Genomic DNA, 66,409 nt, shown 5'->3' with positions numbered 1-66,409 from the left:
ATGAAATGTTAAAGGGACTTACATGAGAAGAAGAAGATAAAAAAGATGAACAGTGAAAGGACAGCAAACTCACAATTATTAACAACCACACCTAAAACAAAAGCAAATTAAGAGGACAGCTAGATCAGGAGTGAACCATAGAAATGAAGATCACGTGGAGGGTTAGCAACAGGGGAGTGGGAGAAGGAGAAGAGGGGAGAAGGTGCAGAAAATAAGTAGCATAGACAGTAGATAGAAAGTAGATAGGGGGGAGGGTAAGAATAGTAGGGGAAATATAGAATCTAAAGAACTTGAGACACGTGTTCATGAACTAAAGGGGGGGAATGGTGGGGGAGGGGTGTGCAGGGTGGAGGGGAACAGAGGGGGGGAAATAGAACAAATGTAATGGCATAATCAATAAAACTAAAAAAAACATTAAAAAAACTACTGTCAAATAATAGCATAGCACTTGTGTGTAAATGGAAGATCTTATAATAGCACAGTTCTACTTCCCCAGTGATATGCAGATAAGAATAAGAGCTTTAGAGAAAAAGAAGAAAAAAAAAGAAAAAGAAGAGGGTGGGTAACCCTGATTTGCATCATTTGCCAGTTTCATGGCATAAATACTCTTGTCGTTGTGGAAGATTTCAAGCTACCAAAGTGACATCAAGGAAACCAGAGTTGGGAAGTGACACACAGTCAGCATTTGCAAGGCGGCACAAGCTGAGTGCACTGCTCCACTGATTTCCCTCTTTCATCTTTTCTGCTCATATTATTGTACATTTTACGTCTCCATGTTAGAAACTCCTCAATACATTTTATTCTTACATCAGATAAACAACTATCTTTTAAGGGAACTAAAAGATAAAATTTTTTCACTTATACTTTAAGTGAAAAAGAAAAACCTTTACTATTTATCCACATGTTTACTATTTCTGCCTCTCTTCATACCTTTGTGTAGGTTACGTATTTTGAATGTTTTGCAGTCACATTTTCCTGGCATACTTTCATTGTCTGTAGAGTAATTTCTCTCCTTATTTAATTTTTCTAGTAATAACTTTGTGTGGTATTTGACCATGGTACTTTCTGTTGCTCAATTTTGGTGAAATTTGCTTTCTTGAACTTTTAGACTAAGGCTATTCTCAGGAAATGTTTTCTGACTTCACAGAGCAACATCTTCTATTGTTTTGTGCATTATTCAAAAACATAGTAGCTTACTTTCCAGGGTTTCTTGCTTTTATTCTCTCACCCACTTTGTGCTAGAACTTCTTTTTACTTCATCTTTTCTTGTCTCTTTCCTTCACAATTTTGATTTATTTCTAAATAGTGTCTCCTGCTCCAGATTGCTCCAGGTCCTTCAGCACTTCTTGGGAAAGTTGTTTTCACATCTACTTTTAGGTCATGTCCCTGCAGGCTGCCCCTAGAAAACCACAGGCATGATTATCCTTTATGCCGGAGGTTCTAGGAAAACAGTTTCTGGAGTGTCACCTACTACAAAGCCCTCAGGCTCCATTGGCCAAAGCCTCACAGACTGTTGGCTCTGATGGGTTTGAGTTTCTGCTGCCAGTTTCCCCCACCAGGAGAAACAAACTTGAAGTCCTGAGTGGCATAGATCTTAGGGAGGAGCCTGAAGACTCTGGTCCAACAGGGACCTTTCACTGACTGATGCTGGAGAAGAGCTGTTGAGTACCCTACCTCCACTTCCCTTCAATTCTAAGAGCTTGGAAAGAAGACCAGAGCAGACACTTAGTGTTTAGCATTTCAACATACTTGAGGAATTAATGAGACCCCTTTTAAGGATTAACAAAAGCCTGGGGCTACTATCACACACATACACACAGGACTTGGTGTACAATTTTTGTGTATTCATAGCTGCTGTCCAGTGACTCTCTGCAGCCTTACACCACCTGTCTCTGGGCTGAAAGAGTGGAGATAGAGGGTCATTAACCTGTTTTTAGGAAGATGAGACCCTATGGGGCTGTTGTTAAATTACACACATAGACAAGTTGCATACATTTATGTAAAAGGCCTATTTGTGTGAACATTTAGAACAAGTAAAATGGTAGGATAATTTAATTGTAGAAACTAATAGTTGACACCAATTGTCTACAAATCTGTATAGGTCAGAGGTTTACCATAGTATTCAGACCATAAGATGCACCTAGGTTTTAGAGGAGGAAAACAGGAAAAAAATTTTGTAGCAAAAAATGTGGTAAAATATTTAACAACATAAATAACATTTCACCAATGTAAATGTAAACAGAACTCAACAGGAGCATTAACAACCATTATCCCTCCCAAATTTGCCAGGGGTGGGGTGGGGTACATCTTATAGTCAGAAAAATATGGTGCTTTGGAATAGCCGAGGACCAGGTGGAATTTGCTCTTCTCTTCCAGTGGACAGAGCAGGGACATTAAATAATAGTGTTTGTTCTGGGGGCAATACAGTGATCAGTAATCTGTTTGTTTTGCCTCCAGGTGCTCTAGACTCTGCTCAGCTTAACCAACAGCCACTCCTGGCTCCCCCCACCCCCCGCCCCCGATGATCTCTGGTCTTGGCTTCTCTTGGTGAAAGAGTTATGGGAAATGAAATCCCTAAATAATCTTGGAAGCAAATAGGAATGACATCTTCCAAGAAAGTATGTCACAAGATGGTAATGACAGCTAAAGACACTGAAACCAAAGTCCTATGCTCTAGCTTTGCCTGTCCTGCTGCGCACTTTTCTGGTTATGTTCTCTGGCTGGGCCCTAGTTTTTCTCTCTGTGAAATGAGATCACTGTACTAGGTGGTATTCCAGGGAGTGTTTTGCTGAAGGGCCAATTAGCAATGGACAGAGTCATAAAGAAATTTTGTGCAGTCACTTCATTAATTCATTGAATGAGTCATCAATACTTGGTCCACTCCAGGTGTTATGTAATAATGAAAGTCATTTGCATCTGTGGTGACTGCTACAAGTCAGGCAGTGCCAGCACTTTCAACACATCTTCAAAATGAGCCTAGAGGGAAGGTATTTATATCTCTATTACTAATGAGAAAACAGAGGCTCAAATACAATAGATGAGTAACTTTTCCAGCGTCATGCAGCTTCTAAGTGTCCTAGAATTCAAACCCAGGAGTCTCTGACTCCAATTTCATACTTATTTTATTCCATAGATTATACATAATATCCAGTATCTGTCCTTAAGAATGGACAGATACTGAAAGGAGTACACAGGTACTTGGTATACAGAGCAAAAATACTGTTAGGATCTGTCTGCTATATTCTCTATGATGCATTGTCTAGGATCTAGTGGTCAGAGTGCTCACAGGGCTTCCTGATGTGGCAGGACCTGAAGGGCTGGGCTCACAGTGCTTAAATGTATACAGAACTTAAATGGGGAAGGTATTGATAATGACACAAATAAAAATAAGAAGGAGATCTGGACTTTCTGCCAAGATGGAAATGTAGGTGGAAATACTGTACCTCCTCACACAACCAAATTTAAAGACAACAAAGATTTAGACACAAAAACACAACCAGAACAGACAGAAAATTGAACTGTACCAAAGTCCGACAACAACAAACCATTCATCCAGACCGGTAAGAGGCGTGGAGTTGGCAGTGGTGGAGAGGGGTCCCAGCAGAAAGAGGCGGTGGTTAGCAGACACGGGTGCAGGAGGAACCAAGAAAACCCAGAGAGGCATGCAAGGCAGTTGGCTGACTGTGGACACATATTTGCATGCAGACACACCAGGCAAAAAAAAGGGCAGTGAGACAGACCACGCAACCCAGGGCCCCAGTGATGGGAAATAAAGCCTAAAAGCACTGATTGAAAAAACTTTTGGGAGTTGAGGTGCCAGGAGAGGTTCCCAGCCTCACAGAAGAGTTTGTTGGAGAGACCCACAGGGTCCTAAAATGTACACAAGCCCACCCACCCAGGAACCAGCACTAGAAGGGCACAATTTGCTTGTGGGAAATGGTGGAAAGGACAGAAATAGGAGTGAAGCAAGGGCCATTGTTTCCTCTCTGACCCTGCCCCCACATACAGCATCACAACCCAGCAACTGGGTTGCTCCTCATACGTAACAGGCGCAAACAGACAAAAGAATTATGGCTCAAACAGAAAAACAGATCAAAGCCCCAGAGCCAATACTTCTAAGCAACCAAGAGACAGCCAACCTATCAGATGCACAGTTCAAAACACTGGTGATCGGGATGCTCACAGAACTGGTTGATTTGGGTCGCAAATTAGAGGAACAAATGAAGGCTACACTAAGTGAAATGAAGGAAAACACACGGAACCAACAGTGATGGAAAGGAAACTGGGACTCAAATCAATGGACTAGACCAGAAGGAAGAAAGAAACAACCAAACAGAAAAGAATGAAGAAACAGGAATTCAAAAAAATGAGGACAGGCTTAGGAGCCTCCAGAACATCTTTAAACATTCCAACATTCAAATTATAGGGATACCGGAAGGAGAAGAGGAACAGCAATAAGTGGAAAACTGATTTGAACAAATAATAAAGGAGAGCTTCCCCAATCTGGCAAAGGAAATAGACTTCCAGGAAATCCAGGAAGCTCAGAGAGTCCCAAAGAAGTTGGATCCAAGAAGGAACACACCAAGGCACATCATAATTACATTAGCCAAGATTAAAATGAAGGAGAGAATCCTAGAAGCAACAAAAGATAAGGGGACAGTTACCTACAAAGGAGTTCCCATCAGACTGTCAGCTGATTTCTCAAAAAGACCTTCCAGGCAAGAAGGGGCTGGAAACAAGTATTCCAAGTCATAAAATGCAAGGAGCTACATCCAAGATTGCTCTATCCAGCAAAGCTTTCATTTAGAATGGAAGGGCAGATAGAGTGCTTCTCAGAGAAGGTCAAGTTCAAGGAGGTCATCATCACCAAGCCCTTACTATATGAAATGTTAAAGGGACTTATCTAAGAAAAAAGAAGATAAAAAATATGAACAGTGAAAGAACAGCAAACTCACGGTTATTAATAACCATACCTAAAACAAAAGCAAACTAAGAGGACAGCTAGATCAGGAACAGAAACACAGAAATGGAGATCACATGGAGGGTTAGCAACAGGGGAGTGGGAGGAGGAGAGGTGGGGAGAAGGTACAGAGAATAAGTAGCATAGATGGTGGTGGAGAAAATAGAGAGGGGGAGGGCAAGAGTAGTGTGGGAAATGTAGAAGCTAAAGAACTTATGACACATGGACATGAACTAAAGGGGGGAATGTGGGGGAGGGGTGTGCAGGGTTAGGGAAATGAAGAGGGGGAAATGGGACAACCGTAATGGCATAATCCATAAAATATATTTAAAAAATAAGAAGGATAACCCTATGAAGTAGGTTTCATTATTTCCATTTACTAAATGGGAAACAGAGTTAAGTAACTTGCCTAATTCATTAAACAACTGAACGCCTTACTATAAAGAAATGTATAGAAGGAACTGACCAAACCACACCAGCTTAGTCGTGGACTCAGTCAGGGAGAACCAGGGACATATTCTCCTCTTGTCCTAGTCTTTGCAGTTCTGACCATATCTCACGTTTACTTAATGCCACTTCTACCACCACTATATTCCTATTTTGCACTGGGCAGATGATTTCTAATCACAAATCTGGGAAGTATCTCCACTTCTGGGAGAAGATCCCTCTTCCTGAGATCTTTTCTTTATTTTATAATCCTGACCCCCTTGACACCGTGGTGTCCTGGTGCACATTATACCAGGCTCTCAAAATTTCCCAGCCTTCCTTTGTCCTACCTTGCAAAGTGGCATACCCAGGCCACTTTGTGACCTGGGAGAAATCAACTGCCAGAGAGGCCTTTGGAGTGAGAACTGAAGCAATTTCTGGGATACATATGGCCTATTTTACCCGAAATCAACTCTGCAGTGGACAATAAACTGTATCCCTGACCCTGACCTCCAATCCCCTTCCCAACTCTGCCAAACCTATCCAAGTGTTCTGCAAATAATGTGGCAGAGGAGACCAGCTTTTCCTGCATGCCTACCTTTGATTAGGACTTTTGTTCCTTTACACATGACAGTTTCCAGAGTCTACTTTGCTCCAGGGTCAGTGGCCTTTGAAGCTGTTGGCATAGACGTCAGGAATGGCTGGATTAGGTTGAACATTATACTAACCAGGAAGGGGTTTTCTTAGGAGGTTCTTTTGCTTGAAGAATGGATATCACTGGCTTTTGAAATGAGGACCAGTGACTTCTAGTTTCTCCCAGTACATTATAGAATGATTGAGTTGAATAAAAGGAGCCCAGAACTTTGTAACATTGAAAGATGCTGACCATCTCTGTTTAGTTATTCCTCATTTTGCACACGATCCTGCTATTTGCCCTTTAGTATACTGTGTGTCTGTGGAGACAGATAAAAGGCTTCCCTTTCATATTCCTCTTCTCCTTCCTGAACTTTCTCACTTCTCTTCTCCTTTTTGTTCTTTTCTTCCGTTAAAAAATATGTACCCATTTTCCTCTCTTTCCTTTTCTTACTGAGACCATGGACAGTGGAACTTCAGAGACTGGGGCCAAGAGGCAGCTGGAGGATTAGGAAATTGATTATGTACAGGGAAAGTGATCAAAGAGCTAAGGATATTAAGAATATTGGGATTCGTGTTTCTCACTGTCAGAGAAGAAAGTTGCAGATATGGGGAGGAAAAATGGGAAGATGTGCTGTGGTGTTCAGCAGAAATTGGAGGAATCAGTGTGAACTCAGGGTTGGAGACAGAGGGAGAAAGGAAAATAGTTACAGATCTGTATCATGGATATTTATTGACTTATTATCTATCTGTAGTTCTGTCTATTGAAAGATACTAGTATCAACTTCTCTCCAATAGTAGTTACCACACCTAGTGCTCAGAATTTGGTTCCTTTTAGTACCATTCTATATTAAAGGAATAAAGTTTTTTTAGAGGAGTAAGATTCCAGGAACAGGGGTTCTAGAGTTGGTACAGGGGAAGTAAAAGATTATCCTGAATATTTTATTCTGCCAGAAAGTGAAGTGTTTAAAAAATAATGGGGCTTGTAAAAAATATAGGGAAAGCTTGGAGGCCTACCTGGTGGCCAAATGCATAACAATACGAGCACAAAAATAAAGGAGGAAGATTCTGGGAAGATGGTGGAGTGCCAGGATTCCGTCTCCCTACCCAGACAACAATTGCACTGGTGGAATTTGTCTGATGTATTTTGGGACTCTGAAGTCTGTTGGAGGCTTCCAACCTCTAGGGGAAGGCTTGGAGGATAAATTGGCATTAATTTCAATCAGTTTTAGTGTGGCAGTGCCACAAATTCTGTCAGGCAGCTGTGCATATATTCCAGGAGCAACTTGCACACAGCTTGTGGGAGATAGATGAATAATGAAAATCCTGTCATGCACATATTAGGGATCTGTGCTATGGTCACTGATTGGGTCAACATCAGTGACCATATGGTCACTGAAGGGTCACTTCTGACAGGGAGGTGCTGATACAGAGGAAGGTGATCACCATTACAATCCCTCTCCCCCTCCAGCTGAAGTGACTCCCTGAGGTTTTAAAGGGCTGACATCGCTTATACCTTACCATTTTTCTCTCTTTCTCCTTTTGAGAACCAGACATTAACATGAGGATATTAGAGGACAACTGCATATTTAGGGGATCTTAGAGAGTTATTGCACATACCCAGGGAAAAGAGCAGGTTCAAAAAGATCTGAAAAGACATTAAGTTTACACCTCAGGCTGATCCTCATCACAGAGGCAGCCTACAGCAATAAAATAACAAAACAAAACAAACTGCCTAGCCTTAGAAAAAAGGGAATCTGATTTCCAGTTACTACATTATTTGATTCAAATGTCCAGTTTTCAACAACAACAACAACAAAAAACCCATCATAAGACATAGAGAGAAATAGGGAAGTATGGCCTATTTTTAGGGAAAAAATAAACCAACTGAAACTGTCCCTGAAAAAAAAACCCCTGATGACTGATCTACCACAGAGGTCCCCAATATCCAGGGCCACAGACCAGCACAGGTCCAGGGCCTGTTAGGAACCAGACCGCACAGCACGAGGTGAGCAGCCCATGAGCAAGTGGAGCTTCCTCTATACTTACAGCCACTCCCCAACATTAGCATCACTGCCCAAACTCTGCCTCCTGTCAGATCAGCAGCAGCACTGGATTCTCATAGGAGCATGCACCCTGCTGTGAACTGCACAAGTGAGGGATCTGGGTTATGCACCCCTTAGGAGAATCTAATGGCTGATGATCTGAAGTAGAGCTGAGGTGGTGATGCTAGTGCTGGGAGAAAATACAGATTATCATTAGCAGACAAGACTGACAGCACAGAGACCATAATAAATCAACTGCTTGCAGACTCATATCAAAACTCTATCAGTGAGTGGCAAGGGACAATTAAGCTGTAACTTGTGGCAGGCTTTATAGTGGCAAGTGAGTTGATATACTTCAATTGTACATATGCTTTAAGTCAGAATCTGACACTTATTTGAGTCTGCATGTGGCCTGCCAATTATCTTATTTACTACTTCTATCTGCACCTCTTTCCCACACTGCGCTGTCTCAGTCACAGTTTTGGTAAGTCTACAGGCTGGCCCTAGCCAAAATTAGTAAAATACAAATGTCGCTGGAGAGTTTCTTTGAAAAGTGGGAAAGACCCAATGATGAGATAGCAGAAGACTCTAAGACTGCCAACAAAAAGAAAGCTGCATTTGAAAGAAAATACCAAGAGTCGTACTTAAATTATGGTTCATTGCAACAGATGATTCACTTCCTCCAAGCCTGCTTTGTATAATATGTGGTGACTGGCTAGCCAATGAAACCATGAAACCTTCAAAACTGCTTTGCCACATGGAGACCAAGCACACTGCATTCAAAGACAAGCCTTTGGGAGTTTTTCAAAAGAAAAAAACCTGAACATGAAGAACAGAAGCAATTACTGAAGGCCACCACTTCATCAGATGTGTCTGCACTGAGAGCATCATTCTTAGTGGCTGACTGCATTGCTAAAGCTAAGAAGCCCTTTATTACCAGTGAAAAGTTGATCCTGCCTGCTATTAAGGACTTTGTAATGAACTTTTAGGAGAGGCTGTGGTTCAAAAAGTGGCACTTTGGGTGCTACTGTCTCCCATCAACCCCAGGTGGGACATTCTTGTTGCAGGAAAACAAGCTTAGGGCTCCCACTGCATCATGGTGAGTTGTACACTTATTTCATTATACATTACAAAGCAATAATAATAGAAATAAAGTGCGCAATAAATGTAATACTCTTAAATCACCCCCAAATCATTCCCACCCCACCCCGATCCCCTGGTCCATGGAAAAATTGTCTTCCATGAAACTGGTCCCTGGTGCCAAAAGGGTTGGGGGCTGCTGATCTACCAGACAAAGACTGTAAAACACTACCTTAAAAAGGCTCAAAAATACTAAAAGAAGATGTTAAGAAACTCAAGAATCTGACGTATAGAAAAATGAAAATAGCAATAGAGATGAAAAGTCTAAAAAGAAAACAAAAAGAAATTTGAGGCTAAAAAATACAGTAACTGAAATGAAAATTCACTAGAAGGATTCAAAATCATGTTTGAACATACAGAAGAAAGAGGGAACTGAAAGACAAGACAGTTTAAATTACTGAGTTTGAGAAACAGAAATTTTAAAAGATGGAACAACAGTGAACAGAGCTTACGGGGTCTGTGAGACACCATGACATGGAACAACATGCTTTGTGGGAGTCCCAGGAGGAGAAGAGAAATGAGCAGGAGAATATTTGAAGAAATAATGGCTAAAAATTCCCCAAATTTGATGAAAGAGATGAATATAAATATCCAAGAAATTCAATACCAAGTAGGGTGAACTAAGGGACCCACACTAAGACCTACTACAAGCAAAATGTCAAAAGCCTAAGACTAAAAGAGAATCTTAAGTGCAGCAAGAGAGATGCTACTTATCACATACAAAGGGCTCCCAATAAGATTATAAACAGATTCTTCTTCAGAAAGTTTGGGGGCCAAAAGGCAATGGCTGATATATTTAAAGTGCTAAAGAAAAAAAAAGCCACAAGAATCCTATATGTGGCAAAATTGTTCTTCAAAAGTGAGTAAGAAATTAAGATACTCCCAGATGAAATCTGAGGGAGTTTGTTACCACTAGACCTGCCCTTCAAGAAATGCTAAAGGGAGCTTGCAGGTTGAAATGAAAAAGCAGTAGACAATAATGTGAATCCTTATGCAGAAATAAAGTTCATTGTAAAGGAAAATACATGGGCAATTATAAAAGCTAGTGTTATTATAACTTCACTTCTGGTTTCTACATGTAAGAGGCTAGTGCATTAAAAATAGTAATTGGTTTATGTTTTTAATATACAATGTATAAAAATAAAATTTTGTGATATCAACAACCAAAAAGGGGTGGAGAAAGGAGCTTTAAAGAGGCAGAGATTTTATATGTTATTAAAGATTCAAATTAAAGTGTTGTAACTTTAGTATGTTAAATATAACCTCCATAGTAACAAGAAGGAAAATAACTATACAATATACACAGAAGGAAATGAGAATGGAATTTAAATGTTCCACTGTAAAAAAAATCAATTAAACACAAAAGAAGACAATAATGCAGGTAAAGAGGAATGAAAAAGCTACATGGCATATAGAAATAGTTCAATGACAGAAGTCCCCTTATAAGTTATAATGTAATTTTTATTTTTTATTGATGTAACATTGGTTAATAACATTATATAACTTTCAGGTACTCATTATAATTTTATATCTGTATACACCATAATGTGTTCACCACCAAAATCTAGTTTTCATTCATCATCATATATTTGACTCCCTTTACCCATTTTATCCTCCCCACACTCACTCTCCCTCTGGAATCTACCAACCTGTTGTCTGTATCTGTGAACTTGTTTTGTTTTGTTTGTCCATTTTTCTTTTTTATTTTATATTCCACGTGAGTGATCCCATACAGTTGTATTTTTTTCCATCTGACTTATTTCACTTACCATAATACCCTCAAGATCCATCCATATTGTTGCAAATAGCAATATTTCATCTTTTTCATGGTGGGGTAGAATTTCATTGTGCATATATCTGTATACATACAAAAACACATACGCAAATGCAGCATCTTCTATATCCATTCATCCATCAATGAACACTTAGATTTTTTCTACATCTTGATTATTGTAAATAATGCTATAAAGACTGTATGGATAGATATACCTTTTTGAATTGGTGTTTTCATATTCTTTGGATAAATATCCAGAAGAAGAATTGCTGGGACATATTGGTTTGAAAGACAGAAATAAAGAGAGAAACATTAAGGACTTCTGGCCAAGATGGAGGCGTAGGTGGAAACATTGTGCCTCCTCCCACAACCAAGTTTAAAGACCTGTAAGAAAGGCAGAGCCAGTGACTGACAGAGCCAGGTGGCACAGGAAAACTCAGCCACACCAACCCAGGCATGTGGGTGGTGGTTGGCAGATTCCAGGCGTGGGGTTGCAATAGGCAGACCCAGTGAGGGTGCAAGGTGGCAGGCTGAGGCAGCAGACTGACCGCGGTCACATATTTGTGCGCAGATAAATCAGGCAAAGGAGCAAGCAGTGAGACAGACCACGCAGGCCCCAGTGGCTTTTGGGAAGCAGCAGAAGGGACCACTATTGCCCCTCTCTGAACCTGCCCCCACATACAGCATCACAACCCAGCGACAGGGTCACCCTGCCCTGGTGAACACCTAAGGCTCCTCATATGTAACAGGCGCAAACAGACCAAAACATTATGGCTCAAGAACAGCTCAAAGCTCCAGAGCCAATAATTCTAAGTGACCAAGAGATAGCCAACCTATCGGATGCACAGTTCAAAACACTGGTGATTAGGATGCTCACAGAACTGGTTGATTTTAGTCACAAATTAGAGGAACATATGAAGGCTAAACTAATTAAAATGAAGGAAAATGCACAGGGAACCAATAGTGATGGGAAGGAAACTGGGACTCGAATCAAGGGAGTGGACCAGAAGGAAGAAAGAAACAACCAAACAGAAAAGAATGAAGAAACAAGAATTCAAAAAAAATGAGGAGAGGCTTAGGAACCTCCAGGACATCTTTAAATGTTCCAACATCCAAATTATAGGGGTACCAGAAGGGGAAGAGGAACAGCCACAAGTGGAAATCTTATTTGAACAAATAATGAAGGAGAACTTCTCCAATCTGGCAAAGGAAATAGACTTCCAGGAAATCCAGGAAGCTCAGAGAGTCCCAAAGAAGTTGGATCCAAGAAGGAACACACCAAGGCACATCATCATTACATTAGCCAAGATTAAAATGAAGGAGAGAATCCTAGAAGCAACAAGAGATAAGGGGACAGTCACCTACAAAGGAGTTCCCATAAGACTGTCAGCTGATTTCTCAAAAGAGACCTTACAGGCAAGAAGGGGCTGGAAAGAAATATTCCAAGTCATAAAATGCAAGGACCTACATCCAAGATTGCTCTATCCAGCAAAGCTTTCATTTAGAATGGAAGGGTAGATAAAGTGCTTCTCGGAGAAGGTCAAGTTCAAGGAGTTCATCATCATCAAGCCCTTATTATATGAAATGTTAAAGGGACTTACCTAAAAAAAGAAGATAAAAAATATGAACAGTGAAAGGACAGCAAACTCACAGTTATTAACAACCACACCTAAAACGAAAGCAAACTAAGAGGATAGCTAGATCAGGAGCAGAACCATAGAAGTGAAGATCACATGGAGGGTTAGCCACAGGGGAATGGGAGGAGGAGAGGTGGGAAGAAGGTACAGAGAATAAGTAGCATAGATGGTGGGGAGAAAATAGACAGGGGGAAGGGCAAGAATAGTATGGGAAATATAGAATCTAAAGAACTTGGGACATGTGGACATAAACTACAGGTGGGATGGTAGGGGGTGTGTGGAGGGGAATGAAGGGGGGAAATAGGACAACTGTAATGGCATAATCAATAATATATAGTTTTTAAAAAAGCCCTGGCTGGTGTAGCTTAGTGGATTGAGCATGGGCCTGTGAAGCAAAGGGTCACTGGTTCGATTCCCAGTCAGGGCACATGCCTGGGTTGCAGGCCAGGTCCCCAGTAGGAGACACATGAGAGGCAACCACACATTGATGTTTCTCTCCCATTCTTTCTCCTTCCCTTCTCCTCTCTCTCTCTATAAATAAATAAATAAATAAATAAATAAATAAATAAATAAATAAATAAAATTTAAAAAAAGATTGACAAAATATTGACAATTGTTGAAGTTGGGTAAGGTGTGAATGATTGTTGGTTACATTTCTTTCTCTACTTTTATATATATGTAACTTTTTTCATATATATGTAAAAGAAGAGGAAGATGAGAAGAATCTGAAAAAGATCTTAAACCATAGCTAGTCAAGAGTTTAATTTACTTCTCAGCATGGAGGAATTGGAATAAACCTGAGAACTAGACTATATCTCAACTGTGGTGGACATATATGTCTACAAGTCCCTAAGTATTTAGTGGACTGTATACGATTTTCTTTCCATATACTCAGCCATTATCAGGTTATAGGAGCATTTAGGTAATACTACTGATAATTAACATCTGAGTTGGTTATAGATCTTGGTGCTCAGACTTGGGCAGACAAGGTAAGAAAAATCAAATACATTCTATTCTTACCTTGCTATGCTACAACTTACACAAGCAACCAAATGTCTATTTTAGGGCTTTTTAAATTCCACATGAACTTTAAAATTATATTGTCAATCATACTAAAAAAATAGAAAACATTCATTAGGAATTTGGGAATACATTGCATCTATACATTTGTTTTGGGAGAATTGACATCTATACTATCTCCACTCTGCTTTGTGTATAACTTAAAGTTCCTTTAATTTGGGGGTATAACTTAAAGTTTCTTTTATTTTTCTCAGTAATATTTTATAGTTTGATATATACAAATTTTAGACATCTTTTGATAAGCTAATTCCTAGGTATTTGTTATTTTATATTACTTTAAATAGCATTTTCATAGTCTTTTTCATTTTGTATATACAAAAATGTATAATTTTTGTATGTACAAAAAATATACAATTTTGTACATTTAATTTGTATCCAGCCTAATATTGCCTAATATTTATCTTTCTAATACTTAATCATTTTCTTTGAACTTTATACTTGTATAGTTATACATCATCTGAGAAAATGACATTTATTTTTTCCTTTTCAATCCTTTTACATATTATATATTTTTCTTACATGCCAATAATGGCAAAGATTGCATGTAAAAATGTTCACTAGAAATAATAGTAGACCTTATGATCTTTTTTTATGATTTTAAAGGGAAAGTTTTTATCCACCATTCCACACTGCATATGATTTCTTTTGTGTAAAAAACATTTCTTTTATACGTGTGTGGGTGCATGTCTATACACATGCATATATGCATACTTTGTCATATTAAGGAAGTTTCCTAGGACAAGTTTGCTAAGAGGTTTTAAAATGAAAGGTTGTTGAATTTTACAAATGCTGTTCCTGTAAAGATGATATGGTCATATATTTTTTCTCCTTTATTCTGTTAATGTGATCAATTATAGTGATTGATTTTTAAATAACTTGCATTCCTGGAGTAAACCCAAGTCAGTAATAATTTAGTAACCCTTTTAGATATTGCTGGATTCAATTTGCTAAAATTTTTGCTAGGATGTTTGCATCTATGTTAACAAAAGGTAATTTTAAAATCTTTGTCATAGTATCCTTGATGGTTTTTGCTTTCAAACTATACTTACTGGCCTTAAAAAATCAGTCAGGGAGTAATCCAGCTTCCTCTGCTCCCTGGATGATAAATACAAGACTCTAATTTTTCTTAAATGTTTAGTAGACTTTTGTCAGTGAAGCTTTCTGCCCCTGAACAATTCTTCATGAAAAGGATACTTTTATAGATCCCCAGGGAAAAGAATGGAAACCTTGAGAATGATTGTCGAGGGGCTTCTGAGCGGTAAGACAGAGACAGAGAGAAAGAGAGAGGCACTTCAGATTGCCTGACATTTTTCTAAAAGGACTTTGCCCTTCGCTCCCACCTGTCTCACCACACTCTCCCTGAGCTGCAGGTCTTGGGGATAATAGGTCTGTGAGCACAGCAGTCTGTGAAACGGGTTAAGGTCTTTCAGAGAAGAAGGGCTTGTTTGTGGGGCAGAGTACAGTGAGTGGGAGGTGGGGGAGGGACTGGTTTAAGCAGACAGAGGCTCTTTGTTTGCTCTGTTTCTTTGTAAATGAGGCAACATTTGGAAACAACAAATATTGGTTCAGAGAACTAATGCCTTTCTGCCCATCCTCTTTAGGTCAGCTACTCAACCTCTCTTCACGTCTTCACCCACGTTCAGCTCTTTCTACAGGAGAGCCAATCTTACTGAAACATAAGACTTTTATTCAGTTTATGATGGAGGATTTAGTTCATGAATTGGATTGTTCTGTAACTGGAAAGTCTCTCATATTCATTTTCCCTCTCTCTTTCTTCCTTTCTTCCCTACCTTCCTCCCTTTATCCCCTCCTCTTCTGGATAAATAAAGAGAAGATCAATAACAAGAAGGTAGCTGTGGTCTGCAGAAGGCTGGGAAACTTAAGAGATTTGAGTTCAGGTTCCAGAGCTCTCTGAATGAGGGGCTGTCATTTTACTGTAGTGTTCACATTTAAACAATGGGGTACTGATTGCATCTCTTCGAGTGGTTGGTCAAGATCACAAGATCTTGCCCCAGAACAGTGCTTGGCACATGGCAGGCTGAAAACACGATACTTTCATTCCATCTGAACATAAGCAGGGGCAAGCCTGAGGTTCTGCAGTTGGGGTACTAGACAGACCAGGGCTGCATGTCTGTGGAGAAATGGCAGGGCTGGGAGTGCTATTTATCTCTTTCTCGTAAGAGCTCCAGGGCCTCTACATGCCCCTGTTTCCTAGAAGAGTGTTCCTGGTAAGTGGGTATGTACACTCTGGAACCAGACTGTCTGATTTTGCATCTGATTCACCAGCTAACTTGGACAAGTTACTAACCTCTCAGAACCTCAGTTTCCTAATCTCATCTGTGAAATGGGATTCTAATGCACCAACCACAGAGGGTTAGCATGTAGTAAAGCCCTAAGTGTTAGCCATCATTAAGTGGTAAAAGAGGGACAATGAGTTTCCTGACTCCAGAATGTCTCTGGAAAATTAAGGGAGAGTGTCACAGGCCATCAAGGATATGAAACACTGTCATGTTAACCTTTACCTCCACACATCTCCATGCTCATTATGGACATGGGCACAGCCATACAACCAGGGTCATATACACATGTACACCTCACAGCCAGCCTCACCCCTGCCTCCAAGGAGTGGGAGACACGGGGGTCTGTTCCTGTCCTTCCCCTGAGCTAGAACTAGAGCCCTGAGTCCCTGCCCACAGGAGTAAGTGATGTGGGACTCCTTCTGCCCATGTCTCATCTTACCTTCTTCCAGATGCCACGGGCTCTGCCCTTCATCCCCTGCTATGGGCTTGGACTCAGAGGACTCCACTGAGGCAGGGCACAGGGTTGGCTGGTCTGGAGAGGGCTCAGCCTGGCCCAATGATGCTCCCTTCGAGGGGCTCAGGCTACGATGTGGGCCTGTCACTGGAGGTGCTGCCTCAAGAAAGTCTCCTTGTATGAGTGCAATAGGGACCCAGAGAGAAGAATCATGGTCCATTGACCTTGCATGGCCTTCACCAAAGCTTCCCTGAGCTTGTGGATTAGCTGAACATTTAGCAACTCTCCTTCCCACTTCTGCGCAGACTCTGCAAGTTCACTGTAAGGCCTAAGGAAGGCACCAGTTGAACACGGACATGCCTACTCTGCAGAGCGCCCTCTCAGCCAGCTCTGACCCTGAATTTCCCTCCACCTTCAAGGTCCCTACATGAAGCCAGATCCCCACCTCTCAATGCCTTTCAATCATGAAAGGAATAGAAATTTATAAACGGGTAAGTTAGTTTTTATGAATTTAAAAAGTTTGTATGTTAGTTTAAATATATCAGTTTAAAAAGTCATATGTAGAATATGAAACTTCACTATTTTCTCCTGATAAGGATGTGCAACAAAAACCACTTGGAGACCACTTAGCTGGATGACCCAGGGCATTGAGATCTGGCCACAACCTCCCCTGGGCCTCTTTCTTTGTGCTCTGAACGAGAACAGTGTGTTCTGAGTCTCACAGAGTCCTGACCACATTTCTCATGGGCACCTTCTTGTGAGAGAGAATTGGTCTTTTTGGTGACTCTGTCCATACACCAACATGTCCAGCAGGCTGCACGAAGGGAAGGAAGGTTTCCAATCCAGGAGTCTAAACTCAGCAGGGCACATGGGGAGAGAGCAGCTCCTCAGTTGGGCAGGCCATTAGGACCCCAAGAGCAGGGGACCAACACCTGGGGACAAGTGAAGGGTGATGCGCCCGGTGTCTCTGACTTGAGGCCAGCTTTCTTCTTCTTTGACATCCTCTCCCAGGAGGGTCTCTGCCTGTCATTCTTTGGTGCTAGTCTGGATGTAGGACAGTTCCCTCCTCCACCTGTGTGGTATGAGCACATAGGACTGGTGCAAGTCTAGCTCTGCCAAAAAGGGACTCGGGAGCAGAGTTCCTCGACCCCCTCCTCGGCCCCTCACAGCTGCAGTTCCGCTCCTGGCACAGAGTGAGCACATTTTAACAAGGGACTGATTTTTCTTTAACTTCCGTCCAATCAGCACTTTTGTGCTGTATTCCGTCCACGGGTCTGACCCAGAGCTCGGGAAATGAGGTGACAGGCGGGGGGTGAGGAATGAAGGGGGAGGGATGAGGGGTGATTGGGCAAGCGGGCTGTGCAAACACAGGAAGTCAAAGGTTGTGTTTGCTCAGCCCCGCCAGGGATAAAGGGGAGTGGGCACTGTGAGGCGGCGCAGAAGCCGGTCGGTTTGTGCCTGCTGCTCCGCAGCACGCTGCCACAGACCCTGAGAATGAGGCTCGTCATCCCCACCCTGCTGACCTGCACGGTCCTGGGTAAGTGCGGGCGAGGGGAAGGCCCCTTACACCCCAGACCTTGGCACACCACCTGCTGGGCTCCGTGCTCTGGCTGGAAGCACAGGCACCTTTCCTCAGCTCTTTGCCAGCCGCACCTCTGCACCTGCTTTGGTACTGCCCGGGTTAGCTCCGCGCAACTCCTGGAACTTGCTTGCCCCTGTTACTTTTTCATGCTCCTCTTGCCTCTTGCTGCTCCTCCTTGTCCAGTAAATCTTGTCATATTGGAATACAATAAATTAGAGCACTCCCGTCATGATTTATCAGATCCCTTCACTGGGGCCTCTCGGTCAAATCGCAACTGTTTAGGGTGGCCTCCTGGATTGATCTCCTCCTCTTCAGCAGTCTTACATCTCCTGTGAGTCACTGGCGCTGATAATGTCCTGCTAATGGCTTATGGCTGTCCAGGGGGGTTGGAGTATGGGGTTTGCAAAGGCACCAGTGGACTTTGCTGCACACATCCCTGCCATGGGGCCCGTCACTGGATGGCCTCTCCGACTTTCATCACCTCCTGAGATTTTTGGGACCCTTTGTCCTCTAACTTTTTCCTGTCACTTATGGTGCATTTGCCACACCTTTAGAGACTTCCACATTTAGTCATTTGTCCCTTAAAATGTTTACCCTGAAAAGTTGGTCCCACATGATTTGCCTTTGCCTCACCCTTTCCCCATCCTCGACCCCCCAAGGACCTCATAGGACTATGCAAAGTAAGTACACGACTGAAGACAAATTCCTGACCATGGGAACCCCCGGAGGAGTGGTTTGGGGAGGGTCTGCCACTGATTCCTTGTGCCTCCTGTGATCTCCCAGGGCAGAGCTGGGATAAAGGGCAACTGGGGCAGTAAGGTCCCTGTGGTCCCTCTTAATGCATTCCGGAGAACTGTGCCCTCCCCTGCTGCTGCTTGTTTTGTGGATATTCAACAGCTTCCCTGAGTTAGTTGATCTGTGGAGAGTGGAGATAACAGAGGGCTTTGGGGCCAGTGCCAAAGCTCACATGATAAGGACGACACATCTGCAACCACATGGATTTTAGTAGATACAGACATAGCTGTCTTTATATTCTCCTAATTGCAGACAAAGAGACTGGCGAAAATTGAGGGGAACTGGAAACAGAGAACTACTGAGAATATGTGGAGTTGCTAGTTATTCTTGGGACAAAGAACAGACAAGTGTCACAGGCAAATTCATGATCGCATCAGTCATTTACCTCCACTGCCTAACCAGATGTAGTTGACTGAGAATGTTACCTTCTTTGGTTCCCTGGGCAGTGACCACAGTTTGGAAGCCAGTCTCAGCCACTAATAACAGGCTGGGTGACACTGGGTAAAACATCACTTTGTGACAGTTCCCTCCTCTTTAAAAAAATCCTACCTTGTTGGCTTCCCGAGTTGTGGCATTCAGCCAGTGCCTGAAAGTGGCTGAAAACGCCCTGTTACATGGCTGAGGCCCATGCCGAACTGCAGTCCTGAGAGTGAGGGAAAGAGGCATGGAGAACATAGAGGAGCAGGTTGTGATCTCCCATCGGCAACTAAAGGTCAGGCCAACATCTCTCTGGCCAGCAATGAGTCACAAGTGAGAAACTGCCTCCCCTTCTCTTGTCCCCACCTCAGAATGCAGTGGAATCTGTACCCTTCATTGTTCATGGACAAAAGGGGAGGGAAGACAGGACACAAGGGATGTACCTTCAAGGCCCTTCATAGGCCACTGCTGTCTCTCCCACCGTAACAGGGACTTCTGGCCTTTCTCTCCTAGGGCTGTGTCTGGCTGTCCCCAGGGAACCTGTGAGATGGTGCACCATCTCCAGTCACGAGGCCAGTAAGTGCTCCGATTTCCGTGACAGTATGCAGAAACTCCAACCTGAAACTGGTCCTCTTCTCAGCTGTGAGAAGAGAACCTCCCACACTGACTGCATCAAGGCCATCGCAGTAAGTCGCTGCTGCCTAAAGGGGAGTGGAGGACAATCCATACTTTCCCTTGCTCCTGGTGCTGCTTTAATCTCTACTCACACACAGGAGGCCGATGTGTGGGGCAGTCAAGCCGCACTGTTAATAAAATCCCTTCAGAAATGGACATAGGAGCGGCTACTTTCAACGAGTCTTACAGAAAAATCCAATGTGCTGTGAGAGGGGACTATTTTGAGTCACTATGTTCTCTGAATTTAGGGAAAAAATGAGAATGTTTGCTATCACAATGATCCTATAACATAATTTGGAAGTTCTTGCTACATCATGGGAAGTAGGTGAATGATGTTCAGAAGGAGGAAGAATATAGTGTCAGGGTTGCAGATGACAGCTGAACACTTTGTTTACTGGTTTTCCAAAATCATCTTCACTCCTTCGACATTGTTTCTGCCCCTTTGAACCTGTGTCAGATGCTGTGCTGGGCATTGGGGCTTCAGTGAATTTAACAAATGTGATCCTTACTCTTGAGGAGCTTACAGTCTAGTCTGGAGAGAAGAAAAACATGCAAACAAGCAGACATGCAATTTCAAATTGTGTGATGTACAATGAGGGGGAAGTAGAACACTCTGACATTCTGGAGCTTTGGGTGTCAGGGACATGTCCCTGTGTGGGAACAATGAAGCTGAGACCCCAGGGATGAGCATGGGCAAGCCAAGGGCTAGGGTACAATCCTCTAGGCATTGAACAACAGTGTGTGCAAAGGGCCTGAGATGGGGAGAGCTGGGTTTGTCTGAGTTGCTGCAGGAAAGCCAGGGTAGCAGGGCAGAGCAAGGAGGAGACTAGAAGGAGCCATAATGTGCAACAAGTAGACTCAGCTGGATGAAGCTTGATTAACTCAAGGAATCAGTGATTCAGTACAAACAACTCATGTGTTTTGTTTATGTTTTTAAATTGGATCTCAGATACCAACATGGCTCAATTATAACCCTTGAATTATGACCTAAGTTCAGCTTTGGTGTATGCATGGCCTCCCTTATTTTTAAATGTTAATAATACGAAATAATACCATGCATGAATCACCACAAGTTCTGAAAACTTCATTATTGCCAATGGCTCACGTCTATAGGGCTACTCTGCGGCAGCACTGGATTCTGCAGGAACAGCGCCACTTGGGGGCTGTAACCTCTGGGCCTACTCACAAGGGCCTGTGTGTTTCCCCTGCCTGAGCAAACAGTCCTAAGAGTTTTTTGCCTCTTATTTCAGTTTAAGACTTACATAGGTTTGTGTGAATGAATGATAGTCTTGCTTCTTGAAAAATAATAAGCTTAAAATTACTAGAGATACTTGCTTTTTTCTCTCCAGTATTATGCTAAGTATCAGCCATGTTGTTGAATATGACTATTGTTCATTCATTTTCAGAGCTCTACAATAGTCCATTATGTTAGTATACCACAGTTTATTTGTTCTTTTCTGGTCATTAGGCATTTGGAGTGTTTTCAGTTTTTGTTACGCTAATTAGAGCTTAAGGATATTCTTATACAAATCTCCTGGGACATAAGAATTAAAAGTTTGTTTTGAGTATATACACAGGGCAGACTTGCTGAGCCATGGGATGTGTATTAGACTTTTAAAACAATGCCAAGTACAAGATTTTTTAGCAATAGAAAATGGTTATTTCAATTTCCCTTCCACTAGCAGTGCAAACGAGGATAATCCGTACCATTCTTGGTGAGTTTGGTATTTATCATTATGAAGTAATCTTCTCAATCTCTGGCAGTGCTTTTTGACTAAATGCTGATACACACACATCACATCAGCTTTCTTTCGTTCCGCATCCTCCTGTACCTTTTTCCATTCCTTTATTTTCAACTTTCTGTGAGCTTAGCTTCAGGTGTGTCTCTTGAAACTATGTATTGCTGGATTTTGTTAAGGTCATCTGATAATTTCACTTGTTTTATATGGTAAATTAGATGATAATTGTTATTATTAATAAATTTGGACTTATTTCTGACACATTACTTTTTAATTTCTTAGTCCTGCTTTCCCCCTAATTCCTAGTCATTCTTTTTCTGATTTTTAAAAATTTAGTTTGTACATGTATGTTCATTTGCATTGCTTTCCTTTTATTTTACTTACCCTTCCCCCACTAATGGTGAATTTAAATAGTTTATATTCTTTAATTATTTCCCCTAAATTTTTATTACATATTTTTAGGTTTCTAAAGTGTTACAGTAAATTGAACTGACCCCCCTTCCCCCACCAGCCTTGCCAAACAATGAAAAAATTCTACAATAGCTCAGACTTCCCTCTTCAGATATTACTACGTAATATTTTATATCTATCTTTATTAAGCCCACAATGTAGTTACTTCATGTATTTGCAGACACTATATATTAATATAAGTATATATTTAAATATTTTAATTAACTTATTTTTAGAGAGCGGGGATGGGAGGGAGAAAGAGAGGGAGCGAAATATTGATGCGAGAGAGAAACATCTCATACACACCCAGACCAGGGACTAAACCCGCAATCCAAGCATGGGCCCAGACTGGGAATTAAACCAGTGACCTTCCAGTTTTCAGGATGATGCCCACCCAACTGAGCTACACTGATGAAGGCTAAATATAAATATATGTGTCTGTGTTTGTGTGTCAGTGTATATGTGTGTGCGTACACACATCCAAAAACTCAAAAAGAGGGAGGGAGGAAGGGAAGAAGGAGAGAGAGACTATTTGGAATAACCTACATTTTTGCCATTAAATTTATTCACCATTATTTTTCATATTTCAGACCACCCTTCTGAACATGTTTTCTTCTTGAAATATATTTTTTTGGTGACCCTTCAGAATGAATCTCTTGGCATTAGACTCTCCCAGTTGCTTGCTTTTTGTGTTATAGATCTGACTATCATTTCTGTAATGTTAGTGATCTTGAGCATCTTTTCGTGTGCTTTTTGGCCATTCATAAAAATTCTTTGAAGAAAAGTTTATTCAAGTCCTTTGCCCATTTTTGAATTGGTTGTTTGGTTTTCTGTTGTTGAGTTTTTATGAGTTCTCTATATATTCTTGAATGATAATATTGCTGAATACATAATTGTAGTTTGACATTTTCACAGTGTTTAAAAATATTCTGCTGCTCCTTATTTCCACTGTGATCGCTGAGGCGTCTTGTGTTGTCCCGTCATTCCTTCAGTGATCATCTCTGGGTAGTTTTGAGGTTTCATTCCCTTAGTCTGCGATGTTCTACAGATTCACTACGATATTTCTAGTCGTGGAAATCTTGGTACTTACCCTGTTTGGGGGTGATTGGATCTATGGAGTCATGTTTTTCATCAGTTCTGAGAAATTTTGAACCATTATCTCTTTAAATGCTGCTTTTTCTTCAATCTCTCCATTTGTTAGGCCTTCTTTAATCTAGCCTCCCTATCTTTTTAATCCTTTAAAAATAATTTCCATCATCAGCATCTCTTTTTGGCAGCATCCAGCATAAATTCTTTAGATAAAGCCTCCAGTTTACTAATTTTAACTTTAAACATGTTTAATCAACTTGTTTCCCATTCATTTACTTTTGACTTTGACAATTATGTTTTTGTGTCTAGAAGCACCAATTTGTTTTTTTCCCTTTTTATTTCTGTAGTTTCCTTTCCACAGGCTGAGGACTGTGATTGTAGCCTTTATTGTGTATATAAAATTAAATGCCTCATAGGTAGCCCTTCTCCACTGCATCTGACAGTTCTAACCTCTATACCTCTTAAGGGCCCAAACCTGTTCTTCTTGTTGATGACCGTGCATTGTGCCTTGCTGTCTTCTGGATTTAGTTATCTGCACCTAGGTCATGTTTGATTTTAATACCCCACCCCCTCTGTTGGTTCAGGTTCCCCTTAGACTCCCTGCTGCTCCAGTGGATTCCCACTGAATTCCCACTGAATCAGGTGTTGGCTCCTTGGTTCCTGGGTCCCCGAGGCTCCAGTGATTCCTGCCTGGGATCCTGGTGTCTTGTCCAAGAAAGACCCAACCTCACTGCCCTAGGAAAAGATCATGTTTATTTGTTTATTTACTTTGATTTTACAATATGTGTGGTGAATGGACAGAGTCTCTGAAGATTTTCTTGTGATGCCAAGAAAGTCTCAAAGATTGTTCCATATCTGGTGTCTAGTTGTGGAATGAAAGTAAAAGTATTTAATGGCATTGAAATATATACTTATAATGGCTAAATGGTAAATTTTATGATATGTATTTTACTATAATAAAACAACAATAAAAACAATGCCAAAATTAAATAGAAAAGTTTCAGCTAGACAAGTACATAGGTTGGCTTACATGATTATCTCGTTTCATTTAGGAATACTATTGTCATATCCCCTACCTACATAACATGACACAGACCACAGAGCTATTGCTGCTGCCTTGTGATTTCATCAATTATAACTATTCATAGAGTACAGACAAAGGCTTCTAGAAAAAAAAAACACTTTGATTAAAGATATTTGAAGAAAAAAGGCAACAGAAATATATTAAGTCCATATAAAAAACAGTGCTTCTCACTCTAAGAGAAAATAAATTAGAGCCCAGAACATTGTCCTGTACACCAAAAAGTTGTGGGTTTGATTCCCCATGAGGGCACCTACCTTGTTTGTGGTCAGGGTGCATAAGGGAGGCAAACAATCGATATTTCTATCTCATGTCAAGGTTTCTCATTCTTCCTTTCTATCTCCCTAAAGTCAATAAATATATCCTTGGATTAGCATTAAAATTTTTTAAAGAGAAATTAAATTATAGATATGGTAAAAAGATGCCTAACATTTAAAGGGAATTATTATTTTAAAGTTGAAGCAGAAAATTAAATAACAACAACAACCAGCAAGTAACAGGGTAATGGAAAAAATAAACCCATTCTGTCTGGATTTGAATCCCAGCTCCATTACTTACTATGTGGCCTCAAGAAGGGACTTAAAGTGTCTCTGTTTTTTAATGCGTAAAACACAGCTGACTTGGACAGTGGTGAGCTGTGACATGTCTGAGCAGATGAGTAAATGAACAATGGGCCATGATGGAAGTAAATATCATTTCACACTTAGTGTAGAGTGAAGCCAGAAGTTGAAACCCAGAGAAACACTGAATCCATGAATGAAAGACTCCTGCAGTTATATGGACCCAGGACAGGAAGGTGCACTACTGAGCACTGAATCAGAGTGGAGAAGAGTGTCATCAAATCCCCACTGGCCCAGAAGGAGGGCTTAGCACTGACTTCTGAGAGGCCTCAGTAGAAGGACCAAGATAAAGAGGTCACCAGAGCAAAGCACTCAGTTCTCAATGTAAACATGTAAAAGCATGGCCAGGCAGGCAGACCCGAGTCATTGGCTGCAACCTCCCTCAGAGCCTGCAGTGCACGGGCTGTGCACCCTGCCTGATGTGGGGAAGGCTGCTCTCCCCCATGAGGCCTGCTAGGTGAAGCCTCTATAACTCAAGGTGATCCCAAAAAAATCACACGTGGTTTTCTGGGCCAAGAGCCAGATTTCTCACTAGGGAAAAGAAAAATAACATCCTCCTTTCTCTATGTGGCAGGAATAGGAATATGGTGGCCAAGTTCCCTCACCAGGGTGCTAGAGTCCAATGAAGCTTGAGTTAGTCTGTGATGGGGCCAAGCTGATGGTTTTTCCAGCCCCAGATCCAAGAAGCCCTGCCAGTCACCCTCACTCACCTGGGTTTAGGTGGGCTTTCCTGGAAGGGAGGGCTTCACTGGGGTCTGGTCTGTTTTTTTTTTTCAGGACAATAAAGCAGATGCTATGACACTGGATGCAGGGTGGGTGAATGAGGCGGGACTGGCTCCCTACAACCTGAAACCTGTAGTGGCAGAGTTCTATGGCTCAGAAGCCGGTAAGTTTTCCCCGGGAACCCCAGAGATGGTTTGTGGCCACTGTTCTCCCCTGAGAGATGTTTGTTCTCTCCTGGTAGAGTCTTGTCTTGTTCAGGGGGGTGATGGAAGAGTGAGTGAGCACTGAGGGGCTTTACTGGTCACCACAGGCACAGCTCGAGGCCTCTGTGCCTTTGGGCTGGTTGAGGGCTGGTGCAGCTGACATTGACCTCCTGGGCCAGGAAATGTGCTCCCTGGAGAAACAGAGCAGCCTGGGTACAGCCTGACCTGAACCATTAGGGTTTAGAGCTGTGTACAGAAGTCTCCAAGAACCACGGGTGCCTCACTCAGAGGAGAGACCACACTGGAGCACACACATGGAGTCCCAACAGCCTTGTGACTTTTCTGAGGGTAACCTCTCCATCCGTGTGCCTGTGTCAGGGGACAGGAAATAGTTGGAGTCAGGAATGTGGCCTCCATGCCAAGCTCCAGTCTCCTGGTAGGCTTGGGTTGGTAGGTGTAGGCAGAGCAGTCAGACAACCTGCAGGGCCAGGGTAGGAAAAATCATTGGGGGCACATGTGCACGTGGCGTCTTGCCTGTGTTTGCCTGGAGGGTTATTACAAATGTCCCCTCTGTAATCCTTTCTTTCCCTCAAGCCTAGGAACTGATTGTGGCCCCTCCCTCTTTACCACCCAGCCCAATATGAGTGTGGCTGGTGGTTCCTCTTCCCTAGTCAGGAGCCCAGCAGTGATGAGAAGTGTTTCCGAGGCCCAGGTTGCAGGTCTTCCATTCACACTGTCTCTGCAGATCCACAAACCAGCTATTATGCTGTGGCCGTGGTGAAGAAGGGGAGTGGCTTCCAGCTGAACCAGCTCAAAGGCAGAAAGTCTTGCCACACAGGCCTTGGCAGGTCTGCTGGGTGGGTTGTCCCCATAGGCTTACTCTATTCGGAACTGCCTGAGCCATGTGATTCTCTTCAGAAAGGTAAGCGGAAAGGAGGGCGAGGGCCCTCAGGCAGACATCCATTCTGTACGTGCCCATATAGGCCACCCTGAGGTCACTCAGACATAATCAGGAGTCATGTGTGATGACTCTTGGGTTGGAGGTGGGAGGTTAACCAGCTTTAGACTGGCCTGTTTGATCCACCAGCAGCCCTTGGGAGCTGTCAGCTGAGTCTCAGCTCTCAACACCCCAGCAGAGAATGTTTGGAGGAGTGGGGGGTGAGGGCATTGGGCCTGTCAGAAGGTTCAGGCAGGTCCAAGGTCACTGGGCCCTACTGTCCCCTTCCCTGGGGTGCTTTCTTTTTTCTGCCTCATGTGTCTCCCACTCCTGGAGTTTTCTCTGGTGGCCATCTGCTGGCTATGCAGGCATGCACCTATCCAGGTGGGTCTGGCATCTCCTGGGCATGGCTTCCAGAGGAGACCTCTGTCTGCATTGTTCCAATCTGACAAGGCAGAGAGGGGCTGACAGTGACCCGAGACAGGCCTTTGTTGGTGGCAGGCAGAGTTCTAATTCTGGAGGAGGGCAAGCGTTAACCTGGTCCTTTTTAAAACCCTGATGTTGAAGAGGGATGGGATGTTGGTTTTGCTCTGGTTGTCTGTGTTCACTCATGAGCCTGGGCTGGGAGCTGTAACTGTCCCTGGCCAGGCTGGCTCATGTCCTTTGTTCCACATCTTTGTGTTGAGCAGCAGTGGGCAATTTCTTCGCGGGCAGCTGTGTTCCCTGTGCGGATGGGACAGCCTTCCCCAAACTGTGTCAACTGTGTGCGGGAAAAGGGACCAACAAGTGTGCCTGCTCTAACCACGAACCATACTTTGGCTACTCGGGTGCCCTCAAGTGAGTGAGACTGGCTGCTGGTTCATAGCAGTCAAAGTGTTCAATGTCCTCAGGCTGGGAAACCCTCCTAGACCACTGCAGAGCCCAGCTTGCAACAGGAGTGTTCAGGAGGCCTAATCCCTTCACAGTGACTCAGATCCACTGGGAGTCTCCCCAGCCAGGCCCGTGCATGCTCCTGTCTTGTGACATTGATAAGGAGGCCCTTTATCAAAGACTCCCCTTTCCTGGGGACTTTTGCATTTCCCCAGAGTCCTTGAATCTGGCCAGTGTGTCTTCTCACTGGACTGGGCAGAACCTGAGGGGACAAGCATGTCCCCAGTGTCTGGGCCATTCTTCAGTGACCTTTCGTTTTCTACTGCAGCAGTACCTTGCTCAATGTACTGGCCTCTCTCCTGCCTCCCCTCCTGGTCTCTATGCAGATAGCTCACATGGCTTCTTCCTTGCTCCTTCCTTTCCCTTGGTTATATACTACAGTTTTATAGCCAGCTGAGGGTACTTCTCCATCAGGAGATACTCTGCTTTTATCCTCCATTTCAGAAATTTGAAAACTCTTCTCTGTTCTAAAATATTTTTAGTGTCTTTTTACTGCTTTTGGGCACACAGTGAGGGACCTTCAGCTCCTGTGAGCTCATCCCTTTGACATCAGTAATATCAACACCCCATGGTGCTTCCTCTGCTGTGCGATGGCAAAGAGGCTTCCACCAGGCTCTCCCCTTGTCCCAGGGCTGGATAGTGGGATCAAACCCTCAAGCCCAAGGAGAGGGATTTGTCCTGAAGAAAACTTCCTAATGTATTTCTTCTCACAGGTGTCTGATGGAAGATGCTGGGGAGGTAGCTTTCGTCAAGCACTTGACAGTATTCGGTAGGTAATAGAAGAATTTGCAGATCCCCTCCAAGCAGTGGGCCTTCTCTTTTTCCTGCTCAGCAGTCAGACACAAGCACAGCATGTTCCTCATTTATCACTGTTTGGGTTTCTATCTGTGCAGAGGTATGTGGCTGGAGGGTTCCCACCTTGACGCCTGGGCCTCTTTCCATCATTCAATCTCTTGGGTGTACGGGGACCCTTCTTCCTTTTAAGTGTTGCCATAGTAAAGGATTGGGGGCAGGCCTGGCCAACTGTGGCCTATAGTTGGCCTGTTGAGATAAGACCAATTATGGGATATGGGGCAGTTACCTCTGCACTGGGTATCAGAAGCTTCCTTGCCTGTAACTATCTGTGGGATCTTGAGAAAGTCAGGTTCCTTATATTCTCTGGCCCTCGGTGTTCACTCTAGGCTTCTCAGCTTGTACATTTTATGATGCCATGGGATTACAAGGGAGGGGGAGGAAGACTAGAGCTCACGGCTTTGTTTGCAGTAGGTTCTTCTGGGCTTCCCTTCCCCAGAGACCATTACAAACCAGGCTGAGAGGGACCAGTATGAGCTGCTCTGCAGAGACAACACCCGGAAGCCAGTCGACAGATACAAGGAGTGCCACCTGGCCAGAGTCCCTTCCCATGCCGTTGTGGCCCGAAGTGTAGATGGCAAGGAGGACTTAATCTGGGAGCTTCTCAACAAGGCCCAGGTACCAAATCCACCACCCTCCTTCCTACTTAGTGGTCCTTTGCTTGGATTGGGGGCATTTCTTTTGTTCCTTTTTTGCCGCTGTAGAATCTTCTGTTTTCAGGACAGAGTGGGAATTATGCCACACACCTTCCACTTACCTGAAAGTGCCCGGCAGGAATTCTCAGTGGCACAGAGCCCAGTCCTGCTTTGTGGTCTGCCAGACCCCTACATTTTGGATCAATGATGTAAAGATGTTCTTTGTTGTTCCATTCCATTTCTTTCCATTGAGACCGGGCCTTACAGGACAAGGGCAAACATTCCTTCCCAGAAGGACCTCCCCAGAAGGAAATGATCTGTTTCCTGATGTCCGTCCACCTGACTGCAAGGGAGCTGCAGGCACAACCAGCTTTGCATCCCCAGAGCAGCGGAATGCCAGAAAGGAGCCAACTATCTATCCTCCAGCCCTCTCATCCACCCACCAAGAGCTTAAGTGGCAACTACACAGTGTCAGCTTCTGACAAATTCTTTTTTTGTAGTCATTGAGCCATCAACCTGGCTTGTCAGCCAGGGAGACAAGCACAGAAACATCCAAGGAAATAGGGTTGGGAGGGGAGCGCTGGGAGTATAGAGCAGGCTTGATTGCCCTCTTCACTGGCATCTTGAAAATGTCAGTTTAATTTAGTTTTCTGGGATTTTAATTTTTCTTCACAACCTACTTTGTCACTGTAGCCACTCACTGTCTTTTTTTTTTTACTATACACAGGAACATTTTGGCAGAGGTAAATCTGAAGCCTTCCAACTCTTCAGCTCCGTTCATGGGAAAGACCTGCTGTTTAAGGACACTGCCCAGGGGTTTTTAAAGATCCCCCCTAAGATGGACGCCAAGATGTACCTGGGATATGAGTATGCCACTGCTCTTGAGAACTTGAGGGATAAGACATGTGAGTACTTGGGAAGGATCGTGTGATCTTAGCTTAGAAACATGGTGAGGACAGGAGCTTGGAAACCTGCCCTCATGTTATCTGTTCTACCATTGGACAGATGCTAAATGGCACTCATTATCATGAGATGGGCGTGGACATCACCAAAGGGCATTAAAGGAAATTCATTCTTAAAATGATATTATTTCCCTTGTATAAATCAGGGCTGCCCCAACTACTCTATGAAGTCAATTAGCCTGGCACAAAGTCAAAGAGAATGAAATTAATTGTATATCTGCAGCCAGTACATGGTCAACATGTGGCCTAGTGAGGCTGGAGCTCTAGACAGGTCCATCCCGTTCTTAAATTTCCTTGGATCACTGGAGATTTGTTTGATCATTTACTTATTCAATAGACATTTATTATCTGGCAATAAGTTGTGCTAGATGCTGTGTATATAATGGTGAGACAAATATATATTAGATTCTGCTACCATGGAACTTTTTCACCAGTGGAGAAGACAAATGTTCAATGGATAGTCATTCTATTGAACGGTTGATTAAAAATGAGAGATTTACTCAGAAGAAGCTAAAAAAAACACAGAACAAAATATCATGGTCCTATGAAATCACGGAAACAAAAACATGTCCTGGGGTTAAGGTAAGGCTTTCCTGAGGAAGTGACTCTTGAGCTGAGTCTGAAAGGTAAGCAGGTGTCCATTTATTCAGTGGACATTTATTGCACCGACTATGGGCCAGGCCCTGTCCTCAACAATGAGGGTGCTATGGAGAAAAAGATAGGGATGGCCCTTGCCTGGCTAAGCTTATGTTCTCTATAGGGAACAGAAAATAATCAATGAAAAATAAAGAAGAACAGCTTGAGAGAAGAGAAAATAATCAATGAAAAATAAAGAAGAACAGCTCAAGTGGTGAAGTGTTATCTCAAAAAGAAGAGAAAAAGAAAACTAGCCTGGAGCGATAGAGTGCCCAGTAGTTGGGAGCATGATAAGCAGTCAACCAAGACTTAATTGCCTTTGCTTTCTAAGATGATTAATTCCTTGAATGGGACCTGTTTGGACAAATCCCAGCATTTTTTTCATGAATACAGTTAGTAGCATTTATAACCAGCAGGCAGCTTCTGGTGTCTTTCTAAACCCCCATTCTCTTTCTTATGCCCTAGGCCCACTTGTGCCCCAAAATGAGTGCCAGAGTGTGAAGTGGTGTGCAGTAGGTCACCATGAGAAGGCCAAATGTGATGAGTGGAGTATAAACAGTAATGGGAAAGTAAATTGCGAAGTTGCAGAGTTCACTGAAGACTGCATTGCCAAGATTATGGTATGTCACTCACATCTCCATAGGGCAGTGTCCCTGCACTGCTGCCTACCTGTCCCTAAGGCTGAGGAAGTATTCCTGGGAATGAGATGAAAACCCAGGAATATTCAGATATGTGGGCAGCTAACTCACTGGGAAAAATGAGTTAAGAACCTTGACCTCACTGTAGGAGCCCAGCCCTATAGGAGCGTCAGTACTTTTGAGCTTATGGATCTGATGGGCTCCTTGGGGCTGGGCTCCACTCATCTGTCTTACAAAGAAGAATTCTTGGTGTCAGAAGGCTGTTGTGGGAATGTCTCTGAGATAGTCTGTCTCTATTATAGAACAGGCAGACTGAATGTGGGTCTTTGCCGCTGAAGAAACTAAGCAAGGCACCCAGAATTGATCACCCATTCATGATGGTTTGGGTGAAAATGACAGTACATTTTATTTTCTGTGCTGGGTGTACCTGGCCGATCCTTTGGAGATCCAGAATTAGCAATGGCTGTCTCCTGGGTCATTCATGACCTAGGCTGGGAAGGCTGCTTCAAGGAAACACCTGGAAGAGCAGATGGGACAGTAAATGGCCTCTTTTCACTTGCTGTGTTGTGTTGTATCTTTGCAGAAAGGAGAAGCTGATGCCATGAGCTTGGATGGAGGGTTCATCTACATAGCGGGCAAGTGTGGTCTGGTGCCTGTCCTGGCAGAGAACTACAGTAAGTAGGGGAGTTGCCCCTCAGTGTTTTATTTCCTCTAGGCCATGAAAAAAGGAGAAGGGAATATCACGGCCTGATTCATAGCACATGGACTATAAAGCTCTTTCTTACTGCGCACCTCCTATTTCCCAGGCTCTGGGATCTCTAATCTCTAATCCCCAGTTATCTTGAAGGATAGATCTTTCATCATACCGTCCACCAGGGGAAATGGAGGCTTTGCACTGTGAAGTTCTAGCTACAACAGGCTCCAATGCAGAAGGCGGTTGGGATTCTCACTTGGGATTTCTGGCAGATCTTCTTGCTTACAAAACTCACACTTCTGCTATCGCCCTGATGCAGGGATTCAAGTGTAGTAGATGGGGACTGACCCCAGAACATACAGAGCAGGAAACTTGAAATTCATAATATTGGGCTGTATTCCATAGGCCAGTTAGTTAAAGTGAATTTCCACAATCAAGAGAGCCTGAGCTTTTGGGGGATTTGTGATATGTAGTTTTCCTGGCTCTTTTTATTCTGATCTACAACATGAGAAAGGCATGATTTTTAATCAATAAATGAATATTTAATGACTCCTTAATTTTCTCTTCTCCAGAAACTTATGACAAGAATTGTGAGAAAACACCAGAAAAAGGTGAGTTGGGATTGATAATCTCATGAGTTTAAGATAAATTCCATTGATTTTTGGGAAAGGGGAAGGCAAGTTTAAATTAAAATGAAAAGTAGAAGGCAATGAAAGAGATCAATTTTTAGAATGCAAAAGAATCATGGAAAGATTGTAATTGGTATTGATGGTTACTCTTTTACACTTGCCATGACCTGCACAAAAGATTTCCCATTTAATCCCGTAAAGTGAGTCTTGTCAATGCACAAGAGGACCAACAGCTGAGAGAGCTTATGGATTGTCTAGGCTCCTATCTCCAGTAAGCAAATCCACACCCTCCTCACTGTTCCAACTGCCTTGCATTACATTAGGCCTGCACAGTGTCAGATGAGAGCACCAGTGAGGAGCCTTGCATATTTGTGGCTGGCAGGAAGGAGGAGATTGGCTCACACAGACAGATGTCTAGGAGTATAAAATTACCAAGTCTCCGAGCCAGGCTGGGCTCAGATCCCAGGCCAACCTGGCTCTCACCCAGAGGCCTGGCTGGGGTAGATCTGGAGAGATGGGGTGGGAGCAAGTCAGGAAGTCATACCACAGTGGGCACTGGGTCTCGGAACCTCTATGCTCAGGCCTCTCCAGGTTATTTCCCAGCTACCTGTGTGCAAGACTGTCCTGTGACTTCCTCTGATACAACCTCCAAGCCTTTTTCTATTACTCAAGGAGCCAAGCTCATTAGCAGAACATAGAAAGGCCCAATCTTATTCTATGGATAATATAACTTCTTTGTTTTTTGTTATAAACAACTTATTGAGTTCAGTTAGAAAGTGAAATCTTGGGTTCATGTTCTATTCCCAAGTTAAAGGATCAGCAACTACCTGCTGCTAGAGATGGCAGCTGACTTTTGACAGTTTCCACTTTACATACTTATTTTGGTACAAACCTGTATTTTTCATACCACAAAATACCTGGCCAGAATATTCCCTGCAGTTTATTATTCATATACTACTCTTTACTAAAATTGTTGGTGTATAAAATGTTGGAGTTACATGTACTCTTCCATATTCATTCCTCTAATACTGTACAGTGGAGGATGAGTTGCTGATTTACAGTTTCAGTACCTTCGTGCTTTTGGGAAGGGTCATATATCAGCCATTGCTCTGCTGATTTACTCTACTCTTACTACTTTGATTTTTTCAGTCAGATTAATCTCCACCTGATAGGGTGTCTTGGACTTCACCTTACTCAGTTATTGGGAAGGGCCCTTTCAAAGACAACAGGAATGATTCAGAATAATTTTGCTTCCATAGGGAGATGGCAGGATTTGACTGCAGAGAGACACCCTGGAGGACCTAGAGGTGTTAATATATCTGTTTTTGGTCTCTTTCTGGTAGGGTATTTTGCTGTGGCCGTGGTCAAGTCATCAGGATCAGATGACCTCACCTGGAACTCTCTAAAAGGCAAGAAGTCCTGCCATACTGCAGTAGATAGAACCGCTGGCTGGAACATCCCCATGGGCCTACTCTACAACAAGATCAACCACTGCGAATTTGGTGAGTGAATCCCAGGAGGTCACTATAATCAGGACAGGGCAGAAAAAGGGTGGTATGTACTAGAAAGAGAATAGTATGGTACAAAACCCTGCTATGGCCCTGAATCTATAAAATTTGATTAAAGAGGACCTTAAGAAAATACCTAAGAGGGATGGGAGGGCTGGAGAGATGAATCAGAATGATTCTTTTTGGTTGCACATAATGGCTTACCTTTCTCTCTACTAAAAAAGAGGAGAGGTGAGCAGTCCATGCTGATATAATCATTAGAAATCAGGCTCCTTCCCTTTTTCTGCTTTATGGTTCTGAGCATGAGGCCTCCAGCTTCAAGGTCAACCATAATTGCCATCACATCCATAATCCAGGAAGCCTCAAGGATCAAGGAGTAAGGGCAACTTAAAGTGCATGACACCTGCTGTTAACTTCTTGAAGAAGCCATTCAGGAAATCTAACCCAATTACTTCAATTAGCTTCTCACTGCTCAGAACTTAGGCACATAGTCCACTCAGCAGTAAAAGAAACTGGAAGTGTCAACTGGGCATATTTCTGCCCAAATAAAACCAGATCGTGTTAAAAAAATTAAAAATAGAATTACCATAGGGTCCAGCAATTCCACTACTGGGTATTATCCAAAACAAGCAAAAACACTAACTCAAAAAGATATATGCACTCCCATGTTCACTGCAGTGTTATTTACAACAGCCAACACGTGGAAACAATGTGTCTATCAATAGATGAATGGATAAGAAAGACGTGAGATACACGCGTACACATACACACACTGGAATATTATTCAGCCATAAAAAATAAGGAAATCTTGCCATTTTTGCTACAACATGGATTGACCTTGAGGGCATTATAGTAAATGAAATAAGTCAGACAGAGAAAGATAAATACCATATAACCTCATTTATATGTGGAATCTAAAAAAAAAAAAAAGAAAAAAGAAACCAAACTGAGCTATTAGATACACAAAAGACATTGCCCGGGGCCAGGGGTGGGGTTTGGACAACATGGGTAAGGGGGATTAAAAGGTACAGACTTCCAATTATAAAATAAATAAGTCATGGGGTGATATGCAGCATGGTGACTGAAGTTAATAATGCTGTGTTGCATATTTAAAAGTTGCTAAGAGAGAGCTTATATTGCTCATCAAAAGAAAAAGAATTTATAACTATGTAGGGTGACAGATGTTAACTAGATTTGTAGTGATCATTTCACAATAATTCACAGTCGTTATGTTGTATACCTGAAACTGATAATGTTGAATGTCAATTATTTATCAATAAAATAATTAATGGAGAAAAACATTTAAAAACTAGAGCTTTGTTATGAAGGAACAAGGGGAAATGGCTATTGGGTCAATAGCTACAATCCTGCTATAGGGCTTTCTAGGCAATACGAGTATGTGGGATCCTCAGGTCTCTTTAAGGTCTTGGCGGTCTCTACCTGTTTTGGGCCATATACACCTTTTATGTGTCAGACGAAGACCATTCATATTGACTTGATTAGGAAAAGCTGACTTCCCCTTGTCCTTCTGCACAGATAAGTATTTCAGTCAAGGCTGTGCTCCTGGGTATGAGCCAACTTCCAGTCTCTGTGCTCTTTGCATTGGCTCAGAAAGTGTTCCAGGAAAGGAGTGTCAAGCCAACAACAATGAGAGATACTATGGTTATACAGGGGCTTTCAGGTAAGTCTTAAAACACTGATAGGAACATAATGACACCCCCAGCTCTCAAAAGTTTCCTTTTTAGGAACTCAGGAGAGTTTCTTGTTTCTAGTCTGCTGGTCCTGCATGTATTAGGGTGCCACATTCAGCAACCCCATGAAGAACCCTTTCACACAGAGTCTCCAGACCTGGCTGTCATATGATAGCAAAGACTGGCAGTATGATGCAAACTAGAAGTTCTCAAGAGAGGGCAGTTTGCCCTCTGGGGACATTTGGCAGTGCCTGGAGATGTTTTTGATGATCAAATAGGGCTAGAATGGGCTGGGGTGTTGCTTCTGACATCTAGTTGGTAGAGGCTGCTAAACATCCTGCATGCATATGGCAGCACCCTACAACAAAGAGTGATCTGGTTCAAAATGTTACAAATACCAGTGTGCAGGGACACTAACACAGCTGAAGACAGGGGTTGGGGGCCTGGCCTGTGCTCTTCCATTCATTTTTGGGGAACCTGCAATCATACTCACCTGGAAATAAACGAAAGTAAAGCACATGATTTCTACATCATTCCCAACTACATCTCTATTCCGTGAAATGTTTATCATTTTTATAGAGACACCTGTGCACCTTATGACCTTATACTTTTTAACTATCCTTTCTCATTCAGACCTGTGTTAGTAGTTCATGAATTCATCACCTTGCACAATGATGGTAGCATTGCAACTGAACTTCTCAGTAGTAAAGGAAAAAAGAAAGAAAGGTTATCCCACACTGGAAAACTACTCTCTAATGTTTGTTTTAATACTAGGAAAATGATGTAGCCCTCTCTGTTGGAGAAACTATTCCAAAATTTAAGATTTAGTATGTAGAATCAAGATTGTGTAACTCATAGGTGACGAACACAAGGCCTGTGGGCTGAATCCAGCCCTCCACCTTGTTTTGTCCAGCCTGGCATCTTGTTTCTACCAAGTGGCAGAGCCTAGCTCTCACTTAACTTAACTGTTAAGGAGTAGTTACATTCACACAGTCCTAAAATTACATTTGGCCCTTTGAAGGCAACTGCGAGGCTGATGTGGCCCCTGGTGAAAATGAGCTTAACACCCCTAGTATAATTACAAACCAAATCAGAGGTTTCGTTTTCTTTTTCTTTACTACTTACATTAGTAATATATGTAACATTAGTGATAAATCTATTACTGGTAATAATAGATTAATGATAGAAGGGGAGTCACAATTGCTGATATCATCGGATGGCTGGCCCTGGATCTGTAAAGGGGCCCTCCTGAATGACAGATGTATCTTGCTGACTTCCTCTCTTCTTCCTTCCTACCTGGCTCTCTGTAGGTGTCTGGTTGAGAGTGGAGATGTGGCCTTTGTGAAAGACCAGACTGTCATGCAGAACACTGAGGGTATGTGCACGTGCTCCTCCGCCCCTAAAAATTGGGGTTGCTGGGTTCCCTTGTGCTCAGGGCTGGGTGGAAGTGTTATGGTCTCTCAGGCTCCATAGCTCTGATTCTCAACCTTTTTATTCAGTGAAGAGAGAAGTTTTCATATGGGTAAGCAGAATGGTAAGGACTGTGAGGTTCCACTGGCCCTAAATTCTCTCCCAGGAACCCTACCATGGGTGCAGGCATTATGTTGCCTGTCCCCTAAACACTGCAGGGCATGTTTCTTGAGAACAAAGATATTCTCTTATATACCCGCATTACAATGATCCAGATCAGAATATTTATATTAACATGGATTCAGTACTCATCACATCCACAGTCCATATTCCAATTTTCTGAATCAATGCTAAAAGGTACTTTATAATTATTTCCATATTTCTAGGTCCAATATATATTATAATATATTCTATGTCCACTGAAAAAAATCTAGAGACAGTGGCACATTAGTAGCAATGAACACCAAGATCTTGGATCTAGAACCGCCTCCAATAAAAGGAACCAGGGCTCCTATAACCATAGCCGATTCTAGAGCTGGGCAGGAAAAATACAAAGTGAGCTTGTTACATCACAGTGAAGTGCTCAGAGTCATGCAATATGGAAACACACAGGAAACATTTTGAAGGACCTCCCACTGGCCAAATCTGGGATATTCTGAACATTAAAAGAAATAGTAATAATAATAATAATAATAATAATAATAATAAATAATAACCCACTGGATAAAATAAGAATACATGAGTCCATCCTGATTGAACAAATGAAAGTAAAAAGATAAATCTTCCTTGTTCCTTATAATGCTAATCAATGTAGAAATAATTATAGAGTTAAAAAAACTATCACTTGGCACTCAATACAGTAATAATTTATTCAGTCAAGAATCATTATTGGATACTAAAACTAGTGGGCAGATATTGACATTAAAAAACAGAACAGGGTTTTTAAAAAGTTGGTAAGAATGATGAGTACTTCATCTGCCTGCTCAGTATTACTGCTTATCGAATGCACTACAGACCACTCAGCTGCTATCTCCTTCCTTTCCCCACGCCCCTTCATCTCAAATCTTGCCTGTGACTCATCTAGAATGAACTAGTGTGGCACCAACTTGCCCAAGAAGCCTTCCCCTTCCCTGATGGCACACGCACATCGACAACAGAATCCTTTGTCCATATTGCTAGTATTATTCAGTTTATCACATTCTATAATAAACTGTGGCCACAGGAACTCTTTGAGCTCTTTCTTCCTCTTTTTGTATCTCAACATGAACTATAGTATGTGGCATATAGGAGTTGCTAAATTCTTACTTGAAGGAATATTGGCTTGGCTAATTTTTCTTCTTTCCCTCCTATTATTTTTGCTTTTTTCTTCAAGGGCAGTCCTTTTTCCTGTGTTGAGTGTTACTCTAAGACTGTCTCTTTGTCACTTCTTGATTTCTTTTTGTATTCTTCTGAGTAGAGCTCCCTCCTCTAGGCTCCAACTCCCCATTGTTTGCAGTGACCCTAAAAGCCAGACCTACTGAGGGGAATTTGGAAAGGACGCCTAACCTTCCGTCCAAAAGCATCCCAGGATCTCTATTTGCCACGTGGTCATTTTTATGTGCAAACTACACCGGCACAGCAACGCCGACCTGTGTAAATCTAAGCCCCTTGTATTCTCTCAAAATCCAGTCCTCTTCCCATGGCCTCTGTCCCCGTCAAAGACTTTACTACGTGCCCTGTCAGTCAAGCCTAGATCAGTTCCTCAGTCAGCAGGACATTTTTTGTTTCTTCAGAATGTGTCTTTATTAATTCTTTAGTATGTTGTGATACAGAAGAATCAGGATACAAAAGCACGTGGACTGTATGATCTAATTATTTAGATACATCTGCATATTACATGTTTGTGTGTTGAGAAAAGACTAGAAAAAAATGTACCAATCTTGAAAGTGACTGCAGTGGGATTATAAGTGCTTCCGAATTTTCTTCCTTAAACTATGTAGCATTTTACAAATTACTTTTATACAAAATCGAGGATTACTATTACTGAAAAGAATAGTTTTATCATGCATTTCTAGATGCCCACTGCTACCCTCCTAACCCAGACTGAAGCTCCTCCCATCTCATTATTCTTAACTGTCCTGTTCCAGGCTCTACCTCATACATTAACATTGACTTCCATTCATAAATCCTCGTAGACCTACTTTCCCTCCTGCCAAGTGCCACACTCCCTCCCACACTCAAGGCCTGTAGTGCCTGGGCGTGCCTCACCAGTTCAGCTCCACCGCCCAAGACTCTGTCCCAGTGAGGCCATTCTCCTTTCACCCTTTGGAAGCACCAGGTTCATACCTGACTCTGAGTCTTCCCAGTGCCCTCCCTCACCCCCCTGAGAAGCATTCCTTTCTCCTCCTCTCAATCCTACACATGTTACAGGACACATGTAAAACCTTGCCTCCTCCAGCTAGCTTCCCCTAATTAACATACTCACTGTCTCAGTTCTGAGCTCACACAGCATTTAGAGTGTGTTCCACAAGATGGAAAATGTTATTATTATCATCTGTGCCCTGAAGTTTTGTTTTTGGCGTGTGTGCTATTTTCCCCTCTCTAATAAGACTGTGTCTTGCAGAGAGCTGAGAACACAGTATTACATAAATGCTTAAATTACATGTAGAATAGATGGGTTTGGAGAGAACAATGATGGGTTTTATTTGGAAGGTGTTGAGTTGGAGGTACTGGTAAGAAATGAAAGGAGAACTATGAGAAGGTGAGCGCAGATGTGTGCAGTTACTAGGCAGGGAGAGGCAGGAAATTTGGAATTTTCTATTAAAACTAAAAATGTACACTTGGGGAGTGTAGGAAACAGGTATTTTAACTTTATATATAAGTAATGTAAAATTTTATACTGGTGAATTTATGTATTAGTTGTTCATGAGTTTTCTTCATTAAGTGAAGAAAGCTAACTGAAAATTAAATTAGGAAAAATATTGCAACACTGCATTTTTGGAGAGAAGTATAAACTGGGAAAACATATTTGATGTTTGCCTCTGGAAGAAAAAGCCAAAATCCTGAGAATGGGTGAGTTTTCTTTTCTAGAGAGGATCCGGAGAAGATGAAGCAAAGGACTGAGGACAGGACAGGACCTGTGTGCACAGAGGACTGTGCATATTTTCAAGTAGAGCCAGTATGAGTGAGTCGGACTTAAAACACTGCTGCAGTTTCTGAAAAGGCTTCTGGCAAAGTTCTTCTGCTTGTTGGTACAACAAGATAGAGCACAGAGATTGTCAACTAGTTGAGGGTCGTGTTCTTTCTATGCTTGAGTAAGAGGTCCAGATGCTTTAGAATTTAGTAGAAATAACTTTTTAAATGGCATCCATAGAATATAGTCCACTCTTCTCTGGCTGGGTAGGGCAGGCTGGAAAAGGTGGGCACTAGGAATTCCTGCTAACTCTAGCCTCTTCCTCTCCACACCACTGCAACCTCAGTGTGTGTACTTCTGCTGGTCACTGGATTCAGGCCCTCCACACACTGATGGGTCTGTCGTAGCCCCCCAGAGAGGGTGTCTTGACCAAAGCCATCAGCTGTGGCTGACCTGCTTTCTCTCTCTCTCTATCTCCAGGAAGGAATCCCGATGCCTGGGCTAAGAATCTAAAGCAGGAAGACTTCGAGCTGCTGTGCACTGATGGCACCAGGAAGGCTGTGACCGAGGCTGAGAGCTGCCACCTAGCCCGATCCCCAAATCATGGTGTTGTCTCGAGGGAAGATAAGGCAGCTTGTGTTCGCCAGGTGTTACTAAGCCAGCAGGTATGAACCAGCCAGGGCCTCCCGCCCTTTGTTTCTGGGTGGTTATTTGGTGGGAACTCACAGCTACATGCAGCCCACATTCCAGCATTCTCCTTCTTGAAACTAGAATTGGGAGGGTATGGATTGTGGAACTGGATCTCCCAGGCCTGGCTCTCTTGGTCACTGGAGATAATCACCCATCTGATCTGCATGTCCTCACGTCTGCCTTCTTGCTTGCCCTTAACCTTGCTCTGTGGTACTTTTATTTTATGCACATCTATATTTTTTTTAAGTGAAGGAGACTGATTCTGTTTCCCAGACTTCCTTGACACAGGTCATGAAATGAAAACCTGCGTTTCCCTTGCTTACACAGACTGAGACTCACTTCAGTATCCAGACAACCCAAAGCCCCTACCCTCACAGAGCCAGCCTTGGTGGGGAGAGGGGCTGTCTAAGTATTCTAATCTAAAAGGCTCTTCAACTCACATAGCACCTTCCCCTCAATGATAGCTTTCTGCCTATTGATTCACCATTAGTTTTCTCTTTTTAAAATTAAGTTAGCATATCTCTGTGAGTCCTTTTATGGTAAATGATAATAATAATTCAGATTTAATAAATACTTACTAGGTGCTAGGTGGAATGATATACTTTTTGTAATCATTATTTTACTTATAACCTTAGGAAGCCTGGAGTGATCAAGCCTCTTGCCCAAGATAGGATCAAAGATGTAGTCAAACATGACCTTGCAACAACCACCTGTACCACTCCTCATTGAGTGGTTCATGTTTAATACCTTCTCTGACAATAACACTTAGAAGGGAATAAGTTTCTGTCCTTTCATTTCCTGGAAGCAGCCCCCAAGGTCCTGGCCAAGGAAGTGAAGAGACCAGAGAAAGCAGGAGTGAGTGGCTGGGTGGGAGGAGGGACTTCACAGAGCAAATAGTCCTTCGTGAAAGCATGGAACCAGGGCCAAAAATGGGTGAACACCAGGTGAGGGAGGGGAAGACCCTGAGGCATCCTCTGTAACCTCCCTTTCTTTCCAAAGCCATTTCCCAGCTTTCATCCTCCTCCATCTCAACCATGTGTTCCTAGCAGCTCACTACCACAGGTCCTCATGCACTTTCTATTCATTTGACAGGCCATCTTTGGAAAAAATGGAACTGCCTGCTTGGACGACTTTTGTATGTTCCAATCTAAAACCAAGGACCTTCTGTTCAGGGATGATACAAAATGTCTGGCCGAACTTCATGACAGAACAACGTACGAATCATACTTAGGAGCAGAGTATGTCACGGCTGTGGCTAACCTGAAACAATGCTCGACTTCGAGTGAGTAGGAGGAACAGCATGGGGGGAGCTACAAAGCAAATATGGGCCGGGCTCTGGATGGTGGGTACAAAATGAGAAGTGGGCTGTGGTCCCCAGGAAGTGACTAATGGACAAGATGAATTAATGACGGAACAATATAATCCCAGAACATACGGAAGTCTGCTTGTATGGGCAGACAGTAAGGAGGCCACGAGTACTGAAGTGGTGAACTGCCTGGATGTGCAGAATTCCAGAGTAAGAGGTTTATGTGCCCATGCCCATTGCTATGCACTAAAATCCTTTTTAAATTCAGAGTTGCATTGTCCAATACATAGGTAGCCCCTAGCCACAATGGCTATTTAAATTTAAATTAATTAAAATGAAAAAAATCTTTTTCCTCAGCCACACTAGCCACAATTCAAATGTTCAACTACATGTGACTTCATATAGGTGGGCAAAGGTAGCATTTCCATCATCGCAGAATGATCTTTAACACAGCACTACTCTTGTAAGCTTGAACGATAGTAAGTTCTGGTAACTATAAAGTCACACATACTATTCATCTGGAACACCAGTTTTCTCAGAATTAAAATACAACAAAATGCACCTTTGCACTCTATCTATGTTGGACCTCATTTAATCACTTGAAATCATTTGGAAGATGTGGGTGAATACCATGGTTATCGGGTGAATGTATGTCAACTTTTGTTGCACATACATTCACATACGTTGCACATAAGTGAGCCATGGGCCTTAAAATACTGATTCCAGGCCCTGGGGAAACTGACTCAGCAAGTCTGTGCCACAGTCAGGGTTTTGCATTTTAACAGCTGCCCCACATACTTCTGATGTAAGGAACATGCTTGCACCTGGGCACTGCTGAGAGCACCCGGACTATAAGCTATACCCTCTTAAAGGGGAGAAAGTCCCCTTTGAGAAAGGGGAGAACAGCTCCACGGTTCTCTGCTCCATCTTCAGCCCTTGGTACAGAAACTGGCACGTACCAATGCCTAGTGCCTCTTGCTATGGCAGTTCCTCACTGGCCTAAAGAGGTCAGAGATCACAGTCTTTCAGGTTCTTTCCAATCACATGGGCTCATGTGTGGAACTCTGCCTGTGAGACACAGGTGGGGGATGATGTAGAGCAGGGAAACTGTGTTACCGTCCTTGGCATGGGGCACCACCTGGAGTGGGCACAGTGCCGTGCTGGCTAGTGGAGAAGGCCACTGGAAGAGTGGATGATCTAGCCATCAGAGAGCATGGCTATGGTCTGAATGCTTTCCTATTCAAAACTAGCTATTCATTCACTCAACAGACAATAAACATAGGTAGATATTGACTGCCTTACCTTTCTTCTCTGCCCCTACAGAACTCTTGGAAGCCTGCACTTTCCACAGAGGTTGAAATCCAAAAGTAGGGCCGTGACCTGATGGAGATGGGATCTCACGTGACCCATCAGCTTCCCCTGGTGTTGCTGGCCTGAGTGGTTTGGATGTCTTCATAGTTCGATGTTGCCACCTGTGCAGGAAATAAAATAAAATTTATTATTGGTTCTACCTTTTAAAAACTTCATTCTTTCCTAAATGTTTATCCTGGAAGGATTTCTTTTATGCTATCCAACCAAATACGTGGGCGACTGAGTCCTTCCTTCAGAGCTGAAGGTTCATCTGATCCTTCCCACTGCCGTGAGTGCAGTCCCAGAGCCACGCCTCCTGGACACAGTCCCAGTAGGAATTCTTCCTAAAAGGGGCCTGCAGGGTCAGTATAATAGAATCAAGTGCCTATCGCTCTGTGTGTGTGTGTATGTTGCTAGGGAAGGGGCAGGAAAGAATTATTGAGATGGACTGTTCAAGTGAGTACTGAAAAAGAATATAAACTATTTACACAGTTAAAATATTTTTAATGAATTTCATCAGGTCCTGACTCTAACTGGTTGGAAAAGTGAATCACTAGGACATCTTCTTGCTAAAAGTCATCCTTTGCCTCCGATTCCCACAGCAGTCATTGCCCTGTCTCCTCCCCTCACTTATTATAAGGGAGCTATTTCCACACCTTACTTAATATTAATGGCTGAACATATGGAAGTCAGTCTTCTGCTGTACTCACTTCTCTGTAGGTATCCCGGCCAAGGTTGCCATCCACCTGCAGTTGTGAAAACCAACTTTAGTTCTTTCCTTCTTGAGTCCGTTTACTGCACGTGATACATCTGACCACTCACTTTTCCTTGGAACTCTCCCCAGCTTCTCTGTCCTGGCAGTTCTTCTGTCCCCTTCTGGCCTTACTTTGGGCTCAGCCTGCTGGCCTTGAAACTGTAGGGAAATCTTTCTGAGGCTCTTTTCTTGACCCAGCACTCAACTCACTTTGCAGGCCACCCCCTGAAACAATGTGAATGACTCCTGGGCATCTATCTACATCTATACATATATTTCTGACCCGTGCCTCTAGTGTCTCCATACTCATACCTCCTCCTCCTTACTGTGGATCTGTACTGTCGAGTTCCCTCAGCAACCAGAAATCCAACAAGTCAAAAGCTGAGATGATCACCCTGTCCCTTCCCTCTCCTGCTTCCCTAATCCAACTGCTGTTTACATATATATTTCACATCAGCTACAGTCATGGTCTTCTAGTCTCACAGGAGCCATAAAGTGAGGAGTGAAATTTCATCTGTTTTCCTTCATTCCATGTCCAATGTCAGCAAGTTCTATTGATTTTGCCTTCTAAACATCTTTCAGTTTGCCTCTCTATTTCCTGACTCCTTCCACAGCCTCAGTTTACACTCAGGAACAAAGCTGCAGACAGGGGTTCCTGGACACAACAGTCCACCTAGCTCTTTGCTTTGTAGTGTCCACAGAAGTAGGATCCTAGGTCTACTTTGCAGTGAACACTCGATGCTGACCTTTCTACACACAGCCCTACTTTGCTTTGAGCTTAACAATACTCTGCCTTATTTAATATTCACCAAAATGCCACCCTTACCCCAAATTCTACAATAACTTTTCCTTTGGTGAGGTCTCCCACGGGGTGTGGTCTGTCTTAATGCAATGAGTTAACAAATCTAATTTTGCCGACAATGTACGGAGCACCTACCCTGAGCCAGACACTGTTCTAGAGATGCCAAATACAGCAGTGCATGCTGTAGTCCCTTAATAATTTCTGTGTATTTTATTTATTCCTCCTTCTAGACTTCTTATCACTATATATGTACAGAAAAATGTCTGAATTAACATTCACCAGATACAGGTATGAAGGTTGATTTGATTGTAGCTTTTTTCTTTGATCTTTCACTATGGCTTGAGATTTTTAATACAATAAGCATAACTCATTTTAATTCTTTAAATTTTTTTTATTGTCACCTGAGGACAGTTTTTCATTGCTTTTAGAGAGAAAGGAAGGGAAGGATGGAAGGGAGGGGAAGAGAGAGAGAAAGAGAGAGACGTTGATGTCAGAGAGAAACACTGACTTGGTTGCCTTCCCATACATACCCCAACCAAGGATCAAACCTGCAACCAGGGTACACGTCCTAATGGAACATCGAACCCACAGCCTTTTTGTTCTATGAGATAGTGCTCTAACCAACTGAGCCACACTGGCCAGGACTCATTTTAATTCTTTTTTTAAAGTCCTCTAAATATCTTTTTTCAAAAAGACAAGAGTTAAAGAGATAAGTCAGAGTTGGGTAATGACATGATTGGTGTCCCTGAGTCTGAGGTAGGTTGCATTGTGCTTTGGAACTACTGGGAACAGGAGAGGAGATAAAAATGTATCTGGTAAATGAGACATTTTAATTAATAAGGAAGAATGATCTCACTACGTTTGCTTCCCTGTGACTCTCCATCTGCTATTTGAGTCAGGGAGCAGCACACTCTCAGCAAGCAGCAGTCTGCATCTGCATGTCCTTCCTCTGCATCCATCCCCACAGACCCTGGGGGACAGGTGAGAGGCCCGGAAGCAGCTGATCCCATCCTCTCCTGCTCTCATTCCTGAGAATGGCAGCACCACCTTCTCACTTGAATGTGGAAAGTGTGCGCATTTCTTTAGAATTCATTGTACCCAGGAAAGAACTGAAAAAAAAATCAGTGTGTCTTCTTAAACTCTTATCATCCCCCAATTTTGTCACCAAGGCAGCACTATTTCATTCAGACAGCTCTGACTAAAAATCCTAGGTCAGTTGTGGTGTGTATTCTCCATATTTGGCCCTTTCTCCTTCCCTGCATCTTTAGTCCCTAACAGAGGAGTCAATGATTATTATAAAGGAGGGGTGTGTGTGTGTGTGTGTGTGTGTTGGGTGGGGCATACAGAAGGGGTCAAGGCCATAAGAAATAGAATGTGGTAAGATTACTTTTTGAGTTTTAGTTTTAATTGATTATGCTAATTTAAAATAAAGTAGTTGGTTTATTTACTTTAACTTCACATCCTAAATGTCCTTTCTTAATCTGGAGTCCCTATTGCCTATTTATTGCTGAAGTGCCTGGTAGATTAACGGTACTTTTTAAAAAAATGTAGTTAAGCATAAAGAAGGCCAACTGCCTGAGATCAGTGAGTAAGTTACTTTACCCCTGCCTCAGTTTGCCCTCTGTAAAAAGGATTATGAGTCATTTTGAAGATTAAGCAAACTAATAAATTAAAAGTAACTACAACAATGCCTTTTACTAGGAAGCACTTATTAATGCTAGCAATTATTCTCATTACCCAGCCTCTTCACCTATCAGTCTTCCTTCTATACGCATGACCTCACCTACCCCACCTTGCTGTTTCCCCTGAGCTCACTTTTTGTTCAAGCCCTTGACACAGGATCCTCTCTGTTTTAAGTGATGCTGCTGACCACTTCCGGAACATGTTTTACTCCTGCATCACTGCTTCTTCTTTCTTAGGCTTCCTTATGGGTTGCTTTCTCCTTCTCGCTCTTCAAGCTCACCATGGTTTTAATGACCAACTTGTTTACACATGACTCCCCAATGAAAACCTAGCACCTGCTAAAACTTTACATTTGTTTCCTGTATCACCTACTTGATATAAGATTTTTGATTTCCCAGAGGCACCTGAAAATCAATATATCCAAAAGAGCAGCAATTTTCATTCTGGTTCTGTTCCCAGCTCCGAAGTTCCTCCAAGTGAGTTTTCTAATTCACTTTATACACTCTGATAGTCCTGGTAATCCACACCAACCACTTAAGATGCAGCCTTGATTCCTCTTCTCTTTAACTCAGAATATCCAATTAATCACCACATCCTATATGCTTTCTTTTTAAGCATCTCTCAAATCTGTGTCCTCCACACCTACCCTACCTATCTCTGGTTTAGACCCTGTGCATCTTTTGCCAAAACACTGCAACAGCCTCCAGTATTTTCTCCCTCAAATGACAGTTCTCCACTGACCTGCCAGTCATGTATGGTACCTCCAATGGAAACTTCTGATCACATTCTATATGTTGCAGTAAGGTTCCTGCCAGTCTTTCCTGATCATCTCCTGCCACTTCCACTGAAGTGACACCTGTGTAATGACTGAATCTGGGAACTGGTAACCCCTAGGTGGTCACTTCTGGCCTGATAATGTGTCTTATTTAGGCTACCAGTTTGTTTGTTTTTTTTTAATTTATTGATTTTTCTTTTTTTTTTTTTTTTGAGAGTGAGAGAGAGAGATTTTTTGTTCCACTTATTTATGCATTCACTGGTTGATTCTTGCATGTGCCCTGACCAGGGACTGAACCTTGGCACATTGGCACGATGTTCTAACCAAATGAACTACCCTTCCAGGACCCGGACCACACATTTTTAAATATTTTCCATTACTTGCTGAAGTAATGAAGTTTGAAAAATGGAAGGTTTCCCATAAATACCTGCCTTTCTGGCTTCTCTTTAAAAACTGGAAGAACTGACCATCTTCATCCCACACATGTGCCTGGCAGGTTGTAGCTGCCACTTTGGGCAGGAATGATAGCTGCAGTTTTCAACAGCTCCCACACCTCTCATTGGTTTTCCTGGCTGCTTCCTTTAAAGATGACAATTCACCACCTGGCTGGTGTGGCTCAGTGGACTGAGTGCTGGCCTGCAAACCAGCACTGCAAAGGTCGCTGCTTCGATTCCCAGTCAGGACACATGCATGGGTTGCAGGCCAGGCCCCCAGTAGGGGACGCACGAGAGGCAACCACATACCTATGTTTCCCTCTCTTTCTCACTCCCTTCCCCCCACTCTAAAAAACAAGTTTAAAAAAAGTTTTTTAAAGTAGACCACTCACTTGCAGCCCAGGATTTATAGGGTAGGGGCAGGGAATTACTCCTTTTCTTCTGCACAGAGCACCCTTTCTCCTTAATTCCAGCAAAAGCTAACTCAACCTTCATGGCCCAGTTCCGGTCACTTTCCTCCAGGAGCTCGTCTCCGAACCCATGATGGGCTAAGCGTCCTTTTCTGTATTCCCACATCAAACCGTACAACCTCTGCCACATCCCGTGCCACATTCTATTCGGACAAAATGTTTGTGTGATATTTGAGTTCCTCACAAGACACCACAGAAAAGGAGGGACTGACAATCCTCAGTGGAGACTTCTAGAGCCACTCATTTTACTCACCCAGCATTCTGCCAACAACCATAAAGAAGGGCGGTACCAATGACTTATATCTTAAAGGATAAGTGTGTCACTCATGACATAACCCTGTCCTCCCGGTCGGTGTCTGTCCTCCCGGTCGGTTAGAGGGCGCCATATTACAAAAAAACCCTACAACTCCCATCAGGCCCTTCGGGATCACCGCCCACGAGAAGACAATACAACTCAGGAACTACCACTCCCATGATGCTCCGCTTCAGACGTTTGCGCAGAGCGCAGGGACACGTTGCTACTACGGCGCCGGAGACTACAGAACTCAGCATGGCTTCCACCGGCTCCCAGCGATTGGGGAATGGTGGTGGTGTCGGGGGCGCCTTCCAACCTTACCTAGACTCCTTGCGGCAGGAGCTACAGCAGAGGGACCCGACTGTGCTCTCAGTAGTAGTGGCGCTTCTGGTGGTGCTGCTGACGCTGGGTAAAGAGGCAGCGAGTGGTTATGGAGGGTGCGGGGCGAGCGAGTTGGGCCTGAACTGGGAGGATGCCGGGAGGATGCTGGAGGGCGTCTGTTGAGAGAATCTCACCCCTTTGACCTTCTGTCCTCTTGCCTGAAGCAGCGGGAGAAGCGCTGCGACCCCCAAAGTGGTATTCTGGGCCTTGGGACACAAATTACTCTTCCTTCAGCTTCTGTTTAGGTTAAGTGCGTGGTTTCCCCTTACGTTGCGTTTACTACCAAGACTCTTGGGCACTCTACTTGAAGTTGGAGCGTCCTGTGTTTGCATGCTAGGCGCTGAGGATACAAAGACAATAGACAAGATTGCTCTTAAAAGAGTCCACATTAGGGGTAGGGGGTTCACCCAAAAGTTGACATTCGATAGTGGCAGGTACTCAGTGGGGTCCTTAATAACAGTCACAATAACAATTGTGGTAGTAACAGTGCTTTTAGCAAGTTTCAGGTGGTTGCGGTGTTCTGTGGTAGACTTATGTTAATTTACCCACCGCAACCATACACGCATACTGTTATTAATAAGGCATAATTTTATTTCTTTTTCTGTATTCCACAGTGTTCTGGAAGTTCATCAGGAGCAGAAAGAGCAGTCAAAGAGCTGTACTTCTTGTTGGCCTTTGTGACTCCGGGAAGACATTGCTCTTTGTCAGAGTAAATGCTTTTGATTTATATCTCTCTCACGCTAGATAGGATAACTTAGAGCATCCCATTATTTTAGGTGGTCATCATTTATTTTGGAAAAGAAACTGATGCTGATAAATTGCACAGTTAATTCTTGACTCTCTTGGGAGGATAAATAGACTCTTGCAAACTCATAAACTGGAATTTTTTGGCCTTTTCTATTTTCTTGCACTTGATAGATTCTGATATTTAGTCCTTGTCTCATCTAAAGGTTTTATGTAGCTACTTTCATGCTGTGGCGAAGGAGGCCAGAGCAGGAGAAAAGTTAGAAGATTTGATTTGTATGTTGTGTATAATTCGTTGTGCAATATACTCTACTGATAGCTGTATACTCACCTGATAGGCTGTCAAAGATGATTTTTAAAAGGGTGATTGTTTCACATTGGGTTACTTAGGTTCTTTTCACTCATTTATTTTAATCCGTGTAGTTTTATATGTTTGGCTTTTTGCTGTGGAGAGTGGCAGAGGGTTTCTCATTATTCTTCATTTTGATAGTATAAAAGATTTTCCTTTCACTAAAGAAAGATAATCTTTAATTATCTTTAATAAGTAAATAATGTTTTTGGAAGGTTGGTAAATTTGGCCACAAACCTTTTGAAACAGTTATTTGAAAATAAAGGGGGAGTTCCCCCTCTCAGTTGGGTAGAGGGGAATAAAGTTTGCAATTAATTAGATTTTTCTACAAGTAAAGGGAAAAAAACTGAACATGGTCTTTTTCATCTATTGCAAACAACATTAATTTATTTGGCCTCTAGGAGGATTAGAACAAAATTACTCTTTTAAGGTTTGCCTGTGTCAGTGTTTACTCTGCTCTTCCCCATGTTTTCTTTACAGTTGTTAACAGGCCTTTACAGAGACACCCAGACTTCCATCACCGACAGCTCTGCTGTGTACAAAGTCAAGAATACCAGGGTAAGGGGCTTCTAGAATGTTGGGAGCCTGACAGTTTTACTTTACTTTGGTGTGTCAGGAAAGGACTTTTTTTTTTGGTTAATTTTTAAAAAATATATTTAATTAATTATGCCATTACAGTTGTTCTATTTCCCCCCTTCATTCCCCTCCACGCTGCACACTCCCTCCCCCACCATTCTCCCCCTTTAGTTTATGACCACATGTCTCAAGTTCTTTAGATTCTATATTTCCCATACTATTCTTGCCCTCCCCCCTATCTATTTTCTACCTACCATCTGTGCTACTTATTTTCTGTACCTTCTCCCCCCTTATCCTTCTCCCACTCCCCTGTTGCTAACCCTCCATGTGATCTTCATTTCTATGGTTCTCCTGATTTAGCTGTCCTCTTAGTTTGCTTTTGTTTTAGGTGCGGTTGTTAATTGTGAGTTTGCTGTCCTTTCACTGTTCATCTTTTTTATCTTCTTTTTCTTAGATAAGTCCCTTTAACATTTCATATAATAAGGCCTTGGTGATGATGAACTCCTTGCATTTGATCTTATCTGAGAAGCATTTTATCTGCCCTTCCATTCTAAATGAAAGCTTTACTGGATAGATCAATCTTGGATGTAGGTCTTTGGATTTCATGAGTTGGAACACTTCTTTCCAGCCCCTTCTTGCCTGTAAGGTCTCTTTGGAGAAATCCTCTGACAGTCTGATGGGAACTCCTTTGTAGGTGACTGCCCCCTTATCTCTTGCTGCTTCTAGGATTCTCTCTTTCATTTTAATCTTGGCTAATGTAATGATGACGTGCCTTGGTGTGTTCCTTCTTGGACCCAACTTCTTTGGGACTCTCTGAGCTTCCTGGATTTCCTGGAAGTCTGTTTCCTTTGCCAGATTGGGGAAGTTCTCCTTTATTATTTGTTCAAATAAGTTTTTCACTCATGGCTGTTCCTCTTCCCCTTCTGGTACCCCTATAATTCGGATGTTGGAACGTTTAAAGATGTTCTGGGGGTTCCTAAGCCTCTCCTCATTTTTTTGAATTCTTGTTTCTTCATCCTTTTCTGTTTGGTCATTTTTTTCCTCCTTCTGGTCTACTCCCTTGATTTGAGTCCCAGTTTCCTTTCCATTACTATTGGTTTCCTGTGTATTTCCCTTCATTTCAATTAGTTTAGCTTCCATATATTCCTCTAATTTGTGACTAAATCAACCAGTTCTGTGAGCATCTTGATCACCAGTGTTTTGAACTGTGCCTCTGAAAGTTTGGCTGTTTCTTCCTTGCTTAGATTTATTGGCTCTGAGGCTCCGAGTTGTTCTTGAGCCATGTTTTGGTCTGTTTGTGCCTGTTACATATGAGGAGACGTGCCTTAGTTGTTCACCAGGGTGGGGCCACCCAGGTTGCTGGTTTGTGACGCTGTATGTGGGGGCGGGGTCAGAGAGGGACAAAGGCAGTTCTCTCTGCCGCTTTCTGCTGCTGGGGCCTGCGCGGTCAGTCTCACCACCGCTAGCTCCTTCACCGGTTTATATCCACGCAAATGTGTGACCACGGTCCGCCCTCAGTGGGTCCACCCACTTCTCCACACCTGGGATCTGCCCACGGCTGTTGGCACACTTGGGTTGTGTGCCTGGGTGGGTCCAGTGGATCTTTCCTGCTCGACCCCACTCTGCTGCTGGCTCTGCTCCTCTTACCGGTTTGGCTGAAGGGTTCGTTGTTGTCAGACTTCTGTGTAGTTCAATTTTCTGTGGTTTGGCTGCATTATTGTTGCTAAAACTTTGTTGTTTTTAAACTTGGTTGTGTGAGAAGGCGAAGTGCTTCTACCTATGCCTCCATCTTGGCGGAAGTCCAGGAAAGGACATTTTTAAGCTAAATTAGTCTGAGTAGTTTATTTCTATGGATAAATATGACCAATGTGACAAATTCTGCTCTTGACCATCCAGGCAATCCATTTAATTGTGCCCTCCCCTGCTTGGTAGTACCTCAGGACACATTTTATTAGTTTTTGTTTCTGTGTGTTGAGGATGAGGATTAAGCCTTTTTCTTTTATGTTTTGAATATGTTATACATGTATGTGGGACAAACATTCAAAAGGTTAAAAAGAATATTTGGTGAAAAGTAATGTTGCCTTTTCTATCCCTACTACCCAGTCTTTTCCTTGGAGGTAGTAACTTCCATTTTCCTGTGTGTATCCTTTCAGATGGCCTATGCGTATACAAACATAGCTGTATGTTCTTTAAATTTTTTCTTTTAACACTCTGTTTTGCCTTTTTTATGTTTTTTAACTTAACAGTATGCTTGTGTTTGATGTTTGTTTTTTCTCATTTGCACCTAGTTGATTTACGAGCTGCATAGTATTCCATTATGTACCATACAATTAAGTTCTTATTTAATAAGAGCCCTATTAACAGACATTTAGTTGGTAGTTATCTTTTTCTTTTGCATACAATGAATGTAGCAGTGGATCTCTTAAAGAGTATACATGAGTATATTTTTTAAAATACCAAGAAGGAATTGTGAGGACTTTGTGTGTGCCTGTGTAGCACTATAATGTTGATAGTGACTGTCAGGCCAATTACAGTGCTTAACAGATACTTGGTGAGTGAGTGGAAGGAAGTGTGGGTGACTGGGTGGAGGGGGAGATGTTTAGATGAATGAATTCGAATGATGATCTTAAAGACCTTCTTCCCTTCTTGCTTCCAGAATTTTACATTGTTAAGAAAAAGTAAAGAGAGATTCTTTTAAATGTCTTAGAGATATTTTTGTTTCTTTTCGCAAACGATACTCTTTTTGGCCCATAACTTTTTAAATTCCCAAGGATTCAGATTTTGAAATTTCAGTTTTAGGAGATGTTTAATTTTGGGGACACTCGCACCAGATTTTTTAAGTGGGGTATCCCAGGGTATGCTTCAGACAGTAGAGTTGCCACTGGCTGGCCGCTTGTGGCTGTTGAGCATCTTGAAACGTGATTAGTCCGAATCAAAGGGTGCTTTACGTGTAAAATACACACCAGATACTGAAGACTTGGAATGAAAAAAAGAATGTAAAATGTTGATAATGTCTTGATTTTCTTATTATATGTTAAAAGGATAATTTACATACAGAGTGGGGCAAAAGTAGGTTTATGGTTATGAGTACGTGAAACACAGTTTATTTTTGTATTATTATTTATTAATAATTGGATTATTTTCCATAAAAACAACTATAAACCTACTTTTGCCCTGTCCTGTATGTTATTAAAATTAATTTTACCTATTTTTACTTTTTTAAAGTTTTCAGAATTTTTTTACAAGCCTTTTAAAAAAATTTAATTGTTGTTCAAGTACAGTTTTCTTTTAATCCCATCCCAGCCCACCCCATTTTCAGAAAATGTAACGTTACATAATGAGACTTGCGTATTTCTGTTGAATATGTAAAAGTTCCTCCCTTCTTTTTTTACTTCTCTTATGTTTTAGATCTAGTCTCTATCTCTTAGGGTAGTAATGTATCTGGTAATGTATCTTCTGGATTATTTCTAGTGTTTGGTGCAGTGCTGATTATGAAATGTGGTAGTGGGACCCAACCTGAGGTCCCTAGGCTCTTACCTCTATTTCTTTTAAAGAGGCTAGTACACATTCTTACCCCTAAAAGACTGCACAGATTGACTCAGGCCATAATGAATCCAAGTATATGTCAAATTGAGCGATGTGGACTCCCTCCTGCTAAACAGTGGTTAATACTGGCTATGGATAAGGTAGAGCATCTGGGAAATGATCCATGAGTCTGATGATACACGTGCCAGAGCTGTATCTGAGAATCTTATCATTGAGCATAACCACATTGAACCTGAGCTCAAGAATGAAGGCCTAGAACGAATAGCATTTAAATAGATGCTTAATGAGTCTGCTCAGTAGGGGCATAACCCTTCCCTCTTTTAATGATTGTCATCTGAATCAAGAATTGACACAAAATATTGATAAAACTGGAACAAATGGTGTGACTAGTAGACACACCATTTAAAATATGGTGGAAATGTAAAAGAATGTTTTGTTATAGAGATTGGGGATCCATCCCTATAATGGTAATATGTTGTGTGATAAAGTATAGGGTCTTATATAATTCAATGTGTGAATATTAATTACTGTTTTTCACATGTTTTTTGCTCTTATACTAGCGTATTTCCCTAGTCTTAGATGGACCACAGTTCCCTGACTTCCTCAGACACGGTCAAGTTTCTCATTACCCTCAGAACATTTGTCAAAGTTGGAATTGCACACTTACATATATGTAATTTTACATTGTTGATCTTTCTGATATGTTACAAGCCCTGTTAGAGCCAGGACCGTGTCTGTTTTTGCCCATTGTTTCTTGACTGATGATTCATAAATAGAAGATGCTTAGTCAACATTTGATTGATTAATTAATTAATTAATTAATTAATTAGAGTGAACATTTTTTGATTAATTAATTGGCCTGAAATCTGATAGAGAAGGTTTGTGTTGTGAATCAGGACTGAAACATTAATTTAATGTTATTGCCGCCATCCTTAGGGCAGTAGCCTGACCTTGATCGACCTCCCTGGCCATGAGAGCTTGAGACTTCAGTACCTTGAGCGGTTTAAGGCTTCAGCCCGGTGAGTAGGAAGTGGAACGAGTTTGTCTGAAGTCTGTCTATCAAGACCACCCATGATATTTGCTCTGATGGTATTTGGGAAGCAGCCTGGTGTTCTGGAGTGGAAAGAGTATGAAACCTAGGGTCAGCCAGTTCTAGGTTGCAAGCCTCTGTGTACTAGGATTTTGCGAGGATTATATGAGATAACGTTCGACATGTTTCTCAAAGAGTGTTCAGAAAGTGTTAACTGTTATTTATCATGTTAGTAAAGTTTTCATTTACTCTGAGGAAAGTTTCAGCAATGTATAGAACTATTAATCTGAAAATAATTCCTAAAGCTAGGTGGAAACCTATAAGTTATTAAAATCTAATATTATATATTTATATATTTAAATTATCTAAAATCGATGCCTCAGAAGTACAGAACAGTATTTTCATATTTCTTTTAGTGTTGTCGTAATGTTACTGACTCTTATTTCCTGACATTCCTGTGCTCCAGGTTAAGATGCTTTATTCTTTAGTTTCAAGCCCTGATAAAAACATAAGAGGACAATCAATATACAAGATTTCACTGATTTTTAAGATCTATGAAATTGACATGCTACTTAAAATTGATGGTGTCATAGTTTAATTCACAGTATTTTTTCTTTCTTAGTTCTTGAAATAATAATGTCTTAATTGATGGAATCTTAGGTTTGATGGAAAGAGGAAATAGTTTTTTTTTTTTACTTAACCTGTATTTTTTGGACTATAAGATGCACCCCCCACCCCCGCCCCCCCATTTGGGAAGAATAATGGTTGTTAATGCTGCTGTTGAGTTCTGTTTATATTTCCATTGGTGAACTATTATGTTATTTATGTTATTAAATATTTTACCACATTTTTTGCTTCAAAAATTTTTTCCTGTTTTTCTCCTCTAAAACTGAGGTACATCTTATGGTCCAAAAAATATGGTATTTTTTGAAGATGTGACTTATATTTTGTTGTTGCTTCCATGCCCACAAGATGGTGGTGTTGAGCAATCTATCACAGATAAAACTGTTGTGTTTTTAAAATCCCTGTTGTGATTTTAAAAAACAATTTTTTAGAGTAGTTTTAGGTTCACAGCAAAATTCGAAAGAAGGTACAGAGATTTCCCACATACCCCTGTACCTTCCCATACACCCCTGCCCCCACACATGGATAGCCTCTCTCGTTGTCACCGTCCTCCACCAACTGTTTCATTTGTTAAAACTGATGAACCTTCATGGACATGTCATAATCAGAATCTGTATTTTACATTCGGTTTCACTCTTGGGTTATTATACATTCTACAGATGTGATCAAATGTATAACATCATGTGTTCACCATTATAGTACAGAGTAGCTTCACTGCCCTAAGAATCCTCTTTGCTCTGCAAATTCTTCCCTCTCGCCCCCCTAACCCTTGATGGCCACTCTTTTCACTCCCTCTATAGTTTTGCCTTGTCCAGAAAGCCATAAATTATATAGCCTTTTCAGATTGACTTCTTTCAGGTACTAATAAGCATTCAAATTTCTTACACGCCTTTAAATTGCTTGACAGCTCATTTCTTTTTGGTGCTGGCTAATATGCCCTTGTCTGGATGTACTGCAGTTCATCTGTTTATTCATCTACTGAAGGACATATTGATTGCTTTCAAGTTTTGACAATTCTGAATTAAGCTATCATAAACATCTGTGTGCCGCTTTTTGTGTGGACATAAGCATTTGGATAAATACCAAGGAGCACAGTTGTGGAATGGTGATAAGAGAATGTTTGGTTTTGTAAGAAATTGCCAAATTGTCTTCCAGAGTGGCTGTACCACTTTGCATTTACATCAGCAACAAACGAGAGTTCTATTGCTTTGTGTTCTTACCAGCATTTAGCATTGTCAGGGTCCTAGGTTTTGGCCACTCTAACAGGTATGTAATGGTATCTAGTTTTAATTTGCATTTTCCCTGATGACATGATGTGGAGTATCTTTTTACATACTTATTTGCTACCTATATATTTCGTTTGGTGACGTGTCATTAAAGATCTTTGACCCATTTTTTATTGGGTTGTTTTCCTACTGTTGAGTTCTAGGAGTTCTTTATATATTTTAGACAACAGTCTTTTATCAAATAGAACTCTTGCAAATATTTTCTCCCCATCTGTGGCTTATCTTCTTATTCTCTTGATGGTGATTTTTTAAAGCAGAAAATTTTTAATCTTTAATGAAGTCTAGTTAATCGATTCTGTTCATGGATATGCCTTTGGTATTGTGTCTAAAATTCATAGCCAAACTCAGGATCATCTAGGGTGGGGTTCAGACAGCTTCCAAATTGGGGAACCAGATTGGTTCCTCATCCTTTTTCTCTCTTCAAATGCTTGTTGATTAGGTCTTTTAATATTCTTTGTATTAAACCAATAATTTAGTGAGTAAATTGGTTTCCTGAGTTCTGTAAGCTACTGTAGGAAATTATTTAAATCCAAGGAGGGGGAGCATCCGATTTAGAGCCACTGAGTCAGAAGTCCAGGTAACAACTTCTGACTGGCATGTGAGGTCTCCTCTAGCACATTACTTGAACTCAGTGGGGGGGTGGTGGGAACCTCTCCTCTTTAGCCAGTCGGTCAGAGTTACAGGTGTTTACATCTGAAGTAAAGAGCAGTCTTGTGGGACTGAGCCTTTAACCTGTGGAACCTGAGCTATTTCTAGGTAGCTGGTGTCAAAATCAAGTTGAATTATAGGATGCATAGCTGTTGTCAGGAGCAGTGCTTGGTGGTGGTGGAAACCCTCCTCTCCTACATCGGAAATGGGTGCAGAACCTGTTAATTGTGGTATGTAATTCTTTTTATATATTGTTGGAGTCTGTCTCTGTTTTATTGAGGGTTTTTACATTTTTTCTCATGAGAGGTGTCCATCTGTAGTTTTGGTATTGCTTTGTCTGGTTTTGGTATTACAGTAATGCTGGCTTCATAGAATGGGTTAGGAAGTACTCCCTCTGCTTGTTTTTTTAAAGAAATTATAGAGAATTGGTCTATTTAGTTTTTTAATTGAATGTGTCTGACATATAACATTGTGTAAACTTCCTTAAATGTTTATTAGACTTCACCAGTAAACTCTTATGTGCCTGGTATTTTCTGTTAGGAAGGTTTTTAATTATTGATTCAGTTTCTTTAACAGAGATAGGTCTATTCAGATTGTTTAGTTCTTGTGTCAGTTTTGGTAGATTGTGTCTTTTAAGGAATTGGGCCATTTTACCTAGGTTATCAAATTTGTCAGTGTAGAGTTGTTCACAGTATTTCTTGATTATCCTTTAATGTCCCTGGGATCTGTACTGATGTTCCCTCTCATTTCTCATATTAGCAATTTGTGTCTTCTCTTTCTTAACCTGGTTAGAAGTTTATTAATTGCATTGATTTTTTTTTTCAAAGAACCAGCTTTTGTGTGTTAGTGCTCTCTGTTGATTTCCAGTTATCAGTTTTATTGACTTCTGCTCTTTTATTTCTTTTTTTCTGCATACTTTAAATTTAATTTGCTCTTAATTGTTCCAGCTTCCTAAGGTAGAAGCTTAGATTATTGATTTTAGGTCATGCCATACATTTCACAAGGTATAGAATTCTATCGTTGGGCTTTTTCTCAAAAAATTTCTCAAAAAAATTTTTCTTGTATAATGCCGCACTGTTGCATGCTCACATGTTGGTTTTTCTCCCCCCACCCCACAAGGGCTGTTGTGTTCGTTGTGGACAGTGCAGCCTTCCAGCGAGAGGTGAAAGACGTGGCCGAGTTTCTGTATCAAGTCCTGATTGACAGCATGGGTCTGAAGAACACACCATCATTCTTAATTGCCTGCAACAAGCAAGGTACCATCATATTTTCTGGCAGTAATTATTGAGATTTTTCTGAGACTGCTTAATCCAGCTATCTAAAACTGTTATTCAGGATGAAAGACAATTGCTAATGAGCTATATAAATGGAAGGATTTTAATTCTTCAAATTTATTTATACTCCTGCATTTTTATTAGTCTACTTACCAGGCTATTCTAAGGAATGACAAAGGAGTGACTATTATCAATTATTCTTTGACATACTGTTTTTCTTACTTTAATTATAAATCATCTTACGTTACCTAGTTAAGTTTATCAGATAGACAGTATGCCATGCCAAATAGTCAGTTGTGGAGGGACAGGTGGAGTCTCTCCTTTAAAAGAAGTTTACCATCCAGGGCATTTCATCAAGGAGACCTGATAACTATTAAAAACCTTTTAGTCACACCCAATAAAACTAGGCTTCAGTTTCATTACTTCTAAAATAAGATAGACTAGTGGATCTTTATAGGCCTCTTTCAGATATAAAATTCTGAATCTGTAAAGAGCCCAACACATTTCTCAGAAGTGATCAGGTAATAAATCTAATAATGCCTAATTAGGAATAACTGTTAGGATCATTACGTGAACAAGAGGAGTTAATATCAGCTGTGTGCCAAACTAGTGCTTGTTTCTTTGTATGCACTTGGTGCTGTAACATACCATTTTAATATCAATTGGGAATATGCTTAGTTTACTTTTATATGGCAGCGTATTTATGTTGCAGTGAAGGTTCTTGTTAAAATCACAAAGCTGGAAGATTTTTTTTTTACACCAGCTGGACTTATATATTGTTTTAAAAGATCTGTAAGGTGTGGAAAACTTCCACAAAGGAGCTAGTCAATTTTACAGTCACCGGCTTAATATATTTGTAAGCATTATAGAAAAACCCATACAACCAAATGTAAAGTTTACTTTGGTAATGAAGCTATTAGGAATAAAAAACATTTTTAAAAAGTAAAGGTGTGGGGAGCAGACATTTATTGCTTTAAATAGGCCTTTTCCATATGTACAAGAAGCCTTGGGAAAAGAGCCTTTCTGGTTTAAATTCAACAGTGTCTTCATTTCTCTACAGACATTACAATGGCAAAATCGGCGAAGATAATTCAGCAGCAACTTGAGAAAGAACTGTAAGTGTGAATAAGTTCTGTTGGTTAATATCTAAAGACAGCTTTACTGAGTATAATATTCTTGGTTGCCAGTTTTTTTTTCCTTTTAGCATTTTGAATATATATCATCCCACTCTTGGTCTGCAGGCTTTTAGTCTTATGTGATTTCCTTTGTGACAATTGGCTTTTGTCTTGCTGCTTTCAAAATTCTTTGTCTTTGACTTCTGTCGGTTTAATTATAACACGTCTCTGTGAAGCTCTCTTTAATCTATTCACAATTCTTTGGGCTTCCCTCCCAGATTTGAGGTTTTCTGTTATTCTTTCTTTTTTTAATCTTCACCGGAGGATATGTTTATTGATTTGAGAGAGGGAGAGAAAGAAACATGGATGTGAGAGAAACATTGATTGGTTACCTTCCATACACACCCCAACTGGGGATCTAACCTGCAACCTACGTATACCTAGGTATGTGCCTTGACTGGGAATCAAATCTGCAATCTTTTTCATGTATGGGATGATGCTCCAACCAACCCAGCCACCCAGCCAAGGCTGTTGTCATTTTTAAAATAAGTTTGTAGCTTCTTTGTCTTTCTCTGTTCTTGCTGGGTCTCCCATAGTAATGTCGCATAAGTTATGTGGGCTTTCTTCATTCTTCTTCTTGATCTGCTCGTTGGGTGATTTCAAATCATCTGTCTTCACACTCTCTGAGTCTTTTGCTTCTGGTTGATCAAGCCTGCTGTTGAAGTTCTGGTTTTTTCTACATCAGCCATTGTGTTCTTCAGTTTCAGGATTTTTTTAATGATTTCTCTTTCTGTTTAACTTCTTAGTTTGCTCATATATTATTTTCTTCATTTTGTTGCCTTGTCTGTGTTCTTTTGCAGCTCCCTGAACTTTCAGTGTCTTTTTTGAATTCTTTCTCAGGCAGTTTGTAGATCTCCATTTCTTCAGGGTCAGTTACTAGTGCTTTATGTTGTTTCTTTGCTGGTGTCACATTTCCCTGATTATTCATGATCTTTGTGTTCTTAAATCAGTGCCTGCACATTTGAAAACGTATGTACTTCTAGTCCCTACTGACTGGCTTTGTAAGAGAATGCCCTTCCAACCAGAGATTGGTTGGAAGGGCAGTCCAACCAAATCTCTGGTAGTCAGTCCAACCAGAGATTTTGGGTGGGCTTGCTGCCCGAGTCTTTGGGCAGGATGGCCTGGCACCAGGGTCCATGGGTGATGGGGAGTGGGCCTCACACCAGGGTCCACTTGGGCAGACCTGTAGCCTGGATCTCTCATGTCCAGCCAGGCACTTCGGTCTGCTGGAGCTGGCCTGTGCAGAGATCCACTGCAGTAGGCCTGGAGCCTGGATCCAGAGGAGGGGGCCTGGGGCAACAGGGGCCAGCCTAGTGCTGGGTTCCACAGCACAGTGGTACTCACTTCACTCTCTTCACCCCTCATGGAGTACATCTCTCCATGCCACCCTGGGCAAGCTTGCAGCAGTAATCTCAGTCATGCAAGACTCCCTTCCACCCTCTCCAATGCATCTTTTATTTCTGTGCTATACCCAGGTGCTCTGACCTGGATTCCTGAGCTCTCAGAAGGTATTTTCATGCATGGATGGTTATTCAAATTGATGTTTCCGTGAGAGGAGTTGTGCTGGAACTGCTCTTCTGCCATCTTGCTGATGTCACTTTCAATGGTTTTTCTCCCTTCGGAAATTGCTTATTAACCATCTCTTCCCGTACTGTTTGATGCTCACTCTTTTGAGACTGTATTGTGTTTCTCATCAGGCTAAGGAAATTGAAACATGATTTGTTGTTCCTAAATATTCTGTTGTAATTGTTGGAAATTACCTTTGGAAAAAGCAATCATATTATTTGTGTATTCTCTCTCTTTTTTTAACAGCATAGTCCAGGTCTTCCCATGTTTAAAACACAAGTTTTCCTTAGTCTTTTTGCTTTTCGCTCTAAAGAACCATAGAAAAACAATATAGGAAATGCTGTGTTGTAATGCAGTGAAGGAATATTAAGAAGTTGTAAAGATTAGTATCAGTTAAATTGGGAGTGTGACTTTAGTTTAACCCTGTGTTAGTGAGAATTCAGCTCTGTCAGCTTTGAACGTTTCAGTCTTCTGAATAACAAGGTTTACTGTGTTTCATGGCCTTATGGCAAGAGCTGAATACATGTAATGTTTTTTTTTAATTATAAGATACATATAAAGGAATATATATGACACATATATTGAATTTAAAGAATACTAAAACACCCATGAAATCCACCACCCTGCTTAAGTGTTCCTTCCCAAAAGTTTTAGGTCCTATGTATGTACTCTTCTCAAAAGGGCATGAATTCCTCTGCCTGTGGGGGGCAGAAGGAGTCCGAGTAGAGATTACTCATTGTTTATTAGTGCCAGCAGGTGGCAGTAAGGTGACTTAAATTGCCAGAGTTCTAGTGGTTAAAGAGGTTGGAGAATAGTCATTGTGCCCAAAAGGGTAGGATATGAGAATGTGGAATTTGTGGATTTCTAAGCTCTATATCCAAAAGACTCCATATAAATATAAATACTTTACACACATTTAAATTTCAGAAACTTGTTTTTATAACACTCATAGCATAAATTTAAAATATATGTACATATTTTAAAATGGCATGAAGCAGGAGATCCTTGTGGAAGGACACTCTGGGACCCTGGGCTGAAAGAAGGTTGGTATGGCCCAGGCCCTTTCCTGCTGTTGTCTAGTGTGTAAGTTGGACCCTCATCTTACCTTTTTGTCCAAGAGTGATGTGTAAATGCACAGGATTATTCCACAGTCATAATTGAGTAATTGACAGTTTTATGATTGGGTGTTTAAATGAGTGCTGAAACCTTCAGGAAATGACTTGATTTCCTAAAGTCCTCTCATTGTGGTATTAAAAAGGAACACGTTCTGCTCGCTGACCGTCCTCCTCCTCCCCACAGCAACACCCTGCGGGTCACCCGCTCTGCCGCCCCCAGCACACTGGACAGCTCCAGCGCGGCGGCTCAGGCTCATCTGGGAAAGAAAGGCAAAGACTTTGAATTCGCACAGCTTCCCCTCAGAGTGGAGTTCCTGGAGTGCAGTGCCAAGGGTGGCAGAGGGGACGCTGGCTCTGCTGACGTCCAGGACTTGGAGAAGTGGCTGGCTAAAATCGCCTGAGAGTCAGGTCCCAACCCCAAGCTGTAAACATTCATGTGGTGACTGTCAGTTTTGGAAAAGGGTGTGGTTAGAAACATTTCCTTGTTCTGGAAACAAATTGTTGAATCCAGCTTGGAATTTTTAAGTTCAGTTCCTCTTATTGTTTTCAAACTTGTCACTTTTATTTGACTGGTGCCTTCCCTTTGTTAAAGTGTAAGTGACATCCCTTTAGTGTCTCCTTGATGTCGGCCAAGGTCCTCGTGACCGTGACAGTCGGACTCCACACAGGGAAGACGTTATCCTGAGGAATGATAATCACCTGGGAGGTTCTCTTATCTTGTGCTTTGGTCCCTTTTTCCTGGAAACAAACCTGTCTGTGTATGGAACCAGTTCATTTCCAGTTACTCTTGAAGTTCACGGACAGTACACCATCTAGTCCATTGTGAATTCTCAGATTTGTAGGTACAATTACAATGTGGGCTCTCAACATAGGACAACAAGTAGAAGACAGCAAGGCTCTGTTGCCATGGGGTCTGTTCTTCATCAGCTCAGTGACTTGTCCACAGTCCAGCCTCATAGCACTTGAGTTTGGCGAACTTGTCATGAACCCTTGAAATGAATCATTCCCAGATGATAGGACTGTAAGTGCTAAATCTCCAAGTGCTAGGGGTCTAGTGTGCTCTGGTGGTTTCCCCTAACCAGAGGGAATATGGAGATGCAGAAGCTGTTCTGGTTTTCTGGGTGGCTGAGAGCTCCTATGTCACGTTCATGTGCTGCTTGATCAGCTCCTATTTTGTACTTAGCTAGAATGCTGTGCAACAAATATAAAATGAAAAAAGTTGTGTGTAGATCTTTAATTTACACATTCACTAGTTTAAAAAGTTTTCCTTTCAAAGTGATATTCTTTGCTGTCTTCTTAAATGCATGGTTTTTATAAATGATTAACACGTCTCAGTAAATGAAACAGCCTGTCTGGCTCAAAGCAATTAATAGAACAGTACAGTGAGTACAAATGGGAGTGTGTGTTAGGATTCAGGCCCAACTCTTAAGTTTCCAGGTCCTAAAGATCGCAGTATATACAAGAACAAACTATCCCTGCTTCAGACACTCAGGTATGAGCCCAACTAAAGCCTCAAAGGAGACAAGGGTGGCTGCAGGTAAGTGGAAAGATAGTTCCAGAACAGTGTGGCAAGAACTCTAACAGGAGAGGTACAGGGTGCTCTGGGAGTATGCAGCAGGGCACCTGCCTAGCCTTGAGGGACCAGGGACAGTCAAAGAATAAAAGTGTGGAGCTGATAATGTCCCCTGAGTACAATCCGCGTGCACACCGCAGGCCGTGCGCCTGCCTGTTGGCACCCTTCCTGAGGGCCACTCTAACAGGGTCTTCAGCGCCCCTCCTGCCCTGGCCCCCAGACTCTATCCCACACCTTACTGCCGATGTATGAAGTAAATGCAAACTGAAATTGGGAAGACGTCAGGCCTCAACCCTGGCAGCATTCTTTTTTGAATGCCTCATTCTACCAGTGTTCTCATCACCCTTGGTACTCCTACATCTTGCTCGTTCTTAGACTCACCAGGTATGATTTACGGAAGTCGGTAAGAACAGTGAACGAGAATTCAAAGAGTTATGTGATGGGCGTGACGTGTTCACATAATCATAGCAGGTGCTCTCATGAGTAAAAATGGCTTGCTGCTGCTGCTGCTAACTGGGTCCCCTATGGGAGGAAACTTGGCCATGGCCTGTTGTCTTGAGATTTCAGCCAGAATGTTAGTTACACTGTTGCTTTTAAGATTTGAGTTTAGCACAGAATTACCAAAGCTTCAATTAGTTTATGCCCATTTTCACCTGAAGGATATTAAAATGCTTACCTCTTCTGTCAGCCCCTCACATATTTAAAGAAAGGTGGTTACTACCCTGGCTTTTGTGCAGTAAAGTAATACCACTTTTAAACTGTGAAGCGTTACATTTTCGATTGCTCACAGGGCTTTGTATGGCATTCGTTCATTCCGAAAAAGCCAAGCATTGTGCCAGGCCCTAGGAATACGGAGCACAGCCCAGTCCCTGCTGCTCCAGGGGCACCGTCCCCTCCTGAGGCGGAAGGAAACGTGCCCTTCCGGTGTGGCTCCCCCTCGTCCCTCATCTCATCGGCGTGACCTCCATCGTGGCTCAGGGACCACTGAGCAGGACCCCTGAGCACTGCATGGGCCCCGCTGTCAACCGCATCGGTGCTGCCCTCGCCTCTGCTCCCGGTATCCTGTGTTCTCCGCGGCCCTGCCTGCCGTGCAGCCCTGATAGGGCTGCCCCTTCTGCCTGTGGCTGTGTCTCCCTGTGGTCCTGTTAGCGTGAGGCACCTGATGTTGTGTTGACTTACCATTTTGTTTCAACCGAATGAGGCTTTTTAAAAAAAATTAGAGGTTAGCATGGGACCACTAAAGTTGCTAGACAGTCATGTGTGTAACAGCCTTGTCAGGGAGGTCATTCATTCCTTCACTGTCTGAAGTCACATTGCCCTGCATAACCGAAATCTTGGGGCATTTATGGTTCACCCTGAATTTCTGTAACAGCTTTACTCCGGCTTTCATTTGGCCCATACCAGCAAGCACACTCTGGCTCTCTGGCCTTTTTCCACCCTCCATACCTCTTCCAACCTCACATTTTACCTCTGGAAGCTAGTAAAAGTCAGGCTTACTGAGCAGGA

The 66,409-nt window shown here is 42.1% G+C and overlaps 2 protein-coding genes across 2 annotated transcripts; both read left to right on the top strand.

Annotated features, from left to right (window-relative positions):
• Positions 1-17,876: 17,876 nt before the first annotated feature.
• On the top strand, positions 17,877-43,963 carry TF (transferrin). The gene is made up of 17 exons (XM_037143867.2): positions 17,877-17,986; positions 19,757-19,929; positions 25,675-25,783; positions 26,569-26,745; positions 27,450-27,597; positions 28,404-28,459; positions 28,982-29,160; positions 29,905-30,082; positions 31,241-31,395; positions 31,997-32,087; positions 32,680-32,718; positions 34,080-34,238; positions 35,781-35,925; positions 37,246-37,310; positions 40,938-41,122; positions 42,240-42,429; positions 43,777-43,963. Exons 1-17 carry the CDS (start codon positions 17,944-17,946, stop codon positions 43,809-43,811), a joined length of 2,127 nt encoding a protein of 708 aa, XP_036999762.2. The 5' UTR covers positions 17,877-17,943; the 3' UTR covers positions 43,812-43,963.
• A 5,260-nt stretch (positions 43,964-49,223) lies between these two features.
• Positions 49,224-64,558, top strand: SRPRB (SRP receptor subunit beta). Its single transcript, XM_037143868.2, has 7 exons — positions 49,224-49,425; positions 50,012-50,106; positions 50,971-51,048; positions 55,549-55,631; positions 59,320-59,456; positions 60,535-60,589; positions 63,515-64,558. The coding sequence occupies exons 1-7, from the start codon at positions 49,272-49,274 to the stop codon at positions 63,729-63,731; spliced, it is 819 nt and encodes a 272-aa protein (XP_036999763.1). The 5' UTR covers positions 49,224-49,271; the 3' UTR covers positions 63,732-64,558.
• Positions 64,559-66,409: the final 1,851 nt, after the last annotated feature.

The sequence above is a fragment of the Artibeus jamaicensis genome, unplaced genomic scaffold, assembly GCF_021234435.1.
Source record: "Artibeus jamaicensis isolate MK-2021 breed Jamaican fruit bat unplaced genomic scaffold, CSHL_Jam_final contig_519, whole genome shotgun sequence".
Lineage (NCBI taxonomy): Eukaryota > Metazoa > Chordata > Mammalia > Chiroptera > Phyllostomidae > Artibeus > Artibeus jamaicensis.
The sequence above is the reverse complement of the archived record's forward strand: the minus strand, read 5'-3'. Positions and strand labels throughout refer to the sequence as shown.

What these genes read in the sequence shown, in the direction of transcription:
- TF (XM_037143867.2), top strand. Translation starts at nt 17,944, where the DNA reads ATGAGGCTCGTCATCCCCACCCTGCTGACCTGCACGGTCCTGG. An exon ending in GCTGACCTGCACGGTCCTGG is followed by an intron (nt 17,987 to 19,756) that starts GTAAGTGCGGGC and finishes TTTCTCTCCTAG; the next exon opens with GGCTGTGTCTGGCTGTCCCC. An exon ending in GTTCTATGGCTCAGAAGCCG is followed by an intron (nt 25,784 to 26,568) that starts GTAAGTTTTCCC and finishes CTGTCTCTGCAG; the next exon opens with ATCCACAAACCAGCTATTAT.
- SRPRB (XM_037143868.2), top strand. Translation starts at nt 49,272, where the DNA reads ATGGCTTCCACCGGCTCCCAGCGATTGGGGAATGGTGGTGGTGTCGGG. An exon ending in GGTGGTGCTGCTGACGCTGG is followed by an intron (nt 49,426 to 50,011) that starts GTAAAGAGGCAG and finishes TGTATTCCACAG; the next exon opens with TGTTCTGGAAGTTCATCAGG. An exon ending in AGACATTGCTCTTTGTCAGA is followed by an intron (nt 50,107 to 50,970) that starts GTAAATGCTTTT and finishes TTTTCTTTACAG; the next exon opens with TTGTTAACAGGCCTTTACAG.